The sequence below is a fragment of the Nelumbo lutea genome, chromosome 5, assembly GCF_056320005.1.
Source record: "Nelumbo lutea isolate HS-2025 chromosome 5, American lotus-T2T, whole genome shotgun sequence".
NCBI lineage: Eukaryota > Viridiplantae > Streptophyta > Magnoliopsida > Proteales > Nelumbonaceae > Nelumbo > Nelumbo lutea.
In genome coordinates, this window is record NC_142688.1 from 27,953,919 (window position 1) to 28,025,323 (window position 71,405).

Here is a 71,405-nt window from a genome sequence, read left to right on the forward strand (position 1 = left end):
CGCCAACGGAGAAATTCTGGCAAGGAGCCCAGGTGGTGTAGAAACTATTGGAAGATCGGCAACCGGTGCTGCCTCCGATGGTGTGCGTTGTCTGTTTAGCTGTACTCTGAAAGAGAACTACTACAACAAGCATGCACCCCATCAAACCCATCATCCTACGAGCCATGTTTCTGTGTTCACCAGGTCGTCCCTGTCTTTCTGTGAACAACGACGAGTTCAACTTGTTTGTGAGTTGTGACAGAGTGGGTGAGAAGACGGTGAAGCAATGCAGATTCGGTTCAGACGTAAGCGGAGAGAATGGTCAAGCGACTCAAGCCATCAAGGAATTAGCTTAGCTTAACTACCCCATCCGTCACCACCGCCGGCCGGCTGCTGTATATGCTTCAGAGACTTCCGGACTCCAGAGAGGGAGTTGGATCCGAACTCGGGTGGAGGGGAGTAGAACGGGTCAAGCACGATTTGAGGTCAAGGGGTGGAAATGTTGAAATGGAGAGAGTTTTTGGGCTCGTTTTGGGCGAACGGAACGAGCTAACGGCCGTTCCGTTGGCCCCTGCACGCAGGAACGCCCCACCGCGTGGGACAGGACATATGGCAGTCGCACGTTGTGTGGGGTGTTTGTAGGGCGACAGACAATGGCAGCGGTGATGACAATATTAACATATAGCAGCGGCAAACCGGGCAGATCCGACCTCAGATCTCATCTCAGTTCTCTCTCTCATGTCTCACTGATCTCATTTCAATCCCCTCCCCCATCACTGGATTTGCTCTCTGTTGAGTGTTAACAGTTCAGTAAACCATGAGCCGCTGCCCAGAGGGTCAATGGTTTTTCGACCTTTTCAATGTTTTTTTGAAGAAAAGTGGTTCATAGTATAACTGGAGACTTGACCGATTCCTGGTTTTTCTAATTCGGTTATCTGATCCGTTTCGATTTTAAAAATATTAATAAAAAATTAAACAGTAAACGCTAACTAGAAAATATTTGAATAGGTCAAGAGGGCATAAATATCCTTCTATGTTTTTTTTATTTATTTTTGTTTTAAATTAATTTATAGTAATCTAAACTGCAAGTTGTTAACCACTGCCGGGTTGAATGGTTCAATGATTTAACTGTTAAAGTCAGCGGTTTTATGATATTCTCAATGTTTTTTTAGAAAAAAGTAGACCAATGCGTAACCAGAAGAACTGATCAGTTTCTGGGTCAAAAGGTTTAACCATTCAGATCAACGCTATTTAAACTTTGACCTAAAATGTTTAATAAAATGTTTATATTCCATGTGATACTACTCTACTATATTGGCCCTCATCCAAAGGTCAAATTTAAAACTAATTTTTATTTTTCTAATGATTGATTCATTATTATACATAAATTATATCCATTTGCAAATCAATGATTCTAAAATCATATAATTAAAAAAAGAAAATTCCCCATTAACCTTGTATTTTGGGCCTAGTGTCACTTTGGTCCTCAAATTTTAAAATGTGCCAGTCCAATATATATCATTAATTAACCATTAAGTGACATGTGAAGAGACACAAATGTCCTTCGGATATCATTTAACTTTCTTTATCAACCATCAAAATGCCTTTTTCAAAACTAAAGCACTGCTCATCATCTTCTTAACAGTTCTATCTCTTATATCTCTTTTCCCAACAAGTAACCCCATGAGAGTATACGACAGCCTATGGAACCTAGACAATTGGGTGATGAGAGGTGAGCTTGTGAAAATTGTCTCTCTCTCTCTCTCTCTCTCTCTCTCTCTCTAAGCACTCTCTCTTCAAGATCTGATTTGGGTCATGGAGCACTATTTTAGTTTTAAGGTAGAAGACAATGAACAATGTTTTTAAGGGTAGTTTTGACATTTTAAAAGTTTTAAATCATGCATGTCATCATGCAATACAAATAACTAATAGAGTATTAACGGAAGGTACTAGGTTGGCACATTTCGAAAGTTTGGGTATTGGATTGTCACATTTTAAAGTTCAGGGACCAAAGTAACCACTTTGCCCAAAGTACAAAGTACTAATTGGGAATTTTCCCTTAAAAAAAACATTTATTTTGGAGTTAGGGTATAACTATTTAATATCCATCTTTGCTAGCCCCAAAATGCATTTATAGGTATTTAATTCAAAACAATCTCAACCAAATAAAAAATTGACATAAAAAAATCAAAATGCATAGGTAGCATTGATTGGGCGGCAATGTTTCAAATAGAAACAACCAGTGTGCAAACATCATCTCAATCCACTTCATGTTATACTTCTAATGATGATGTTAGATCTAATTAGTTATAGGAAAAATTCCCGATTAATACCCAGTACTTTGGGCCTAATGCCACTTTGGTCCCCGAACTATAAAATGCGACAACTCAATATCCGAACTTTCATAACATGACAATCTAGTACCTTTTGTTAACCAGTCGTTAAGTGCATTTGAAAAAGACACAAAGGCCCTTCAAGTGTCATCTAATTTTCTTTATCAACCATGCAAACTTTGACAAAAAATTAATAGTCTCAAATCCTTGCCTCTTCTATTCAAAAAAATTGGGGTCACTAGAATGCTCACTCAAACGTGACCCCAACTTTCTTGAATGGAAAAGGCAAAGATTTGAGATTGTTAATTTTTTATCAATGTTTATATGGTTGATAAAGAAAATTAAATAACATTTGAAGCATTTGTGTCTTTTTCAAATGCCACTTAAGGGCTGGTTAACAATTAGTTAACATATGGCATGTACTGGATTGTCATATTTTAAAAGTTTGAATACTAAATTGTCACATTTTAAAGTTTAGGGAACCAAAGTGACACCAGACCGAAAGGATACTAATCGGGAATTTTTCCTTAGTTATATGATCTTGGTTTAGAGTTTATATCATTTTTATCTAAACACATCATGGGCTCGATAGTTTTACCCATTTGATACTTCAATCCTTAACTACTTAGAATGAGATGAGATTTCTATATATCAGATTGTTAATATTGTTTGGTTGATACTTTTGGCATACAAATACGTAAAGTCTTATATTTTGTATGTACCCATACTGTACATATTTATATTTGTATTCTTTCCACATTAAGCTTAAGTGAAAATATCCAAATTGTTTGAAAGACAAAAACGATTTTCAAGTGGTGATAGGGTGTATGGTTCAGGAGGCCCTATTGTTTCCTCCTCATGACATCCCAAAATCATTTTCTTTGGCGGTTATCCAAAAGTTATTTTCTTTGGCGGTTAGAATGAATACTTCAATTAGACATGTAGATCAGCCAACTCTAGGAGATTGCTTGACAAGATTAGAGCCGAAGAGGTGCTAACCTATTAGCTGCCACAACGTGGAGGTTATTGATAACCTGGTTTACTTTTCTTCACCGTGTATTCATCACTTTTTATCATGCTTTTCGAGTCATTATTGACTCGGCCCGGTTTTTAGTTAAGCGGTTCAACTGTTTGGGTCGAATGGTTTGACCCGTGATGTTATAAATAAATTAAAATAAAAAATATATTTATAAATAATAAAAGAATAGTATAAAATTAAATAAAAACAGAAAAAATACAGGAAAGACAGAAAAAAAAAGTAAAAAATAAAAATAAAACTATCTAAATATAAAAATAACAAACTATATAACAAATAGAAAATAAAAAAGTATAGAATTGTCCTCTCTGTTCTCCCTTCTTCTTCACTGCGATAAAGAGTAGAGCCGAGAGTCTCTCCCCATTGTTCGTGGTGTTGGATCATCCTCATGGACGAGGTGAGGGGCGCACGAAAGGAGGTAGACCTTCGGTGTCACCTTGGGGGAAGCCCACCAAAGCTGGGTTTTTTTTTTGAGAGTTTGTTTTAGAGAGAAGGTCTCTTGGTAACTTCAAATTTATAAACCTTTAGAAATTAATATGTACAAATTCCATGGCAGAAGGAAATAAAACAGAACTTACAAATTAAGGACGGAAAAAAAAATCATTATATCAGTTGTTAACTGTCGCAGCGAAAGGTTGAGGCTCAGGCCGAAAAGAGCCCATTGATGGTAGCAAGACCCAAATCAGTCTTGGGTTCTAACCCTCTTTGCAAGCTGAAACCTATCCTCCGCAGCTTTCTTCGCCCAGGAGAACGCATCGATCGGCCGTGCCAGAACTGACACACAAGAAACCAAATCAATCTCATCGTCTTTCGAAACCCTAATCCTCCTCTCGTACTCCTCTGCAAGTGGAACGACAATCTCTACCATTTTCTTTCTTCTTCCTTTTCTTCCTCAGCGAGACCGAAAACCAAGAAAAAGACACCCCACGAACCTCTGAAGTTGGAGCCAATTCTGTCGATGAACACGTTTGCACACCAAAGCTGGATTTCGGGCAGGGGTGGGGAAACACAGAAATTATTGTAAAGATGGAGAAAGTTAAAAAACAATAAAATGAATAAATTAATAAAATAAAAGCAAGAGTATGAGGGAGAATGAGAATGATAATAAGAACAAGGGAAAATAAGTGGAGAGATGGAAAGGGATGGAGAAAGTTAAAAAATAATAAAATGAATAAATTAATAAAATAAAAGTAAGGAGTATGAAGGAGAATGAGAATGAGATTAAGAATAAGGGAAAATAAGTGGAGAGATGGAAAGGGGAGGAGGAGCAGCGACACTGTTCTCCATGCTCGCGAAGCAGAGTAGATGTGTTACTTTGAAAACATAAGGAATAGTTTTGAGAGAACTTATGTAAAATCATTGGCCACCACTTTTCTTGTTGCTCCTGATGACAGAATTCTGCTCCTTGTTGCTCACCGCCGTAGATGAAGCCTTTTTGAGTAAGGAAATCCGGACGACGGCCGCCGATCATTGTGATTCACCGTTGGTCGATGTTGGTCGTGGATGCCGGTTATTTCTAAATAAAGGTTTAAAGTATAATGGACCCGGGGGCTGAACAGTTACCAGTTTTTCTGGTCTGACCGTACTGTCCGGTCTAGTTTTGAAAATCATGGTTCAAACAACCTGTTTATTTTTCTTCACCGTGCACTTGTCACTTTTGATATCATGGTTTTCAAATCATTATTGATCTGAATGGTCACACCGTTTGGCCTAGAAATCGTTCAGACATCCAGTTCCATTTCACCTTCAACCTATTCCTTGAATCTTTGGCTAAAAACTATTGACTTGGTTAGCAACCTATTGACTCGGGTGGTTGAATCATCTATCTGATCAACCCAGACAATGGTTTTGATCATTTTTTGTTTTTATTATTTTTTAAATTGAAATAGATTATCCATTCAAATCAGATGATCGAATCATTGTTCCAGAAACCATATGCCAAAGTGGTTTTGGTTTAGGGTCAATTTATAAACATTGCTTTTGATGATTGTAATAAGGTTTTTGAGTTATCAATTAGGAAAAAATTGATAATGCTCAATTTGAAAGGAGTACAAATACAAATATGTACAATGCAAATTCTTACAAAATAAAATAAATTACAAGAACCCCCACACTATGGGGTCAGTGACAAAGACCCCCCTATACTTTCTTTTGCGACAAACACCCCTGAATTTTTATGTTGCCACAAATACCCTCTCGATTGTTAAATCAGATGACAGAAAGCATTAAATTACTAAAATACTCTACTAACCTTTCTCTGTTGTTTTTTCATTCTATCTTAAATCCTAATTGAATGAAAAATATTTTGATTGATTCTCAAAATATTTTTATCATCTCACTAGTGCATTTAAAGGATTATTAGACAATAAACAAAACAAAGATATAAAAAATAGAGTTCCACAGTTGGTCCCACCCCCTTTATTTCATACGATCTTCGATCAGAGTTCGGTAGTTTGTTTTGTCATCTCCCACCGATGCGTTTAAAGGATTATTAGAAATTCTCAATTCTCTAGGATTATTAGTAACTCTCAATTCTCCCATCTTCATTAATTGCATGGTGGTCATGGACATGGGATAAAGACCGAGTTGGTGTGGCAACTAATAACGACTACTAACCACCGGCATTGAGTAATGTGCTCTGTGTTCCAACCGTCCAACGAGGAGTTTACAAGTGTAAGAGAAAACTAAAAAATACATCTTCTCATAATGAAATTGGAAATCCAGTTATTAAATGATGATACATGTATACACAAATTCAATTAAAAGATTGAATTACAACATGTGGCAGAAATCACAATCTCCCCCTTTTTGTTTTCTCAATTAAAAACTGAGATTCTTTAATATTCCTTGAATCACATGTGGTAGTCGCTCATCAGTGCATTAAGAGTCTTTGATGAACAAAATAGAGTTTTTGAGGTTACACTACAACGCAAGTTCAAAACCCAAAGATTCTACTCTTTCACATTCACAGTAAGTTGTTAGCCAAGAACTGACAGACCTGATTTTCTTTTCTTCCACAAGGAGCTTTTAAGTTGATTTCGAGAAAAGTGCATTTTATTTGCTTTTCTTGGAATTCTTGTATGTAGGAATACAATTACTCTATGAGTTCTTCCACCTCTCATTCCTCGTTTAAGAATGGAGATTATTGACAGTACCCTTTTCAAAAATAAATTAGAGAATGGTAGTTTAGGCATTTAGAAAACTTTAAATAATTAGATGAGATATTTTTTTTTGAAATTAACTGACTGAATGCTAATGGAGGGCGGTCATTGTCTAACGGCCAAAATTCAGGGGGTGTTTGTCATAAAAGAAAGTATTGGGAGGTCTTTGCTACTGACCCCCATAGTATAGGAAGGCTCTCATAATTTACCCTATAAAATAATACATAGTTTTGCACTCTGTGTACTCCTTCCAAACTAAGCCTTAAGAACACTAATAGTCTTCAAGTGCTGAGCACACATTGAGGTTACTGAGTTAGTCTGGCTCTATGCAAGATCAAGCACACTCCACACATAGGTGGTATTTGGATATTAAGCTTATTGTATTCTTTTGTGCAAACCTCAAGTGCTTAAGCACCTACTGAAGTTACCGAGATAGTGCAATTTTGTGCAAGATCAAGCACACATAGGTGGTACTTGGATGCTAAGATAATTGTTTGGCTATTATTTTGCAATTTTGTTGATATTTGGTTTAAGAAGGTGTGCCTTTTTTTTTTATGGAAAACAATGGAACTACACAAGTCGGGTGTAGCTCTTCCCCACAAATCAGCTAAACAAATGAAGTTAGAATCATTCGAGTTACATATAGACTGTTTATTTTTTTGGATTGAAGGAGCATGGCATGTTAACCAATCAGCTGCTTGGTTTGCTTCTCAATACACATACCTAAACGATATAATTAGGTTAAAAACATGGACGTAAGGTTTTGGCACTCCTTGATGGCGTTCTCTAATCTCCATGGGGGCTTAACTATACCTTTAAGGCAGTCAATGACTAACTTTGAATCTCCCTCAATGATGATCTGATTATCCCTATAGATGCTTGCAATGTTGATCGCTCCCATGCCGCCCATGCTTCAGCCTAATTGATCATAACTCACCCTATACAATACGCCTTGATATCAAAAACATTTCCCCGGTAGTTTCTAGCAATACAACCAATAGTACAACTACCATCACCTCTACGACAAGCATCAAAATTTATATTAATATAGTTATGATTAGGAATAGAGCATCCTATTGCATTTCTTACTGTTGGAGTGGATTTCACTTAAAACATTACTCTTAATCTCTTGCCAATAACCCACAACTCTATTCACAATTAGATGGGGAGAAGCAGCATTATTATTAAAACACTTGTCATTCATGTTTTTCCAAATAAAACATGAAAAATATTCAATCTTCTCTCTTAAGTAAGCATTGCAATTTGAATCATTTAGAATGTCAAGAGTATACCACCATTAGTTAAATGAAGATCCATCATCTAATGGAACAGGAAGCCACTCACTCACAATTCTGCATACCTATTTCGAAATCTCACATTTAACAAAAAGATTATCAACATTTTCATCTTATCCGCACATGCTAGGGTTTATATTTAAACCTCTGGCTATAAGTTTATTACTGGGAAGTTTATCATTGAGAAGGAGGAAAAAGAAAGATTTTGATTTTTGGCATTAACTTAAGTTTCAAGAAAGACTTTGGGTATATGTGAGATAGATTCTCCCTATTAAATATGCATTCCTCATTATAAGTAGTTTTAACTGAAAACTTACCATTGGATGCAAATTACCTAACTATTTTGTCCTTCGTATCCAAGGAAGGGATCAAAATTAGTGTAATGTGTTGCCACAAACGTGAAGGGGTTAACGATATGATGAGATGTTCATTCCAAACCTTTTTTTCTTGGTCGATCACATTACTGACCTTCATATCTAAATTAGTTGTTGTGTCAGGACATACTTCATTTAAATTGGGTCGGTACTTGCCATGTATCAATCAAAAAATTGACTAACCTCCCATTTTCAATACTCCATGAAATGGACTTGATAAGCTTCCTACCACTCAAAACACCCCTCCAAGCCCAAGAGATACCCTATCTTGGCTTGTTCTAAAAATTTTTTATTCTTAAGATATTTACTTTTAATCACTTTCACCCATAGATTATCATGGTAGGTCATCACTTTCCATCCCAATTTAGCTAAAAGGACTTTATTAAATTAACCATTTAAGATTTCTCACGCCAAGGCCCCTTCAACATTTAGAAGTCTAGAATCTTTTCCAATTAACAAGGTAGATGGGATTATTGGTTCTAGAATTAGACCACATAAAATTTCTTTAAGTTTTTTCCAACTCATTAATGGCATTATTGGGAATTTTGAACCATTGCATTACAAACTGGGGGACAATTGAAGTAGCAGAATTGATAAGGGTGATTTTCCCCACTAGAGATGGTGTATTCTTTTTCCACTTTAACATCTTCCTCTTTAGTTTCTCATTTATATTATTAAAAACCTCCTTCAGAACCCTCCCAACAATGATGGGAGCCCCAATATAGGTTTTGTTTTTATCCCCTATGGGTATCTTCAGAATTTTGGCCATTATTTTTTTTATGTCTATTAGGGATGTTTTTTGAAAAATTGATAGTCGATTTGTGGTAATTAGGCATTTGTCTCAATGCCTTGTCAAAGTTATCCAAGGTGCTTCAGAAAAATTACAGTCATCTGCAAATTGCATGATGGAAATGGTGGGACCTCCTCTAGAGACAGCACATCCAATTAATTTTTCCTTTCTAGGTGCCTCCATACAAAGAGTCCTGGTTAAGGCCTCGACACAAAGCACAAAAATATAAGGAGGCAGCAACCCCCCTATCTAATGCCTCTGCTAGTCTTGATCATTCTAGTAGGGGAGCCATTGATGAGGATCTGGAAGGAGGCAGTCTTGATGCACTCCACGACCCAATGAACCCATTTTTCATGAAACCCAATTTGTTTGACGACTTTCCAAATAAAATCCCATTCCAATCTATCATAGACCTTCTTTATATCAATTTTACATGCAATAACTCCTCATTTACCTTTGTTCTTTTTCATAAAATGCATAATTTCATGTGCAAATGAGAATATTATCAGTAATTTGCCTATTTGGAATAAATGCATTTTGGAAAGGGGAAATTATTTCATCAAGGAATGGTTTAATTCGGCTAACGAGGATCTTAGAAATAATTTTATAGATCACATTACATAAGCTAATGAGTTTGATTTCAAATTACAGCGTAAGGGCAATACACCTTTGCAAGTAAAACTAAAGACATAAGGGTCTGTTTGATTTGCAGGAATAAAGGTATAAAATCAGAGGGAATGGTAATTCTCCCCTCCTTCCTTGGGAATGAGAATCCATTCCAATTGATTCCAATTCCCATCTGAAACCAAGAAGGTGGGAGGAATAGACTATTCTGATAAATTTTGATTCGGTGGCAAATATAATAACTTAGTTTGCATGATTCACAATCCTATCCCATCTTTCATTTCTTTTGTACTTTCACACTATGGTCCTATTGCATCACACTATTCTACATTGTAGATACATTTTCCATATGAAATAACATATCTTTGCATTAGATATTCCATTTAAGCTTACAATAACATATCTTTGCATTAGATATTCCATTTAAGCTTACATAGCTTAAGTCCATTTCTTGTGAGAGTGATGAAGTTGCTTTCTCAAGGCTTTCTAAGGTTTCTTTGTTTGATTTCATCTTTTTGTTGTAATTTTTTCTAGTGTTAAAGAAAGTCTTTCTTATAAAGAGTAAAGAGGGAAGGTGAAGGGTCCTCTACACCACATAGCTCACATGTACATCCTCCTCCTCTCCTTTCTCACACATGTGCATAATTTTTTAATTAAATCATTAAAATTATAACAAGTTAAAATTAAAATCCCCATGGATCTTTACTGTCTCTCATAAAAACCATACTTATTCTCTTTAATAAGATGATTCTCTCTCTCTCTCTCTCTCTCTCTCTCTCTCTCTCTCACCTTAATTAATGGTCAATATTTGTAACATCTCCTCTTTCCATTAAATCCCTCTTTTCCTCTTATACCTCTATTAATCCTTTTGGCTCTCTCTAATAAAATAAGGGTGTAAATTAGACGGATCGGGTTAGGTTAGGAGTCAATCCTAACTTGGACCTAAACATAAGCATAGCTCCTTTCCATGGGTTATTAGGTTTTCCTCTCCCTTTCCATTAGTTTAATTTAATGTAGATTTGATTCATAGATTATTCTGGTTCAATAATAAAATGCAATAAATGTGAGCCATTGGATATTGATCTAAGCACTTATTTTAGGTTGGAAACCAAATAAGTCCCTTTTTCCGGGAAATAAGCCATTTTGAATAAGCTCAAATTTTGGGTTTTTTTTTCAAAAATACCTAAACTAATTTTTTATCCATCTTGACCCACCACATAATTTTCAAAATACCTATTCTATCCACATTTGAAAGAAGTGCTTTCCTACCAAGCACTCATAAGCACACCCAAACGATCACTTTTTTTATTCACATATTGTTTCTTTGTAAGAGTGGGGTCTTGATCAAAGATTTGACTACTGAGAAAATTTTTCTGCTACTATCTTATTAATGGTGAATATAATCTTACATGAGCAATTCTTATGATCTTTTAACCGGTCTAGGAACTATTCTATGACTTATATTCCCCTCTCCAACCCAATTAATCAGTTTTTTTTTTCTTTCTTTTGTTAATAGTATTACTAATGATGCATATTGACATCATGTTCGGGGGGGGGGGGGGGGGCTGCCTAATCAGACTTTGCTTCTTAGTTAGTTTAGATGAGAAAAACAAGCTCGTACCCCACTTTTTTCAGTTTTGGCTTCAATCATAGTTTTAAAAGGCTATTGAGGCGAGGTTGACCAAAAAGGCCTGGCCTCATTAGCCTTTCTCTCCATTGCCAAGGCCTAGTTGGTAGAGAGGCCTACGCCTTTAAGCCTTTAGCCTTGTGATGTGCAAGGCCTAAGCCTTAAATATGGACACTTTTTTAATTTTAATGGGAGTTAATATTAAATTATATGTTGTTAAAATAATTAAATGATTAAATTTTCAAGGATATAGTAATTTACTCAATTTCAATTTATGCCATTAAGGAATCTACAACCTCCTTAAGAACTTATTCACTAAAAGACAAAGTAATAAGTCTTTTCAATTCAGCATATTCAGCAATGACACCTAAGTTACCTCATCCAAATAATTTTTTTATGGACTATGTATCTAAAATTAAAAGTCTAAAACAAACCAATGAAACTACAAAGCAATTTTTTTTATTAATAATGGGGCTACAAAGAATAAACCAACCTGATGCTCTTAGACCACAATGAGAAAAAAACCCAAGGAAAAAAGTATTAGAGAAAATATAAAATGAAAAAAAAAGTTTGGCACTTGGGATATATGATTCTTTTTTTAATAACAAAAATTTATTAACTTGATACCTGATCAAGTCAAAATTCAGATTGAGTTGGGCAATGTAAATTTAGAAAAAATAATTCATCTTTCTTTCCTTTATTTTTTAATAAATATAAATATATAATTTTTATATATTTTTTTTCTTTTTATGTTTAACGCATCAATCCACCGCCTTTAGCGTTTTAAAACCTTGGCTTTAATGGTACCCAAACGAACCACTATTAGTTGAGAAGAGCAAATTTTCACATTTATTTTGGCTTCTGGATTTTGCCCGTGGCCCCGTGCTCAAGCACGGTTGCCCCTCGCTTTATCATTGGTTAACAGCGCTTAACACAACCATTCCTTCAGCCAATCTACAAAGTACAAACAGACGGGGGGGAGACCGGAAGAGACATTAATCTAGTCCAGTTAGGAGAATAGGAGGACTAACAACGCGTGTTGCGTCCGAGTGTCCGTCGGATGGAGGCAGGAATGGCAACTGGGCGGGTTTCGAGCGGGGCATCCCCTTTCCATCCCCGCCCTAAAGTCAAAATACTTTGTTTTGTACCCACCCCGTCTCCGGTGGCAAGCGGGTCCGGGGCGAGGCATCCATTCCCCATCGGGGATGGGGAATTCATGAATTTTTCCTGTTTCAAAGTAATTATTTAAAAATTATATATTTTATGAATAATTTATACATATGATACAAGAATTTAGGGGTATTTTAGAAATTGAATTATAATACTTTAGGGGTAATTCAAAAATAAAATTATGGGATCGTAGTATTTTAAGAAGTTACGAAAAACTTAGAGATATTTTAAATATCAATATTAAACATATAGATATTTTACTAATTTACCTTCGGGTTTGGGGTGGGTTTAGGGAATTATATATAAAACCTATCCTCGCCCCATCCCCGATTCAGGGAAAATATTTTTTCCCCGTCCCCACCCCATCATTGTTTAGGGTCAGGGAAAACCCGCCCCGTTCAGGGCAGGGCCAGGGAAAACCCACCCCATTCAGGGCAGGGCGGGGCAGGGCCCTGGTTTTACAAGGGAAATTTCCATCCCTGGATGGAGGGAGGAAGGTTTCAGTGTTTATCAGAAATGGTTAGTGACGTCAAAATCAATAGGTTGATCAGATGGTTAAAAATTGTTGATTACGCCATAGATTTTTGCCCTCTCACGCGGGATTCAAGTCCACCTCATTGGCGTTCTGTAGTTGAGGAGGACCCACGCAAAAGGAAACCCCAATGCTTCAACTTTACCATAATACATTGTCAGCCTTCTCTATCCGTGGGGGCTTATGTTGAGGGGTAATATTGTAAATAATATCAATATGAATCTTGGGAAAAGTTATATTTATTATTGGTAGACCTTCAAAAGCTTAACAACTCTTTGAGAGGGGTGGTTGACTTCTTTGGATGCCTAACCTTGGCATTCCTATACTAATATCTTTTTGTGAGGCGATTTTGGTTAATGGCTAGCATGACTACTAGGGTTCTTCATGGGCATACACACGCTCATGGGGACAATGCATGGACTAACACTTTGCAACGTACATCAAGGGGAGGCTTTCTATGCGGTTTGACCTAAGCATGTTTCTACTCTTTGCCATCCCCATGTCTTAGCTGATTGAGCTATCCTGTTACCCAAAGTGCACGGGTGTGCTCATGCTCAGCAATTGCCTATCATCATCGGCACACAGGTGCCTCACATTGTCGACACAACATGTGCTTCTCATCATGGTGATCCCCCTTTACATGTAAGAGGCACCTCTCATTGACCAACAAGAACCAACACAAAGCCCTAACCATGAGCTACGAGATCATGATCCAGTGTTACTCATAGATGTGTCAATTGGACTAGATTTGGTCCAATCCAATTTGGTACAATGTGAGTCCATTACAAATGGACCCAATCCAATTCAGTCTAGTGAATATTTTGGGCCATTTTGGACTGGTCTAGAGACCACCCAATCTATTCAAATTCCTGTTAATTTGGATTTGTTTCAACTCAAACCTAGTCCATTGACACCTATGTTCATATCTTCTATCAATGGACTAGATATTAACTCAACCCAATATAAATTCATTATGGATGGACTAAGTCCAATCCAATATGTCATATTGGTCCATCCAATCCATCCAAATTGATTTTGATTTAAGCGGAGTCCAACCCAAAACTAGTCAATTGACACCCGTAGTTAGGGGTGGCAACGAGCCGAGCTTTTCACGAGTTGCTCAAGCTCAGCTCATGAAAAGCTCCACTCAGCTCGGTTTCAACTGAGCTCGAGCACAATTCATTGGCTCAACTATTAAACGAACAAGGATAGCATCCACTTACAGAAAGGCTCTTCATTAGAAGGTATTCTACATCTTCTATGGAAAGTTTGGTTCTCTCTGCAATGACACTTAATGGAATAGTGCGATCTTCCGAGGGACGACTGCAATATAAGAAAATTTGCTTAAATGCAGCAATAGTATAAAGAACAAACAGTAATAACTTAACCTTGCCCTGACAAATTCTTAACTAATACTGCTCTCCAATACACACCTTAAGATGATTTCCATTAAACAGAGAATGTTAATTTTTTCCAACAGTTTCTTTTCATTCTCTACTAATGCTGGCTGAGACATCAAAGCAGCTTTATGAACATGACAGAGTTCTTGATAACGACCTAAATCACCAAAATTGAAAGCCTGGAGAATGTAGTAGAGCCATTCCACTTTTGTCCCTAGAAGGCATTTTATCTGCACAGTCATTAAGAGAGGTTAATACCTGGAATTAGCAAATACCCACACTCAGAAAAGAAATTGACCAGAGGGTCACTGGATGAGAAAACAATAAAGTAGCTTCCAGGTAACAAACCAGAATTCAACCTCTCCCTCACCCACACTGACCATGCATCAAGAAAATAAAAAGGCACATTCTGCTTTTAACCAGCCTCTTTTACAGATCAGCAGGAGTCAAAAAAATGCATAAGATAATCCCATCCAATAGAAATCAACTAATAAAAGGATGCACGGTCTAGCAATTCAGTAACATTCATAATGATCCTTACAGCAAACCCTTGGTGCATAACCCAAGGTATCAATCAAGGCAATAAAAAGGCAGTGGGATATAAGAGGAAGATGCTCTAACCCCGCAACTAGACTTCATATGTTCATTATAAAAAGGCCACTGAGGTTTATATACGAAAAAAATAATAACTATTAGTATGCAAATTCCATTTTAACAATACACAAGGTCAAAAAAATATTTACTAACATCAAACATCAAAAACTCAACCACATACAAGCAGCACTGCAGCAGGTTTTCCATTTTACTAATAAGTTTCCAATTATTTTCCATTGTGTCAAATCATGTTGAGGGTGATTCAGATCAACGTGATAATCTGGCTGCTATAGTGGTATTTAGCCCCTGTTTGATATCACTTAAAATAAAAAATAAGTGATGGGACCACACAATAAGTGCAAATAAGTACTTATTCCTGTTTGGCAAAAAAGACGAGAATAAGTACTTGTTTCGAAAATAAGTGCTTAAAAAATAAGCAGGTCCAGGGCTGCTATTTTTTTTTTTTTTATCAATAACACTTTCATTAAATCATTAGTAGAAAATTTACAGGAGGAAGACAAACAGACTTATCTTCCAAGAGCCACAAAGAGCCTCATGAAAGGAAAAAAAGAAGAAGAAGAGAAAAGAAGACGACACTAAAGTTACAGCTTAGCCCAAAACAGTGAATCCCTTTCTGCCCCTTGTTTAGCTAACCGTCAGCTAGGGAATTAGCCGATCTTTTAACCCAACATGTCTTAACTTCCATCTCCCGCACCAGCCACATGAATTTCCTCCTCTCATTGTTGTTTCCATAAACAATCTTGATCTTTAGTCAGCCACCCTATCACCACCTCTGAATCCCCTTCAATTATGAGTTTCTTGATGTTCAACTCCTTAGCTTTCCAGACTCCTTCCATAACTGCAAAGATCTCAGCTCTAAAGGAGTCACCCACTCCAATTGGGCCTGAGAACATGGCAGAGATGACCCCATTTTTGTCCCGAAAAACACCTCCGATCCCCGATTGTCTTGGATTTCCCCTACTACATCCATCAAAGTTTAATTTCAAGAATCCACTAGGTGGGGGAGTCCAAGTCACATTCATTACTGACTTGGTCTGTGTGCAATTTGCAATTTCACCCCACTTCCTCAACATGTCATCCATAGTGACTGTGAATAGTTCCAAAGATTTCAGCCACTGTACTGCCCTAATATGTATGATAGCCCTCAGATCTGCTGCTCCTCTCTGGGTTTCTGAGAATATCCTAGAGTTTCTTTCTTCCCACAGTGTCCAACATACTACAGCCCTTAGTCCTCTCCACATTATCCTTCCCCTTTTTATATGCCACCTGAAAAAGGTAAGGGAGAAAAGGCCCTGCAAGTCTAATGGGGGATTCCAACTGCATCCAAATAAGGAGGAAAGTCCAATCCCAAATTGACATCGCAAAGCGACAAGACACTTTTTCTTTTTTTGGTCAATAATACTTTCATTAAATCATCAATAGAAGATTTACAAAAGGAAGACAAACACGCTTATCTTCCAAGAGCACCAAAGAACCTCAAGAAAAGGAAAAAAAAAAAAAAGGAAAAGAAAAGAAAGAAAGAAAGAAAGAAAACACACTACAGTTACAGCTTGGCTCAAAAAAGTGAGTCCCTTTCTGCCCCTTGTTTAGCTAAACTGTCAGCTAGGGAATTAGCCGATCTTTTAACCCAACGTATCTTAACTTCCATCTCCCGCACCAGCCACTTGAATTTCCTCCTCTCATTATTGTACTTCCATAAACCATTGTAATCTTTAAGCAGCCACCTATCCCCACCTCTGAATCCCCTTCAATTAAGAGTTTCCTGATGTCCAACTCCTTAGCTTTTTGGACTCCTTCCATAACTGCAAAGATCTCAGCTCTAAGGGAGTCACCCACTCCAATTGGGCCTGAGAACATGGCTGAAATGACCCCATTTTCATCCCTAAAAACACCCCCAATCCCTGATTGTCCCGGATTTCCCCTGCTACACCCATCGAAGTTTAGTTTCACGAAGCCACTAGGTGGAGGGGTCCAAGCCACACACATTACTGACTTAGTTTGTGTGCAACTTGCAATTTCACCCCACTTCCTCAACAAGTCATCCACAGTGTAATCTGTGAAGAGCTCCAAAGATTTCAGCCACTGTACCGCCCTAAAATGAATGATAGCCCTCAAATCTGCTACTCCTCTCTGAGCTTCTGAGAATATCCTGGAGTTTATTTCTTCCCAAAGAGTCCAACACACTGCAACCCCTAGTCCTTTCCACATTGTCCTTCCCCTTTTTATCTGCCACCTGAAAAAAGAAGGGGGAAAAAGGCCTTGCAAGTCTGATGGGGGGGGGGGGGTTCCAACTGCAACCAAAAAGGGACAAAGCCCATTCCCAAATTAATCTCGCAAAATGGCAAGACACCAGTAGGTGAAAACCAGTCTCCCCATCCGCTTTACAAAGAACACACCACTGAGGTGACAAACAGGTATTGGGTCTCTTCTTTTGGAGTAAATCACCAGTGTTGATTCTTTCCAGATAGGCTTCCCAACAAAAACTACCAACCTTAGGAGGTATTGCTCTGCACCAATTCATTGGCGTGCGAGGCGGCTCGAATATATATATATATATATATATATAAAATTATAAAAAAATAATATATATACATAATAAAAATATTATATTTATTAATTATTATAATTATTAATTTTTTAAATATCAAATAAAAATTATTTTTTTTCAAAATCAAGCTCGAGCCGAGCCGAGCTTGAGCTTATGAATTTTTTACTCGAGCCGAGCTCAAGCTCAAGGTTCTGACTCAAACTGAGCTTGAGCTCAAGCGCTCGAGCTTGAGCCTTGTAGAACAGTCTCGAGCCTGGTACTATTCAGCTCGGCTCGGCTTAAATCCACCCCTACCTGTAGTTACTGGCCTTGATGGAACCATTTATTAGGCTATACATAACCCTTACACACACATCTGACTTGTCCTAGCATAGGGGTGTAAACGGATCGAATTCGATTTGATATTTGACGGATATTGAAAATTAATATCCGAATTTGAATCTGATTAAATATTCGAATTCGATTAATTAATTATTTTAGATATATATACAATAAATATTTATATATAAATATATAAATTATTTATATAACTTAATTATTATATAAAAATTATATAAAATATTTATATATTATATATAAGAATTAAATAATCGATCGAATTCATATATTTTTCGAATCAGATCATATTCAAATTTGAATCCGATTAATTATTCGATATGAATAAGATATCGAATTCGATTATATGACCCGAATACTGTTTACACCGCTACTGAACATGACCCGAACGCCCGCACGGGTTATTGGTTTCGCTGCAAATCTACCCCGTTTGAACACTGTGGTACACATTCCACCGCCTTAGAAATCAAATTACGAAATCTAAATTTTATATCTTGCCCGATGAACTCTGAACAGAACCAGTAGCATTCTTTAATTTCGTAATTCATATGGTATCTAATTAATTTCTAGAAATCCCATTCCCACCCCCTGACCTGGCCCTTCTGTCTTCTAGTGTGCATGCATCCAGCATTCACTTTCCACCCTTTCAGTCCATGGCGAAAGGCCGGGCACCCAGAAGAACAATAGATTCTTACACGATCAAGGGCACTAACAAGATCATCAGAGGTAGGCATGCCCACCAGAGAAGGACTCCTAATTTTTCTTCCTTGTCAAAGATTTCTGATATTCGCCGTCTCCCCTTCCGTTTGTGAATTTTGCACTTTTCATTGCAGCCGGCGACTGCGTTTTGATGAGACCTTCGGACTCATCGAAACCCCCATACGTCGCCAAAGTAGAGAAGATCGAATCAGACAGTAGAGGGAACGTGAAGGTACGGGTACGGTGGTACTACCGGCCAGAGGAGTCGATCGGAGGCCGGCGGCAGTTCCACGGAGCCAAGGAGGTATTTCTTTCCGACCATTACGACGTACAGAGCGCCGACACTATCGAGGGCAAGTGTACGGTACATAGCTTCAAGAGTTATACTAAACTCGACGCTGTCGGTAATGACGATTACTTCTGCCGCTTCGAGTATAATTCCTCCACTGGAGCGTTCAATCCAGATAGAGTCGCTGTGTATGTTATCACTTCTTCGTCTATCAATCAATGATTATATATTAGTAACTCGTGAAGAGATTGTTCCGTCTGTTAGAGATTTGCACGGATTTAGAACCAAAATTTTCGACTTGTTTTGAATTTGGTATTTTTAATTCCAAAACTTTTGAGCAAATTAGGACAGGTCATCCGTTTTCATTATTATTTTATTCTCTCCAGTGTCTCTTGGATGTTATAGGTTCCCCTCCTATTGTTCTTGTCGTTTTTACAAGTGTTTGATAGCAACAAATGCATGCATTTCGGTTTTGAAAATATACGTGCCTTTGGAGCACAAGGTTTTTTGTGGAGATGCCATTGTTCTAACGAATTGAAGCCTTGCTCATACTCAGGATAAGCACCGTTTCTTTGGAAGAATTTCTCTATAGCCGAAGTTTGTGTCTGGAACTTTATTCTGTTATGATTTATCTGTTTATTGGTTTATTGATACATACTTGACCAATCCAAAAGCCTTACTGTTGGAACGCATCAAGCAAAGCCATTTAACACGCTTCCGCAGCTCTCACTCTAGCGGCAGGTAGCCCATTCTTTCTAGCGGCTTTCATTCACTCTTCCGTGACAGTTCTCACTCTGTACTAAGTAGTCCTTCTCCTAGTAGCCTTTTCCGCTATTCAAACTTGAGACATGGTGGTAAGTTGTGATACCAATTGTTACATATTTGACCATATGCCAAATGCAATTATAGGAACACCTCAAGCTAAGCCGTTTAACCTTTAGGAGTGTAACATTTATTTATTTATTCTGTTATATCACAATCTTTCTCCAATTTTGTTTTCTTAAACTTCTTGGAACTTATAGAAAATTTAGGCCTTCTTTTGGTGATGGGACATTTGTGGGTTCAACTTTGGAATATGATTATTTGATATCAGCTATGTTTCAGTCCTGCCTATTTTTTATTTAATTGTTTTTTCATATTGCAGATACTGCAAATGTGAAATGCCATACAACCCTGATGACCTAATGGTGCAATGTGAAGGCTGCACTGATTGGTAAACATCAATGATTCTTTAAATTGTGCCTTTTTTCCCTTTTTATTGTTTTTTTTTTTCAGGTTTATGGTTGATAGAATATTAGCCGAGTTGGTTTACAGGAACATCTTGAAGACAATTCAGGTTTTGCCTGAATATCTTTATGGAAAAGAAAGTAGTAGCTTCATGTTCTTCATTATTACTTAATATTTTTGTCATGATAACTTCAATATGTAAAAATTTCTCTTAGGGATCATAAAATGAATACAGGGGTTCATTGCTAATATGCTAGACATTTTGAAGTCACCGAGTTTCAAAAACTAGTCAACTTGTCAGTCCCACCTTTTACTTCTACCAATGTCAGGGCCATGACAACCACAGATGGAGAAAAAGAATTTGTTATGGTTCTTGAGCATGGAAAGAAGGGACCATTGCTTGATGTGATTATTTCATCTGACAAGTGTGAGAATGCTGGTTCAGGTCTGGGAGTTGCCACTTCATGCAAAAAATGCCATAGCTTTGGTCTATATCCATTGCACCCTTAATGATCTCTCTGCTTGTGTTAAGAAAGAATTTAAGATAGTGAAGTATCAACCTTTGGGTGCCTTATCAAGTTTCTTATATTCATGATGATGCCACACTGCTTCCTTATTGTAGTGTGATCTCTGATGAACTTTATAAAAACTATTATCCACAATACCATTGGTCTTGACCTGTTAGTTGCATTTAATTACTGTGTAGATTTTAGTCTATCAAAACACCCGCCAGGGGATGGGTGTGGGAGGAGAAAGGGATGTGTCAACGAACACACCCACCTAAAATACAAAGAGATCTACAACCCAGGAAGGGCAGTCCCCCAGTAAAACTTGATCTGATTTTCTCTCTCTTTTCCAAGAGAATCTGCAAGTGCATTTGCTGATATTCTCTACCATCTGAACAAGGTGTTTGTTCTAGAGGCTAAAGATCTGACCTCCCAAATAATGTGATAGAGCATCTATTGGTGAACCCTCCTGTAAAAGGGATGCCTTTTTGTGCTTTTGAAATGGGTAAATGTTCCTTTTTTTTGGGGGGGGGATTATAATTGAATTGTGGTATGATGCATGGACATTTTTTCTTTGAAGTGATGGTCATACAGATGTAACCAAGTACCTAAGTTATCAGGATGACATTACAGACTATAAACATGCAACAATCAACCCTAAGTTAATTAAAATGACATGGAGGTGGCATTCAGTAAATTCAGACTCTGATCTGAAAAGCAAAAAAAGTTCTAGGAATAGTTCTGAGCTCTGATATGTGAAGATTTGCTTTTCTGCATTTTCAAATCTCCAAATGCAGCAAAGTGGTTTGGTGATATGAATACTATAACCTCTAAAAATATCTGCTTTGTAGTTTTACCCTTTTGAATATACAATATATTATATTATAATTATATCTTTTTATACAATTAAAAACATATTTCCATTCTATACTATGATATTGTATTTAATATAATATAAAATATATTATAATAAATACAATATGATATTATGATATAATACGATATTTATAAAGACTATTGGAACAGACCAACAGAAAGCAGTTAATCAGTTTTACAAGAGGAGGCCACGTCATCACAACTAATCGTCCACTTGCAACAACTGTAACAGAAAGAAATCAAAGATTGTAAACAGTATAAGTAATGAAGCACAAAGAGAAATAAGACAATAATTCTTTCGGCATTAATCTCTCTCTCTCTCTCTCTCTCTCTCTCCTTCCAACGAATTCAGGAGGTTGGCTCCCTCGAAGAGCCCTGAGTTAGGCAGGTTCCTAACAAGTTGGTATCAGAGCCAGCATGACCAACACAAGAAACACATCAGTAGACACCTGAGTGGATCAGATGGAGGTAGAGATCCATTGAATGTCTTCAGATCTCAAAGAAACGAAGGAAGGTTTCACTGCTCTCCTCAATCGTCTGGAGCAGGGGGCAACAAACAACGACAGAGGAAGGCAAGAAGAGCGCAACAATGAAAACAACTGCAGAACAGGGCCGACGACAATGAGAGCAGCCAAAATCGATTTCCCCATCTTCTCAGGCGGCGACCCAACTCCCTGGATTCTCAGAGCCGAACGGTATTTTGATTACCATGAGACACCTGGGCAAGACAGGGTAGTTTTGTCTTCTGCGCATCTTGAAGGGGAAGCTATCCTCTGGTTTCAATGGTACCGACGGGGGCACCCTCGTCAAACTTGGGCAGACTTCACTGATGCCATGATTATCCGTTTTGGATCGTTTGGGTTCGTAGATAATGATGAGAGTTTGGCAAAGCTACGACAGGTGGGATCAGTTAAAGATTACCAGATGGAGTTCGAAAAGCTAGCCATGAGAGTCCAAGGGTGGACGGAGAAGGCGTTGGTGGGAAGCTTCGTCATCGGCCTAAAAGAACAACTGTGACTGGAAGTAAAGGCGATGCAGCCCACTTCGGTCATAAATGCGGCAGTGCTGGCAAGATTGTATGAGGATAAGTTCGCTCGAGCAAGAAAGGTGCAACGGCCATGGGGTCCAAGAACCAGGACGACAACACCAGACAAGGAGGAAGGAATACTGGGCCCAGGTCCATTGGTTCCTTTCAAACGGCTGACCTGGGCAGAGATGCAAGCCCACCAAGACAAAGGACTTTGTTACAACTGCGAAGAGAAATTCGGGCCAAGTCATCGGTGCAAGAAACAACAAACATTTCTTCTCCAAACAGATGCCGAAGAGGAAGACGACCTCACCGGTTGCAGGGAATCTAACCCAGGGTGGGAAATACAACCCAATGGCACACCTGAAATATCTCTACAAGCCCTTACGGGACTTGTGTCCCCTCAAACAATGAGAGTTGTAGGGCTAATCCAGGGACGCCAAGTGTCAATCCTCATAGATAGTGGTAGTTCCCTTAACTTCATAACTCAAGTCTTGGTGGATAAAATGGGGCTCCCGGTTCAACCAACAATGGCTTTTATGGTTCATGTGGCCAACGGTAATAGCCTATCCTGCAATAGCATTTGCATGGGCTTACCACTAAAGGTTTAGGGTCACCAGTTTGTGGTGGACTTATATCCTCTTCATCTCAGTGGAGCTGACGTGGTGCTAGGCATTCAATGGTTAAGACAGCTAGGGCCCGTGATCTGTGACTGGGTCTATCTACAAGGGCAAACATGCAATGATCCAAGGCCCATTAGTCTTGCAACATTAACAAAGCAAATAGGAGATCCGGATCAGCCCATATTCATGCACATGGACTCAAATTGGACCAGCCCATCTTTAGCTAACAGCAGCCCAGATGGGCCTAGAGACTTCCAAAGCCGCCTACAACAACTCCTTCAGCACTATGGCAGTGTTCGAAGAACTCCAAGAACTTCCACCACGTCGGAAGCATGACCACCGCATCCCCCTCTTGCCAGGAGCTGCCCCAACCAATGTAAGACCCTACCGATACCCTTACTTTCAAAAATTTGAAATCGAGAAGCAAGCTCAAGATATGCTTAAGCAAGGGATAATACAACCCAGTCACAACCCATTCTCTTCACCGGTATTATTAGTAAAAAAAAGGATGGGACGCGGTGATTTTGTATTGATTACAGAGCCCACAACAATATCACCATTAAAGACCGATTTCCAATACCAGTCATTGATGAGTTGCTTGATGAACTCAGTCAAGCCACCATATTCTCAAAATTAGATTTACGAGCTGGGTATCATCAAATAAGGGTACATAGGGAGGATGTTCACAAAACGGCTTTTAGGACACGTGATGGCCACTATGAGTTCCTGGTCATACCATTTGGGCTGATCAATGCTGCAGCCACATTTCAAGCATTAATGAACGACATATTCCGGCCATATTTACGTAAGTTCATCCTTGTTTTCTTTGATGACATATTGGTCTATAACCCCAATTGGGAGGATCATCTGAATCATCTATAGGTCACCCTTGCAACACTTGAGGCCCACCAGTTGTTCGCTAAAGAGTCCAAGTGCTCCTTTGGACAAAACCAAGTTCACTACTTGGGACATGTTGTAGAGAATGGAACTGTAGCGGCCGACCCAGATAAAATCTCCAGTATAATGGGCTAGTTGCAACCCAAAAGTGTGAAAGCGTTGAGGGCCTTCTTGGACCTGATTGGGTACTACCGCCGCTTCATAAAAAACTACGGCCTAATAGCTACCCCGTTGACCCAATTGCTGAAATAAGACGCTTTTCACTGGTCAACCCAGGCCCAACAAGCTTTTGAGCAGTTGAGACAGGCAGCTGCGAGCCCTCCAACATTAGCGTTGCCCGATTTCACAAAAGACTTCATCATTGAGTGTGATGCTTCCGATCAAGGTGTTGGGGCTGTTCTCATGCAAGAGGGGCGACCACTAGCCTTTTTCAGCAAGGCCTTAACATCACAAAAGTGGGCCAAATCAGTTTATGAACGAGAATTAATAGCAGTGGTCTTAGCAGTCCAACGTTGGCGATCCTACTTGCTCGGTAGACGGTTCATAATTCGGACCAACCATCAAAGTTTGGAGTTCTTATTATTGGATCAATCAGTCCTATCCCCGGAACAACAACGATGGATATCCAAGCTACTGGGGTACGAATACATAATTGAGTACAAAGCAGGGGCTGCTAACTGGGTGGCTGATGCCTTCTCATGACACCCACAATCATTTCGGTTACTAGTTCTTCCCCAACTTTTCCACTCCTGGATCTACTTCGAAAAGAAGCCCAATCCCATAGGGAGTTACAGTAGTTGAAGGCCCAAGTATTGGCAAATCCCTCATTGCACCCCGGGTACACCATTAAGAATGATCTACTCTTCTTCAAAGGACGCCTGGAAATTACGGCAGATTCTGCTCATCTTAGGAAGCTCCTGGAATTATTCCATGCCTCACCCACAGGTGGCCACTCCGGCATCCTACGAACACAAAAACACATCGCCACACAATTCCATTGGAAAGGCATGCGTACATCTATCCAGAACTTCATAGCCGGGTGTGCAGTATGCCAACAAAACAAATCGGCCACTACAACACTAGTAGGCCTCTTGCAACCACTCCCAATACCAAGCCAAGTCTGGGATGATATATCAATGAATTTCATCACAGGATTGCCCGTTTCTGCCGGCAAAACAATTATCCTTGTGGTAGTGGATAGATTAATGAAATACAGTCATTTCCTACCTCTATCACACCCATTTATAGCAGTCATTGTTGCTGAATTTTTTCTCTGGGTACACCATTAAGAATGATATACTCTTCTTCAAAGGACACTTGGAAATTCCAGTAGATTCTGCTCATCTCAGGAAGCTCCTGGAATTATTCCATGCCTCACCCACAGGTGGCCACTCCGGCATCCTACGAACACAAAAACGCATCGCCACACAATTCCATTGGAAAGGCATGCGTACATCTATCCAGAACTTCATAGTCGGGTGTGCAGTATGCCAACAAAACAAGTCGGCCACTACAACACCAGCAGGTCTCTTGCAACCACTCCCAATACCAAGCCAAGTCTGGGATGATATATCAATGGATTTCATCATAGGATTGCCCGTTTCTGCCGGCAGAACAGTTATCCTTGTGGTAGTGGATAGATTAATGAAATACAATCATTTCCTACCTCTATCACACCCATTTATAGCAGTCATTGTTGCTGAATTTTTCCTCTGGGAAATTGTGCGCCTACATGGGCTCCCCAACTCAATTGTATCAGACAGGGACCCTATCTTTATGAGCCGTTTCTGGGCTGAATTTTTCCTCCTACACGGGGTTAAACTATTCAAGTCAACTAGCTACCACCCCCAATCTGATGGATAGACAGAGGCAGTTAACAAGAGTCTCGAAACATATTTGGGATGCTTCGCGGGAGATCGACCAAGACAATGGGTGAAGTGGATCCACTGGGCTAAATGGTGGTACAACACCACTTTCCATAGCGCTGCTGGGATGACACCCTTCAGAGCTCTATATGGTCGGGACCCTTCCCCTCTACTTATGAAAAAGGGACCACCACAGTAGCGGCCGTAGAAGAACAGGTGATGCAACGAGTTGAGGTGTTAAAGGAACTGAGACATCATCTCTTACAGGCACAGCAATGGATGAAGCACACCTATGATAAACATCACAAGAATGTCCAATATGAAGTCGGTGATTGGGTGTTTCTCAAATTACAACCTTTCAGACAGATTTCAGTTGCAAGCCGACAGTGGAACAAACTCAGCCCGCGCTATTTTGGACCATTTAAAATCCTTGAGAGAATAGGCTCAGTGGCCTACGAGCTGGACCTTCCGGCAACATCAAAACTGCACCCTGTATTCCATCTCTCCTTACTGAAGAAAGGGCCGAAGTCAGGAGTCATTACAAGTGTGACCCTTCCCACATTTTAAGAGGAAGGACAGGTGCAGACTGAGCCAGCCCACATCATTGATTTCAGATGGGTGCGCCGGGGTGGAAGAGTCATACCAGAAGCATTAGTTGTTTGGTCTAAACTCCCAGAAGAGGATGCAACCTGGGAATCCTACTTAGATCTGCAATCAAATTTTCCCACATTAGACCTTGAGGGCAAGGTCGCTCTAAAGGCGGGGGGGGGCATTGTAAAGACTACTGGAACAGATCAACAGAAAGCAGTTAATCAGTTTTACAAGAGGAGGCCACGTCAGCACAACTAATCGTCCACTTGCAACAGCTGTAACAGAAAGAAATGAAAGATTGTAAACAGTATAAGTAGTGAAGCACAAAGAGAAATAAGACAGTAATTCTTATGGCATTAATCTCTCTCTCTCTCTCTCCTTCCAACGAATTCAGGAGGTTGGCTCCCTCGAAGAGCCCTGAGTTTGGCAGGTTCCTAACAATATTTAATCTATGTTCTGCCAAAAAACTATATATTATATAATATACAATGTTTTCGTAGCATATGAAGATAGTTATACATTATATTACATAGATATAAATAAAATTATATGCATACTCTTATTTAATATTATATTATTATGTTATATGGATATTTGAGATTGTTGAAGGACAATGTTGTCCAATTGATCTCTCAATTTAGTGCTGAATATTTTTAGAGGTGAGTAAACCTCTGAAAATTTTAGAGTAATTTTTTAAATTCAGAGGTGTGCTTCGATGTAAAACTAAACTACCATATAACCTCTGAAAGCAAAAATTTTAGAGTTCAGAAAATGCCACTTGAGACTACTTGAGTTTCCTCCAGTTGAATCCGTTCATTCGTTGTTTCTCTTATTTATCCTGTCTGAAATGGCTCTTGCTTGTAGAGAAGATAACTAGTAAGTCATTACAATATTTATTCCACTGCTTCTTGTCCAGGTTTCATCCACATTGTATAGATATGACAGCAGAAGAAGCCAAGAGACTTGAACACTTCTTCTGTCAAGGTTGTTCCTCACAAGGTCAAAACAAGTTGCTCAACTCTCACACTGCTCCCAGAAACTCAGAAACTAAGGTATGCTCACTGCTTTCAGCATTTATGTGTATTTGCTTACAAGATGACTTGCATATATTATACTTCCAAGAGATTTATTGCAGGCTTATTTCAACATGTAAAGCATCTGATATACTGATTTATGGTTTGTGTTCGTTGTTTTTCAATTCATTTAGACGAAGCAAGATCAATAAAATTGTCAGTTAAGATTACTAAGCTATTGAATTGCATTCATCATAATTTTGATGATAAAGCATTTGCTACCAATAAAAAAGATATAGCTTTTTTTTGGTCAACCATTGTGGCCACTGGGGTTGGCGGTAAAAGAGTTGTGTTTCACATGATGTTCAGAACAAATGTGAGAAATTGCTCTCTTCTTTCCTTCTGTCCAATGTTCGGTACTGATGATTGTGTTTTACATATTTTTCTCTTGCCATACTGCCACTCCAAGAAGGAAGAAAATAATCATTATTAGGTTTATAAATTGTCTTGATCAGAACAGTGTTATCCAGGAATAAAGGGGTGTTGGTGGCTAATTCTCCTCAACTTTAGGGGGGTAGAGGGGAGGTGATGAGGGGTGTTGGTGGTCCACATGGTCATCTGGGATATATTGGAGGGCAGGGACAGAAGGATCTTTATATCCCCTTTTGATTCTTTGTGAGGGGTTTTATTTTTTACTTGCTTGTGATATACCCAAAAGAAAATTTCAGGACTTCCTTTTTAATCTGCGATGAAAAAAATATCATTACAAGTAAAAATTGGAATTTAAGAATTCTTTTTTTTTTGATAATTGAGTGAAAATTTTATTAATCACCAAAGATAAGAGTTACAAGCAACCCAAGGAGAGGCACGAGATGCGACTTTTTCAGAAGATCTAATTACAACTTTTCAAATTCAACTAGAACAAGTTACAAAGTAGCCCAAAAAAGGACCTTCCTTGGAGACCCCTTGTTTTGGCTAATGAATCAGCCATGGTATTTGTCGACCTGCTCACCCATTGAACATTGATTCTCATATTGCTAGTTAACCATTTTTCTTTTTTGAGGAGGACTCTATAGCCCCAAATGACAGAATCTGGGTTTAACAGCCACCCCACTACCACCTGAGAGTCTCCTTCAATTAGAAGATGTTCCACCCCAAGCTGGTTCACAATCTGGATCCCTTGTACAGCAGTTAGTATCTCTGCCCTTGTAGAGTCTCCCACTCCCACAGGTCCAGAAAATAAGAATTATTGGTTACTTAAAGCGAAAAGGAGAAACCAAGAATATGAATTCAGAAAAAGCAAGCACAAATAACACTACAAACCAAACCCTACCAACCGGAAAAAAAAACACACAGTATAAGGGGGTTAGGTCTATAATTTAAATCGATTCTTCCAATCCCTCCCTCAGCTTACTCATTAGCCATAGAGTTTGCAAATCTTTGGATACATCTCAAGAAGAGCTCTCCAGTTGGATGACAAGGATCTAGCCTCCTTAATGCAGTTGTCTTACATCCAGGGCCACTAGGATCTTCAAGCATCCATCCTATTACAACTTTGGGATCACCCTCCACTTAAATATGAGTATATGACCAAATCTTAGAGAATGTAGCAGAATCAATCCTTCAAGTATTGATAGGAACTTAGAACTAAGGAAATGTCTGGATCTAATGGGATCCATTCTCCCATTCTCTCTTTTGTGATTTATTAGAACTCCTAAAATTCCCAAGGGACCTAGGTTACAGATTGAACATCCACCAGAATTTATTTCTGAAAACTTCCCTTGCTGCAAAGTAATCTTTTCTCAACAAATAAATAAATGAATAAATCCCTTGCTGCAAAGTAATCTTTTCTCAATAAATAAATAAATCCCTTGCTGCAAAGGAGACTGCTTCTGTGCAAGGAAGAGCTTGCCACCACTTGCCAATTCCTTGCTGAAAAGTCTTTGAATTTTGAAAACTTAATTGTTGATGAGATTTGTCTGAATGTCTGCAACCCTATGGTTACCAATAACTCCCATGCTGAGATTGTTGTTCATGAAGGCATTCAGGGAGGTGGTCCATTTGAAATTTTATGGTAGCTCATAAGGGCAACCAAGAGTGCTTGGGGATTGGTGGTGTTGTCTCAGGAGGTGAAGGAAACATAATTTTGTGCAGTGGTTCTACAGGAAAACCAATCTTCACCATGACAGGTGAGTGTGCTCTTTGTTCGTCTTGGGAGACCCTATCTAGAGGAGGCCTTCATCACCATTGATCAAGGGATTCTGCCTATGCTATTAGACAGGGCAAGGTTTTCAGGTGAGATCCCTCTTAGTACATCTTTTTTGGAGCAAAGATGCTACTGTCTTCCTCCAAAAAATTTCACGGAAAGGGCTTCTTTGGAAACTGTATGTCTATTTGTGGAGTTTGTTCTTGCTCTGTTGCCTCCTTTGTCTCCCCCATGCCAAGGCTTCTGCAGCCCATGTGCACTTTCACAGACTGCTTAGGTGGGGCGTACTATTGGCACCATTGTCCTCCTTGTAGTCTTTAGCAGTTTTTTTTTTTTTTCTTTTTTTTTTTTTCACATATCCAAGCAGCAATTTTAGTCTATTTTTTAGTATGTGGATTAGTTGGCTACTTGAGTGTGGGCCTTGGTGCAAATGCGCAATGGTTGGGTTGCTTTATTGTGACCTGAGTGACCAGGGTTCAAATCTTGGAAACTGTCTCACTGTGTGTATAGGGGTAAGGCTGTATACACCCCACACCCACATTGGCAGGAGCCTCGCGCACTGGTCTGCCCTAGATTAATTGGCTACTTCAATTTCTCTGTTGGCTTCTTCTACTTCTTCCACAAGAAAACAGGTTTTATAAGACAATTCTTAAGAGTGGGCTTCTTTCTGTCTTGACCCTGCCCTAGATTAACTGCTTCATTAGTAGTAAATTTCATGCTCTACTTTCAAGGGAACTTTTTTTTTTTTGATAAGTCTACTTTCAAGGGAGACTTATTCCATTGTCATGACCATGGGCTTCTTTCTGTACTAGTAGCAATGCAAAGTGATAGATTGTCAAGTTTAAAGCAGCTATCATTCTTTTAAACTGCAATTGGATGTTGATGTATCTCATTCAGAGTGTCTATGCAATATAGGAAAGTCCTAATTTAGATAAAGTTACCACCACTACATCATCTCCTTCGAAATTTTCCTATTTTCCCAACTCTTGGGGCAACTATTTGAAGTAGAGGGGGAAAATACTCTCTCAACATTACATTGTTTTAATCTTGCATGCCAAACTTCAAAATTTTATGTGATGGTTAGAAGGTATGGAAGTCATCAGGTGTTCCTTCATCCCCAATATTTTGGCTTCTGCCCGTTCCACTCAAGGTTCAAAGTATTTGAAATGCAAGGTGTACTAGAAAGGTAATTTTAAGAGACGTATCGAGATACGCTTTGGAAACACAGATATGAACGAAAAATCAAGATACGCATGAATACACTAGAAAATCCAAAATAATCCTTAGAAAAATATATTAACAACAATAAAAATGAGTTTTATGTTATTATAACTAATTTATTTAAACATAAAAACCATACTTTAATAATTTATAAAAAGTATTGGGACATAATTTGTAACGGTTGAAAAGTAATAGAGCTGAAATGTATGTGTGTATATATACTAATGTTTATTAGTTAATAATATTTTCGAAGTCATTTATTAGTTGATATTTATTGTATATAGATTTATATAATATTTATTATGTATAGAAGTTAATATATATACCTTAATTTTTAATAAATAAATATAGTTTGTATTGATCTTATTATTATATAAATTTTAATAATCAAGTTTTAGCATTTATTGAGAAACATCCACCAAGAGAAGAAAAATAATTTAAGAATAAAAATGCATGCTATTAAGATAAGCAATTAAGGTTGGTATACTAGTTAATTAGTTGTTGTAAATAAATGACTAGGTTCAAAGCTTCTTACCTTCACCTTATGATTTTAACAAGTTATTTGACTTAAGTAGCATTTAATGATGTCTTAAATGCCTTAATTAAAGGTAACTCAAATGAGCATTGTAGAGAAGATGGGCTGAATGACCCATAGACTGTTTTCTTATTTCTTTTCTTTATGTTCTTTACTGTAATGGGCCTCAACATGGGCCTTACTTATGTTATGTCTATTTTAAATTATTCCCCCAGTTAAGGGCCTCTCTGTAATTACTGAAATTAAGTTAATGAAAAGGGATTAGGGTGTAAGAGAGGATAAGAATTCAAAAATCTCTCTCTGAACCCTTATTGCTGCCACCTTCTTCCTCCTCTCTCTTCTTGATTCTCTGTTTCTGCTGTTCTCTATCACTTTTCTGCACTATTTTAAACAGTCTGTTTATTTCAGAATTTTGTTTTTCTTCTTGGTATCAAGTGGGCTTTCCTTTTCTCTCTTTTCTCCTCTTTCTTCCCATACATAGTGTGTATTGGAGAACTGAATCGAATGAATAGTTAAAGAAATTTTTTTTTCAGCCCAATTGTTAGTGGTTTTTGGAGAGGAAGCTATCCTTGTCGTCACTTTGACAGTATCTAGTGTGTTGCCTGAAACCCTAATTAATTGGAGAAATCTGCTTGCGGGCCCTACAGGGAGTTTGGCCTTGGCTCTTAGTGATTGAAAGACTTCTTGTACTTCATCATGAAGATCGATTCAAGTAGCTCATTGTTCTGTGTAGTTTACAAGGTGCGGTTAGGTTTTTTCTGTTTCTCCCGGGTTCCAGGTGTGACGCAATTAACAAGTTTGATTGCGTAGTGGTTGATTCACAACACATTTTTTTTCCTGTCTTCATTGATTGTTAATTGAAGTTGTTAGAAGTTATTTTTGGAGTGTTTTAAGAAGATGGAGCCTTCGGAAGTTGAAAACAAGCATGTTGCTGAATCCGGACAGGTTTTGAGGTCCTCTGTTGACTTTCTACTGCTTGTACAACAGTCAAGCTAGATGGAACCAATTATCTGGCATGGTCACAATCAGTAAAAGTTCATGTCTGCAGTAGAGGCAAGTGGGGGTATATCTTCGGGAGCAAGAATGTTCCCTCAGAAGATGATCCATCCTATGAAAAATGGATGATGGTTAGTAAATTCAATGCAACCTCAAATCAGTCAACACTATTTATGGATGAATTCAACAAAGGAAATATGGGACGGTGTTACTGAAACCTATTATCAGAAATTGAATGTAGCCAGGGCATATAAGCTGAGGAGTGATGTGAAAATTTTAAGGCAGGGGGAGAGACCTTTGGTTGTTTATTTCTCAATGCTGAAATCTCTTTGGCAAGAAATTGACTTGATGGAAACTGTTGCCTGGAAAAGCACTAATGATGCTGAAACCTACAAAAAATTAGTTGAGAGAAACAAGGTTTTTGAATTCTTGACGGGGCTGAATCCCAAGTATGACATCACAAAACAAAACATCTTATTCAAGGATAGTGTTTCATTGTCTCAGGCCTATGCCTTGGTGAGTAGTGAAGAAAGTAGGAGACTAGTCTAGGTTCAAGGGGCTGATCTAAATGACCACTTTGCTAACATGGGGCTGAAACCTAAGGGAATTACATGAAGTCCAGGTGGTTCAGGTAAGAAAGAAGTTATTTGTGAGTACTATAAGAAACCAAAGCACACAAAAGACAAGTGCTGGAAACTGCATCCGGAGCTTCTTCCCCTTCGTTTCCAAAAGAAGACTAATAATATGAAGACAGGAAATGCCAATATTGCTACTGGTCCAGATAATGACGGATGCCTAAACGAAGAGAGGACTGCTAGTGAACAGTTAGCAGTTATGAAGGCAGAATATGAGAAGTATGGAAGGATGATCAGTCACCTAGAGAGTGTTGCCTCTTCTTCCAACCCTCCAGGAAATTCAACTTCTACATTTTCTCATTCAAGTATACGAGCTTCTGCCAATCATGCAACTATCTCAGGTAATCGTAGGTTCCCTTGGATTATTGATTCTGGTGCTTCTGACCATATGAGCAGCCTTTCCACCTTTTTTATTTCTTATGATTTGCTTCCTGGCCGTGATAAAATCACCCTAGCCGATGAATCTTTTGCTCTTATCTTTGGCAAGGGAACCATCAAGGCTACAGACTCTCTATTACTTCCTTTTGCTCTTCATGTCCCCAAACTAAATACAAATTTGTTATCTGTAAGTAGCCTAACTAAGTCTTTGAATTGCAATGTAACATTTTTTCTTTCCTATTGTGTTTTTCAGGATCTGGAGTCTTAGAAAGTGATTGAGAGTGGCCATGAAGCAAATGGAATATATCTGTTGGATACTCCTGGACAGAGCCAAGGACAACCTGGGAAAGTTACCTTTGGATCTACATCTTCAGAGTCTGTCAGTCGTGTCATGTTATGTCATTTTCATTTGGATCATCTTTTTTTTTTCTACATTGAGTCATTTATTCCTAGAACTATTTAAAGGAATTAATTTGTCCAGTCTTCATTGTGAGCCGTGTGAGTTGTCAAAACATTGTAGAAGCAATTACCCTTTGAGTATAAAAGATCTTCTTTTCCATTCTATATTTGTGCATTCTGATGTGTGGGGGCCTTACCACTTACCCTCTATGGGTGGCTATAAGTATTTTATCTTGTTCATTGATGTTTTTTCACGATATACTTAGATATTTTTTATGGAGACCCGTGATGAAGTTGTTCCATAAATTTGTTCTAACCCAATTTGATACTAGAATCAAGATTTTTAGATCTAGCAATGCAAAAGAATATTTTGAGATAAACCTAACATGTTATGTCACTGATTTGGGGTTATTCACCAAAGTTCTTGTGTTAGGACTCCAAAGCATAATGGAGTTGCTGAAAGAAAAAACCGACACATTGTTCAAATTGCACGAAGTATTCTGTTTGCCTCACACTCTACAAGATTTTGGGGTGATACTGTCTTCACTACAACCTACCTAATCAACCGTATGCCATTTAGAGTGTCGGGTTTTAAGTCTCCTTTTAGTTTCTTTCATCCGGGCAATGACCTTTTTCCTATTCCACTCCATGTCTTTGGCTGCACTTGTTATGTACACATTCCAAGTACCCAAAGACATAAATTTGAACCAAAGGCCCACAAGTGCATTTTCCTTGGTTATGCCTCCACACAAAAGGGTTATTGTTGTTTTGATCCAAAGTCTAGAACTCGGTTTGTCTCAATGGATGTCACCTTTTATGAGTCTTCTTCTTTCTATGATCCTTATCTGGAGAAACATTGTCCAAAGGGGGAGAATTTGTCACAGTTGTTTGCTCTCCCCCTTCCTGTCCTAGTTGAGTCTTCTTTTGAGCCCCCTTCTACTTCAAATGAGTCAAGGGAGTAACAGTCATCTTATTCTCTTTCCAATATTCTTATTCCTTCTTTGTTACCTCCTCATCCTCTTTTTAATCCTAGGTTGTACCAACGACAAAGAACTAGAAGTGGGTAGATTGTTTCCTCTACACCACATGAGCCTCCTACACTTTCAGTCACAGAAGAGACAACATGCATTGCTACAGTTCCTTTGGAGCCATCATTCCTAGACCTTGATATCCCTATTGCTATCAGAAAAGGTAAAATGAAGTGTATTACACATTGCATTTCCAAACCACTTTCTTATAGTTTGCTCTCTCCTTCGTATTTTGGCTATCTTTCTTCTGTTGATTCTAACCCAATACGTAGGTCAGTCCTAGAAGCTCTTACTATTCCAGAATGGAGGGATGCTATGAGAACGGGAATTGATGCCCTGCATAAGAATGACACTTGGGAAGTGGTTGATTTTCCTGAAGGGAAGGAACCAGTGGGCTGTAAGTTGGTTTTCACCATCAAATATCATGATGGCACCATTGAAAGGTACAAAGCTAGGCTGGTTGCAAAAGGTTAAACGCAAACATATGGAATTGACTGTCTGGAGACCTTTGCTCCTGTTGCAAAGATGATCTTTGTGAGGGTTCTGCCATCTCTGGCTGCACATTCAGATTGACCACTTTACTAGCTGGATGTGAAAAATGCATTCCTGAATGGAAAGTTACATGAAGAGGTCCATGTCTCTTCCTCCAGGGATATATGGCACAGATATGGAGGGAAAAGTATGCAAGCTGCAGAAATCTCTTTGTGGACTTAAACAGTCACCTAGGGCATGGTTTGAAAGGTTTAGGGCTGCCCTTGTTAACTTTGGCTATATACAAACCCAGTCTGATCATACCCTCTTTGTGAAGAGGAGAGGCTCTTTGGCAATATATCTTATTGTCCATGTTGATGATATAGTTGTGACTGGTAATGATGTAACATGGATTACTGATCTTAAGTCTTTCCTTCATACAAAGTTTGAGATCAAAGATCTGGGGGAATTGAGAAGTATTGCTGAAACTGGAGGCTTACACAGATGTTGATTGGGCCGGAAACATTGATGATAGAAGGTCAACTTCTGTGTACTGTAGCTTGGTGGCAGGTAATATTATTTCTTGGAGAAGCAAGAAACAATCAGTTGTTGCCAGATCTTCAGCTAAAGCTGAATGCAGAGCCATGGCTCATGGAGTTTCTGAGCTACTTTGGCTTCGATCCTTGATGGAGGAATTGGGTATTGAGTATGATAAGCCATTAATGTTATATTGTGATAATCAGGTTGCCATCAACATTTTTCATTATTTGGTGCAACATGACAGAACCAAACATATTGAAGTTAACATACATTTTATTCGAGAAGGTGTGGCTTCTGGAGAAGTTTGTCTACCATTTATCTCTTTTGAAGGACAATTAGCTTATTTTCTTACCAAGGGCATCCCCAAGGCCAAATTTCAGCATGATACTGGCAAGCTTGGCATGATTGACATCTATGCTCAGCTTGAGGGGGAGTGTAGAGAAAATGGCCCAAATGGCCCATAAACTGTTTTCTTATTTCTTTTCTTTATGTTCTTTGCTGTAATGGGCCTCAACATGAGCCTTACTTGTGTTATGTCTATTTTAAATTATTTGCCCAATTAAGGGCCTCTTTGTAATTACTGAAATTAAGTTAATGAAAAGGGATTAGGGTGTAAGAGAGGATAAGAATTCAAAAATCTCCCTTTGAACCCTTATTGCCGCCACCTTCTTTTTTTTTTTTTTGATCAATACACGAAAATGGTCCAATACGAGGGAAATTAAATTCAGCTGATACATAGCACGTATCGGTCTGTTTCGAGATTGTATCGGCCGATACATACCTGAAATGGTCCAATACGAGTGAAAAAGTACGAAACTATCGAGTTCTGTATGTTTCATGTACCAGATCTCTTCTGAAATGATATGTATCGGCTGATTCGGGCCGATACGTTTGCAAAATTTTAAACCTTGGTTCCATTGTGTTATCTTTTTGAAGCTTCTGCAACCATATTAATTCTTGCTCTTTCAATCTGGCCATTTTACCATAGAAATGATCATTTCTAGGTGCAAAATAAAAGTTTGGGCTGATGAGCATGAGATGAGAATATGGTTTCTAGTCTGAGATTCTGAGGGTAGCCACTGTGTGAAAAATAAAAAAGGAAAAAATAGAAAGAAAAGAAAAGAAAAAAAAAAGAACAAAAGGTTAAGGGCATATCCAGTTCACCTCTCATAAGACCATACAGCCAGGACCAACATTGGGTGGTGACCCTGTAGTCATACATACAATAAGAGAAACGGAGAAGCTTTCAATCAAACTTCCTATAATCTAGTTACCTCAAGTGAATTTAGATTTCTTTCAAGGGTCAAATTAGGTTCTAATCTTTTTATACAAGACAATTCTTGCCATGTATAAACATCATATCCTGTAGATAGAATTGATCAAATCCAATTTCTTTGGTTGCCAGGCCATTCCATGAAATCAATTTTCAATTCCCAACTTCCTAGGAATATTGATTTTTCCAAAGACATGAGACTCGTGATGATTTATTTATGCGGGGAGGAGTGCTTCCTTCTCATCATCCAACTCAATTGCAGCAAAAAAGGATAAATAAATAAAATGAAGTAAAAAATAAATTCTAGTCTAATGGAAGTTTATAAAAACAGTATTTTTTGTGGCAATATGATGGAAATCATTGGAAATGTCAATCCAGGAAATTGTTTAACATCTAGTATCTTCCTAAAATGCTTGGGTAAAATTCTTCATTGCTATTAGCCAACATGGCATCAATAAGACCAAATATGATGATGGCCCAGTATGGATGAATCTCGGGAAGTAATGGATGCTATGAACTAGATAAAGGTTTCCTAGTTGCTGAAAGTCATGTAGGGGATGTTGCTTGGTGTAATGGTAAAATATTGGGGTAATAAGCATGAGAGCATGGTTTCAAGTGAAAGCAGCCACTTGTGTAAAAAAAGCATGCCAAATGTTATGTCTGTATCCAGACCCTTCCCAGGACCCCAGGTAGCTGGGACCAACACTTGATAATGGCCTAATTAGTCGATAGAAAAGACATATAAGGCACAGAGGTCAAGTTGTTTGTTGTAGATTCACCAGAAATGCTTTGTAATATTTTCAATGTATGAGATCAGGTACTAGATGCTAGAGGTTCCTGGGTAATTGTGAGTGAATGGTTTCTCCCAGATTTCCTGCTGATGCATTGGAACTTATTGGATGAGGTCTTCGCCAACCAAGAGGCGATGTCAAATTTTACTTGGACAAGGAATGATTCTGTTTGGGGTCCAGGCTCTACAGTCCATACCTTTGTGTTCCAGGAGACTGTGCTGCCAATCCCTCCTCCCCCTCCCACCCCACTCCACCCCACCCCAAGCAAACAAGAGAAATGCCAGTAACTAGTGAATGATAGACTAGAGAATCCCTGGAGAGAGGAGTATTCTTCCCAAACTGAGCCGTACTGTTTAAAGGTCCATATGTTGTGCATTCTGAAATTATATACTTAAAGAAGAGTGCTTTGCTTAAATCCAGAAGTTTTATCTTTGTAAAATTGATACACTCTACGTGCATAATTGTAATTCATGATATAGATATGCCAAATAAGCAAATAAGCAAGGAGATGGTCGAAAACTACAAGTGTCACTTCAAGGAAACGAAGTATGTTTCCTTTTTTATTTTTAAATTTAAGAAGATCCTTTTTATTTTATAAAATAGTAATTTTAACGTTTAACTGGTTCTTTTCAGCTGGATACTAAACGCCGAAGGAGGTGACCATTACGTGTATAAAAACATATACGCAGCTCAGAAGGATAAGAACGTATTCAAGAAATTGTTAACTCTTTTTTTTTTTTTTAAACCTTGGGAGGACCACCACGCTTTGTTGTAAGAGTAAGAGTAGTTCCATTCCCATGGGCCATGACAGTGCTTATCCTTTGACGATGGAGGTGTCTGTTGGTTTGTAAATAAATAGTGGATGGTTTGTACATAAAATGGTGTCTAGTCTAAATGGTTGGATCTTATGCAGTGTAAGGTACACCATATCTCCCCTTCTTCTGTGTTTTTTTTCAAAAAATTTTCGTGTATCCTCTACGGTTCCAAACAATCTAACACAAATCATTTTAGAGACTACATGGCTACATGCCTTTTCTCATCAACTACCCCAATTTATTGGTATTGCCTAGACCTAGAGAGGAGCGGCTTCCCAGTAGGGGTGGATTCGAGCCGAGCCAAGCCGAATAGTATCAGGCTTGAGTTCGAACTCAGTTCAAGTAAAAAATTTGTAAGCTTGAGATCGATTTAAGAAAAAAATGTTAAATAAAAATAAAAGTTATATATAAATTTTTTTTACTTGATATTTAAATAATTAAGATTTATAATATTTTTATCAAGGTTAAAAGTATCAACACTAATTGGTCCATATCGGTTGATAGGTATCGTTCTAGGACCTCTCTGATATGCCCCTAAGGTGGGTGCAGCAGGGGTCCGACTGGTTCAGGGGGTGAAGAAGCCCTAAATCGTTCCCTTGAACTGGTTTTGGAAAAAAAAAAGTAAAAAAAGGGTATCGGTTATATATATATAAGCTTGGCTCAAGCTCGGCTCATGGACACCCCAACTTCCCAATTCCCACCCATTGTTTTATATATATATATATATATATATATATATAAACATTGATTTTAAGTTACGATGTTAATACCAAAAATGATACTACTAAAATCACTTGTTAAACGCCTAATGAGTACAAGTACCAACCAATCAGGTGTTTTGACATGAAATGTCATTCCTTTTTTAAACATTTGAACCTAAAATCAAGGTTTAAAGTATCGATACGTATTGGTTTGTATCGATCGATATATATCGTTTTGGGACCCTTCCAATACGCCTCTATAATGGGTGTATGGGGTCTGACCAATTCAGGGGGTGGAGGAGACCTAAATTGGCCCTCCTGAACCAGTTTAATAAAAAAAGGCACAAAAATGTGTATCGATTCCCTTGATACGCTGATATCACCCCTACTGACATAGAGTGTATTGACATTTTGAACGCTGCCTAAAATGACAATTGTACCAAACACAACTTCAATTGTGTGGAGGCACATACACTATGATAAGTGGCTACTATGGGGTGTGCTATTATTGGTTAGGGTTATACCTTATACTAGCCTATGAGAAACATACACAGTATAGGAAAACCTCGACCTCTCATTTCATGTGAGCTAAAATCATAAAGTGAGGCATGGAGTCATAAAGTGACACACATGCCAATACAAAAAAGAACAATAGAGCAATACTCCAAACATACTAGTATTTGCCTATTGGTTATGGTCTTTATTTTTTTTTTAACCAGGAAATGAGATACGCACACAAGATGAAGGATATATAACATCTATAAAAGTCCGTATACACTACAAAAATTCATACTAAAATTTAAAAACGACCATCTAGGTCTTGAGAGTAATTGTAGTGACTCAACTGGGTGGTGGACTAATGAATAAGACTTCTATGGCATGTATTGGTGAGAATTTTCTTACGAGATGGTAAGATCCCTAGCTCATTTGGACACGGGCTTGCCATCAATGTAACTTCATAGAATATTAAATTAAACATTCCTAAAACTCTAAATTACTCTAAAGCTATTTTATGAGATCATTTTTTCCTTTTAATTTAGTTTTTTTAATCCTAATTCTCACATGTTTATATCAACTTTCTTTCAACAAAGTTCATTTTGAGAACTTTAAATTTGTTGTTTAAATGATTTTGATATTTATTGTTATCAGCCCTATGGGTGACAATTTCATATATATATATATATATATATATTATATATATCAGCCTGTTGAACCCCAACCCCCCCCCCCCCCCCAAATTCACTCATTTATAATTCGTCCAAACCCTTTAGCGAGTTGGTAGGTTAATTTAAATTGGTTGAACCGGTTTGTAGGTATCTATTGGGTTAATTATGATAAGTTCATCTTGAGAATACTTTAGAATGTTTTTGTACTTTAGAATGGTTATTTTCATTATTTTGATATTTATTGTTATCAAAAGATTCATTCCTTGAAATCTCGATTGGGCAAATTGATAATTTTATTTTCACCGTAATAAGTGTTGAAATCTAGATATTCAGTGGTGTAAGTGCTAACACCTCTAATGGGTGGCTATATCGATATTTTCTTTTTGAATGTTAGAATTTAGTGTCTGTTTGGTTTATAGTCAGATTCAGAATCAAAATTTGTTGGAATTAGAATTAGAGTGGTCTATTACCATAGTATGTTTGGTTCTGATAGGAATGGGAATGGGAATTGAAATCAGTTGGAATGGGATTTCATTTTGAAGGAAGGGAGGAAATGATCATTCCACCAGGAATGAGAATGGGATTCAGATTCCATTCAGAGTTCATATCTCCTGCCTATAAATACTCTGTTCACATCTACCCATATAATATTACAGTCACACATGGAAAACATCTCATCCGCCTACATGGTATTATGCATGGGGAGATGTTTCCAATACAAAGGGTAATGTATTGTAGATAAGGTGGGCAGATGAGATGTTTCCAATGCAAGGGATAATGTATTGTAGATGACGTAGGCAGAATTCTTGTGGGAAGAAGATATGGAGTCTTCCATCCAACCAAATAATTAGGATTTCCTATTTCAGATCCCTGTTCTCCCAACCAAACGGTCTCTTAAAATAGTGAGATTAATTTAATGGGTCAGACTGTCGGAGGTTGGCAGGAGACAGGGTCGGAATGGGCCAATAGGGTGGAAATTGGGCAGGGTGGACGCGAGTCGCGAGGCCCACCGGCCATACCACGTAGCGCCTGCAGATTCGCGGATTGGATCCCGCGACTCCAGTCATTGAAGTGCATCTGCAATCCCTTCTCTCTCTCTCTCTCTCTCTCTCTAAGGAATTCTGCTTGGGTCGTCGTCTCTACTTGCCAGTCGCCACTTTCCGTCCAAGAACCAAGTTCATCCAGGTACTCTAAGAAACCTTCTTATCGCTTTGTCTTTCCAACGTGTTTCGATTATTTGACTAGTTTGTTTCTTTTCGAGGAAGTTTATGTACTAGGGTTTATTTATCTTCTGACCTTCAATTCAAATTTCAGAAGCAAACACCACTTAAGGAAGCTTCGTATGCTATAATCAAATTTTACACATATAATGAGAACCCTAAATAGTTTTACTGGACTGAACAGCGAGCTCCCTCCACGTCGTAAATTTGTATTGTTTTGAGTTAAATTAATTCAGCCTTTTTTCTTTCTATCTGTGAAACTCATCAACTTCCATTTCTATCTGTATGCATATATAAATTTTTAAAACTAACCTCGAGGAATCGCTATATTAATAATAAGAGCTTTTGTTCTTAGTCATAAGAGGGAAAGGAAAAGAGAATTGAGAAGATACCTCTCATTTTCTATGGTTCTTGGAAATTTCTTCTAATGAGAGTGTATCCATTCCAATTCTTTTTTTTTTCTTCAGTGCCTTTGGAGCTTTACGGGAAGATAAATCTCTAGTTACCTATGAAGGGAAAAAATATGTCACCGATCTTTCCTAAAACTATTTAATAAAGAAAAACCATATATATTCAAATTTAAACTAGTGGTTGATGTGTTGATCTATAATAGGCATAGGAAGTTCTTTTTGAGCAGTTCATGCATGGTGTTCCTCCCAAGTAGCCCAACCCAAGAACTTATCCGATTTGTTGAGCTTCTCCTTGATTTGTCATATTTACAACATAAACTGAGGCTTACTTGACAAAAAAAAAAAAAAAAAAAAAACTGAGGTTCTCATGCTTGGTGTGATATCTTCATTCTTGTCATGGAAGTATTTAATTACATTAAAATCCCTGCATTATAGTTAACTGATTCTTTTAATCAATATCATCAATTATAAACTATGATAAATGTAACGAAGAAAAAAGAATTCCAACATTCCAAAGACATTAGAATGAAAATGAGTCAGTAAAGAACAACCAAAGGCTGACATTCAAATATCCAAATAATTCAACACAGTTTTACAAGTTTATGCCCAAGCCTGGTGTTCCTCATTCCATCTCAACCCTTGTAGACCCTTACCCAACTAGGAGTCAGGAGTATCATTTGCTGATCTTGAATTCCACCTGAACGTGCAGTTCATGTTGGATGCCAGGGTCTTAGCTTCTCTTAATGGATATCTTGGGCTGCAATTGCATATTATTTACTTTGAAGATGTGTTTTCTGTCTCCTAGAAATACTTCCTTTGGAATATTTCAAGACACATGCTTGGGCAGAATAATGGACATTTGGTAATACATGTGAGAGAAAGAAAAGAGAATCATTTTATGCATCCAAGCATTTTTATGATGAAAAATAACAATTTTTTATTAGGTCAATGTTGTAATTGTTGATGAACAATAAGTCCCAGTATGCACGTTTGGTTTTCAACAAAGGCAATTAATAGCTCATACAATAGGAAAATGTTAAAATTTTAAGTTTGTGCCAGGTGACACTTTTTGCTGATTTAGAAGCCATGGTTAATAAAATCCAAGACACAGGAAGCAGTATACAGTGGATGGATCTGGCTCTGTTCAAACATGTTAGATGCTTAATGCCTTTTTTTCTTGATGCATTTAATATAATATATGTAAATAGAGAAAGCAATACAATTGCTTATGAAATTGCATATAGTGCGAGAAATAAGCAAGAAGATAGGATCACCATGAATACATCACCAGCCTGGATGAAACATTATTTTTTAGACTTGTTGCAGACAAGGGGAGACAGATGTAACTATGTTTAACAAGCAATTAAGTTTTTTCCCATTGCCAAAAAGGGAAATGTCAAAGGAGTTCCATTTATGTTATTATGAGGCTCCACATAGTGCAGTACATAGTTACCTGGTTTGTCTATTTGTATGGTTTGGGTTTGGGTTCATCTTTCATTATTCACATCCCTTCAGCGAACAGGCTTAGCTAGGGGCAGGCTTCTATTTTGGTTGTCTGAACGTCCATAATCTTGTTAACTAGAGTATGTATTTCTTGGTATACATGTTTCATGCAGTAGAGACACTCAGGTTAGGTATCTTATCCCTTTATGTTGTAGAGATAACAGCTAATTAAGTAGATGTTTTGTCCTTTTGGTTAGGCTTTCATTAGTTGCATGCTTGTGCACAAGATTTTAGGAGAAAAACAAGGAATTTGCCTTTTAGCTTTTTTATTTTTTTAGGTTTTCATGTTGCTTTGCTTCTTTTGAAGAATTGTACTTACATACCTTCTAATTAATGACATCTTGATTTAGAATTTTCTTTAATGTATCTTATTATTAGGCTACATATGCTTTTGCAAATAACTACAAGTAGATTTGTGAATCGGCTTGTATCAAACAGTTGACAAATAGGAGTACCAACTAGTGATTAAGTAACTGTGGTCAGGCATCAATAATCCTATGTTATGGAATCAAAGTATGCATTTCTAGTGAGGTATCTTTAGTAACAAAACATGATTATAGTTCTCCTTCTCATTTCACAAAATAATTGCAAGTCCTAGAAACAACAAAATATTGATAATACACAAACCTCCCAAGTCCCAAGGCAATATACAATACTGTTTTTCTGCACTCAAACTAGTTTTTTTGGGCATTGTTTTTGCTTTCATCAAGTTCCTTTACCGAATGAATTCTTATTGTAAGCTTACTAGGTGTGGTAGGGCGGTGGTGGTGGCCTGACTCCAAAAGTCCGAAGGAAAATGGTTGTGGGAGAAGTTGGTGATTTGCAGAAAACAAGAGTTATGATCTACCAAGTTTAGTTAAACAAAAACTACACTTTAATGCATATTTGCTATGAAAAGTACCACAATGAATAGGAATATGCATTTCATTTTTTTTTATCAATAACTGTGAAATGTATTCATTAAAATTAAGAAGAATTACAAAGCAAGGGGGCTAAACAATCTTAGCTCCCTATAACAGCCTGTGAACATCAAATACACTTACAATAAAGCCCAAAACAAAGAGGTTCTATTAGCCCCTTGCCTAGCTAAACCATCTGCCAGCGAGTTTGCACTTCTCTTAACCCATTTGTACTGAATTTCAACATCCTTAGCCAGCCACTTGAATTTTCGTTTTTCATTGTTGTACTTCCATATCCTTGAGTTATCTTCTTTTAACCAGTTCACCACCACTTCAGAATCTCCTTCAATAATCAGCTTTCTAATTTGCATCTCCTTGGCTCTTCGAACCCCTTCAAGGGCAGCAAGAATCTCAGCCTGCAAGGAGTCTCCTTCCCCAATTGATCCTAAAAACATAACCAACAGATTTCCATGTTCATCTTTTATTGCTCCCCCTATTCCAGATGGACCTGGATTACCCATACTGCTGCCATCAAAATTTAGTTTAAGAAAGCCATTAGATGGGGGACTCCAGCAAGAGAGTGATGCCTTCTTAGCTGAGACTAATTCTGCAATTTCCTTCTAGTTTTTTACCATCTCATCTACTGAGAAGTCTGTAAACAAGGCCAAAGTTTTCAGCCAATGTATCACCCTAATATGGATTACCCCAATATTACTTCCAAGGAGTCTCATTCCCCAATTGGTCCTAAAAACATAACTAACAGATTTCCATGTTCATCTTTTATTGCTCCCCCTATTCCAGATGGACCTGGATTACCCATACTGCTGCCATCAAAATTTAGTTTATGAAAGCCATTAGATGGGGGACTCCAGCAAGAGAGTGATGCCTTCTTAGCTGAGACTAATTCTGCAATTTCCTTATAGTTTTTTACCATCTCATCTACTGAGAAGTCTGTAAACAAGGCCAAAGTTTTCAGCCAATGTATCACCCTAATATGGATTACCCCAATATTACTTCCAAGGTTCTCTCCTTTTCTGAGAATATCCGTGAGTTCCTCTCCTCCCAAACAGTCCAGCATACTGCAGCCCTCGTACATCTCCACATAGCCTTGGCCCTTTTTGTCGGCCGACTAGGCATGAACCTGAATAAACTCTGCACATTCAAAGGGGGGGGGGGGCACCTGCACCCAAACAAAGAAGTACACCATTCCCAAATGCTTTTAGTAAATCAACAGGAAATCAGTAAATGGTATTCAGACTCACCATCAGCTTTGCAGAGAGTACACCAATGAAGACACAAACAACTGTTGGGTCTTTTTCTTTGAAGTAGATCACATGTATTAACTCTTTCCAGTAAGGCTTCCCAACAGACACTCCCAACCTTAGGGGGTATAGGAAGACTGTTAAATCTTGAGACATTCATAGGCTCTGGATAGTTGATGAGGTTTACCAAACAGGTTTATTTTTCGGAATGATAATAAAGCAGAAGCAAATAAAATTTCAAAAGAAATTCTTAGTAGTATGGATGCAGGTATTCAGTTAAGGATTAGAGTTGTTCCAATTCTAGAACAAGAATTATGACGTTGATGGACTCACAAAAACAAAAGGAAAGTCTATTAAGGTAATTCAAGTATTTGCCATTACCTTTTGAAATGGCTAGATGAGTAACAGCACTGTTGTCCATATTATGGATAAATTAAATAGTCAATCCAAATAGAAGCATTGCTGGCTTCTTTTAACTTCTTTTTTAATAAGTTTAATTATATTTTATTGGACACAGCCTCTGTGTGTGTGCAGGGGTAAGGCTGCATACATCTGTCCCTCCCCAGACCCTGCATTGGTGGGAGCCTTGTGCACTGGGCTGCCCTTTATTTAATTATATTTTATTATTTTAATTTTATTGTTCTCATTGTTTGATGGTTGCTTTATTATGTACATTTTTTCCTTTATAAAATGTAATCTTCCATTTATTTTATGGAAACCACGGATAATGATACTTTAATACCCCAAGGTTCATCTTGATGCCTCACATGGTCCTGATGTTTTCTCTTGAGTCCTCACCCTTTTAAATATTGGCCTTAATGTTGTTAGTCAGTTTGTCAAGCGCAAAGGTGTTTGTAGGAATAACCAGAAATCACATTTTGTTGTTATTAGGTATAAGTTAAAGGTAAATGTGCTTTTGTTCATGAAAGACTGCACCTGGTTTCTGACACCTTTCTATCCGATACATTTATCCATAGGTAAGACAATAACTTTAGCAGATGGAAGAAAACACCAAGCCAGATAATGAGCTGATGCTTGAGGCAACCATGACCCCAATTCTACAGATTGATCCACAAAGAGCCCGTTTTCCATTCTGCATTGTTTGGACACCACTTCCTTTAATTTCATGGTTCATACCTTTCATTGGCCACATAGGCATATGCAGAGAGGATGGTGTCATCTTGGACTTTGCAGGACCGAATTTTGTATGTGTTGACCACTTTGCATTTGGAGCAGTAGCTCGGTATTTACAGATAAATAAAGATAAGGTGACTAGTGATATTCCTAATTTCCTCGTTTGCAAATTTTTTCTAGATTACAAGCCATATCTAATGCTTGTTTCTACAAATTACTGGTCAACAGTGCTGCATTTCTGCTTGTTGGGATGAATATGAAAGGAAGGATGGATATGAGCATAGTGAACCTGTAAGACAGAGGATGACCTGGGATGATGCGTTACGGAAGAGCACACAGGAATTCCAGCATAGATCGTACAACCTCTTTATATGCAACTGCCATTCCTTCGTTGCAAATAACCTCAACAGGTTGGGTTATGGTGGCACCAACTGCTGGAATGTTGTGAACTTAGCAGCTCTTATTTTCATCAAGGGCCATTGGGTGAACAAATCAGCCATTGTTAAATCTTACTTACCATTCGTTATAGTACTTACCTTAGGGCTTATGTTGGGTGGCTGGACCTTCCTAACTGGCTTGGCTTTCTTCACCATCTTGCTTGTTGGTTGGTTTCTTCTTGGTACATACTGCTTCAAGAGTCTCATCCAATTGTAGTTGTCCTGCTGTTAGTAAAATGTTGATAAAGTTGTATGGTTAGCAGCATGAACATTGTGAGAAACTGAGATCATGTTGATTATTTAACACACTTCTCTCTCTCTCTCTCTCTCTCTCTCTCATGTTGTTATGTAACCAATCCAATTGTTGGGAAACCACTTGAATGAAATGATATCTTGTAGTTTTTCATTACAATTTTGAGAGCACAACTTTATCATCTAAAATGAAATAATTTCAGGAGTTGTACAACGAAGTCATTTTTGGATTTTAAGAAACGTTTCCTTTTTCGTAAGATTGCAGTGTTGCCTTCGTTTTCAATGATGGATTTGTGGACATGCCATTAATTTAAACCAGACATAGATAACCAGCCTAGACTTCTGTTTAGTCTTGTGTTGATGTGTCTGTGTCAAACATGATAGCTTCAGCTTGGCTTCCGATCCCATTCCCATTTCCCCACCCAAACTAAAAAGTAAAGAGAATCTTTAAAATAGTTTAATTGTATCCTAAGTATTCTCCATGGTAGCAACTAGCAATTAGGATCTAGGACACAACAGAACCGACCAAACCAATCGACCACGTGTATGGGTAAGTAAAAAGGATATAGATGAAAATGAAATGAATTGAGATGCGAAGACGTCCTCTTGCGGAATCCGTAAAGCAAAACCACGGTCGTTTTTCGGATTTCATAAATGCCCACAGGATGTGAAAAGCGCTTTCTTTCTCCTCTCACTCTCTCTCTCTCTCTCTTCTGTTCCCAGTTCTATCCTCCCCCCATTTCAAAGTTCAAAGCTCAAACATGATAATACTGCCCATAGTTCCAATGATAAGCCCATAGTTCCAATGATAAACCCATAGAATTACTAAAAAAACGTGAACTAGCAACAACCCCACTTATTCCTGCGGCTGCGGCTTCAACTGCCAGTTTTTCCATTGCAATCTGTTCTTATGCCATTACTATATAAACAAGGTTAGGGGCATTATCTTTTGACTCACTACACCAATACCTTTCTCTCTCTGGGTTTCCAATCTCTTTCACTCCAATATGTCTCCAACAGCTGCAATGCTGATTCTTTCCCACCACTACAAATCGTCGCCTACACCTCCGACGTCAGCTAGGGATAAAACTGCCGCTGCTTTCCAAGTGAGCGTCTCGGCGGGGAAATGGTTTTCTAGTCTCTTCTTGCGAGGACCCGTCCAACAACAACAAAAACACTCCCAAACTTCTCCTCCTCCTCCCTCCTCTGCCTCCTTGGAGCAGAGGTTTCAAGAGGCCCTTCAACTCAGTTGCTGGTCTTCCTAACCGATGACTGACCCTCAGAATATATATATATATATATATATATATATACTCTCTATTATGTGACAAGTGACAGAAATAACAGCTCGGAAAAAGGGGCCAAGCCTAGGCGGGAACAAGGGGACACACTTCGTCGAATTGACCCTTGTAACAGTTCAGGATACATATACACTTCGCGAACTGACCCACCTTATAACAGCTTGGGATACACTTCGCGAACTGATCCACCTTGTAACAGCTTGGGATACACTTCGCCAAACTGACCCATTTTGTAACAGCTCAGGATACACTTTGCCGAACTGACCCACCTTGTAACAGTTCGGGATACATCTCGTCGAACTAACCTGCCCTATAGATACTTCCGAGCTCAAGACCGCCTCGTTCAGCACTTCGCATCACCTTCTGGGAACCAAAATCAAACAAGTCGTACCATGCCTGACACTAGGGAAGTCTGTGCCCGAGGGTGCCACGCCTGACTAACTTGGGATCTGACGTTTGGCAGCAGTACTCTAAACGGCCACCTACCACCGCCACTGACACCGCTATCTCCAGTTAGACGATTAGGCAGTGATAGTTCTGTCTCAGCAGAAAGGACGACGGTCGAATTGGCAAGTACAAGGGTAATCATACCCGATCTGACAAGGGCCTCAGGACGAGTACACGGAGTGACTATAAGAGCCCCCTGCCCCCCGAAAACGGAGATATGCAAACTTTGCGCTATCTGGTATTACCTTGCTTTTGAAGGATTCTAACTTGAGTTTCGGAGCCTCTACACCAGGTTCCCCCGAAGCTTTCCCATCTCCTCCGTTTCAGGTTCTCTGCTACGGAGAATGAAATATATTTCTTTCGAGCTCTCGAGTCTCGACCATATCAGATGTAGGGGGAACGGAGAATGAAATACCTGTTCTGGGTTTGCATAAATCCCACTAGAGGTCTGGAATACACAGTACACACATCGCAGCGAAGCTGATTTATTTATTTTACCTCCTAAACAATCTCTAACCGTCAACAGTCGGGCCGTGACCTGGGAATTAAGAGAATTGATACAATATGATTCGACGCTCTCTGGTCACTCTCTATTCCGCATCAAATCATCATTAGGAGTTTAAGACCGGAAATGAGACAAGAAGGGAGAACCAGCTAAAAAGTAGTACAAGAATCTTCAAGACCATTGCTCTCTGGTGGTGGTGTATAGAGAAAATACGATATCCATCACTTTCCCCACTTCTCTCAGCAAGCAAGGTAATTTTGGATATGCATTGACACGGAGGATGGATCTGGATACACATTGACTGACACATTACGGAATATTTTATATATCTTGTAAATATATTGATGACGCTAAGCACTAAGATAGCGTTTGCTTAATTTTTTTAAGCCTCCGAAAAGGTGGAGATAAAAGAGCTCCAAACCCATGTTTTTATCTCACCACCAACAGAAAATGATCAAACGACAAAACAATAAACTGTTTCTGACAAGTCTAACGTCAACACCAACGCTACGCCATTGGCACCTCCTACCAATCTGCCAATAAAAACCCAAGACCTAACTCTACACCAACACCAGCGCCAATGCCAACGACAATGCGAGAGCTACCGACACCTCCTGCCAATATGCCGATGAAAACTCAGAACCTCCACTCTGTGGTGAAGAGGAAATCCGTCTTGATGGCAAGAAGAGTTATTCCTCTTTTCACCGGTTCTCTCCGAGCCTCAATCTCACCAGAGACAGCTCCACTTTGGAGGGTTCAATTACATCTATGTTAAGTTCTTTGGAATGAGCCAAAGAGGAAGTAGCGTGTTTTGATACCTTGATTTGGGAAGTTTTGAGGGAAGTAATGATTTAAGGAGAGAGAGAGAGAAAGATATCGAAGCCGGTGCTGTGTTGGCTTTGAAAGTTGAAATTAGTACAGGTACAGGATAGCCCTCTGCCTTAGATATGCACCTGTATTCAAAATTCCTCCCTAACTGCCCACCTCATCTCATCTCAGATGATGGAACCCAGATCTTAACTGCCCACCTCATCTCAAGGAGGAATAGCATTAGACAATAGTTAAATAGTAAGTGTATACTTAGTCAATTAACATCTCAGATGGAGGAATAGGATTAGACAATAGTTAAATAGTAAGTGTATACTTAATTTAAGAAAAATTTCCTTTATTTTTTAAGATGTGTAGCATTAACATACACTTGTCACTTGAAAAATGTTAATGTTAGGAACCGGATGAGAATATTTATTTTATTAATACTTGAAATGCCAATTTTAGAGTTAAACTTTTAGATTGAAAGTAAAAAATTAAAGCCTGTGTTAATTTCTTGTGGGAGACCTGGTTTTAACTCTCCAGACTTGTATTTAATTTGACTTAAGCATTACTTGTGAATATAAGTTAGCATTAATTATGATTAGAATTTAGGCAATTGCAATAGTAAGTGGAAAATTTTCAAATTTCAATTTCCTTGATGAATTCAGTATGCATGTATACATGGAAAAAAAAAAAAAAAACCATGCTGCCGGAAAGTCATGATACGGGAAGGGCTAAGGGCTTTCACCAATCAAAACCCCCTTGTATTTCATAAATAACCACGTGATTGGTTGTCACTTTTATGATGCCATTCGATTAGTTTACAAGTGTTTTAGTGTTTTCAGTGATACATGCCATATAACTAATATGACTTAAAAACAGGATAAATCACAACCACCCAAGGTTCAAAGTATCATTATGTATCAGCCCATATCAGTCAATATGTATCATTTCGGGACCTTTTTGATACACCCTTATAGTGGATGTATTGAGGGTTTGACTGATTCAGGGGATGGAGGGGTCCTAAACCAACTCCTCTGAACCAGTTTAAAAATAATGTAATCAAAATGCCCGATAAACCCCTACGGCGTATCAATATTTTGAACCTTGCAACAACCCTATGTAATATGGTTAAGTGACAAATATCCCTTCATACTTTCATTTAGAACAAAGTTCTAATGTGACAAATACCCCTTGACCGTAAAGTAACCTGATGGAAAGTACTAAATTATTAAAATGTCCTCTTTTGTAATTCAAAGGGCATAACCTGAAATTTTCAAAATGACAAAACTGAGCAAAGCCATTTCGTGGTTCATTTTCTAATTTTCTACTAAATCCAAACCTACACAAAGATACCATCAGAGCACCATCAATTTGACAAGAACCCTACATTGCTTTCTCCCAAAAGTTGTTGCCACAACTTCCACAGCGAAGAGCTATTTGGTATGCTGTCATCAAATATAGAAGAATATCCAGTATACCAAAAAAAGTTAGCATCTTTTACACCATCGTCAAAGAAGAATGTATTTTTATGCCATTATCTAAGAAAAAAACCTACGTACATGTTTTACGCCAACTATTTTAACCATATGAAAGCCATTGGATTATCAAACTGCAAATAAAATTATAAAATCATCTAAGCAAATAATAAAGGGTAGTTTTGGGGCTTAAAAAGTTTAAACAGCCAAATAAAAGTCATTTTCGAAAGTAAACTGATGGAATGCTGACAGAGGGGGGTCTTTGTCGCAACGTGTGAGGGGTATTGTACTTTTACCCAAAAAAACCCAATGTCGATACATAATACATGATACATGATATGTATCAACCAATACAAATGGCAAATGACATGGAAACTTGGATATTCCACCCATGCCAGTTAACCTGGCAACACACCCCTGAAGAAAATGATAATTACGGTCTCACTCCTAAAGTTAAAAAAAAGTTGCTATAATTTTATTAAAATGGATAACAAAGAAGCAAGATTACACTAGAGTAGAAGAAAAAACAAGAGCCCAATAGTAGTAATAAATAATAATTCTGTTTTCCTAGTCCAGACATATTAATGTCATTGGCCAAAAATTCTCTGCAGGGTCACGGGGAGGATAAGCAACAGTATTGCAGCCCTGCTTGACCAATTATATTTTAGAATTCAGACCAGTGATAGCTCTCCAGAGGGTATCGATCTCTTCACTAATTTGGCCCAAGACTCGTTGGTCTCAGTGATGACCTTTAAAGCATATTCCTGCGTATCAGGAAAGAGAGAAGAATCCTTATCAATATCAACAACAAATTATCTTGACATACACTAATTCAATCGATTATTCTAGAGATGGATGAGTTAAGTGAGAAAATTTCAACTTTAGGGGTTGCCAGATAGACAGTATTGGAACTCACTACAATAACTCATGTCACTACGTCAGAAAGCTATCAACTACAGGCTATAATTAAATCTGACTATTTGTCCGCTTAGCGGAAAACATCAATAATTATTTGCACACAAATTACTGTAGTTTGTTTTTGTGCAAGTGAGATTAATTGCTAAATATCCGCAAGGTATATCTGTTAATTATATAATGATTTTAGGAATTGATGGATGGATGTCATGTATTTCTTTTCCCTTTTATTTTTCAGTAAAACTGTATTTTTGCATTCAAGAAACACAATTAGCATCTATATATACTGATTGGAAGTGCATATATACTCATTTTTGTCAGGGTTAGACCGTCTAATCTCCCTTGTGTTATAATCTTAGGTTGTGTTTGGATTTGTTTTTGCTTCAAGTGTAGAGTTGAGCACCTATGCACAAGCAAAGGCAGCGTTTTAATCCAGAGCAGATAATCAGATCAATTTGAGTTTGGTAAACCACGATATTTTTCTACTTTAGCAAAAAAAATCAGTTTGGTAACACTTCTCAGAATATCACTTCTTTTGAATACATAGGACCCACTTGAGCCAATATTGGAACCCATTTTAAATGTCCTCTCAAGTGCAAGCTGATTGCGATTGCACACCTAGTTAGCTAAGCACTGTTTTTTTAGTCAAAGTAGCTTCTGTTCTTTTATTGACTTCAACCAAAAGAAAGAAAAATTAATTGTGTTCTCATAAAATTGCTTTCAGAGCAGGTGGTTACAATGTCATTCAAGCTTTTTTTCAGAAAAAAAAAAAGTTTCTTTCTCATGACAATCTAATGCAACTTAAACTGTCAATTCTAAAAATTATTTTTGATGGATAACATGCGAAACTTTATTAGTTGTGAGAAAAGAATGGATACCTATAAACAGTGCCTAGCACCCTAAGAACAGGCTGATTATATAGCCTGAACCAATAAAAACCAACTTCCAAAGTCCTAACTTCCTTAACTATTATGATACGTTAGGAAACCCATTTTACCCCAAGAAATCCACGCCTATTCACTCCCTGTTTTGCTTGTCAATTCTCAATAATTTCTACCATACTTTGCACTATTCTGATTGAATTAATCATCAAAACAGTAGACAAAAATAGAACTTTGATGTCAAGTTTATACAGAACAGATTCAATACTAGGATCACTATCCAAACCCTTTTAGCCAGCAAGTTACCCCCACATATGGAAAAAATGAGTTAAGAAACTTCTATTGATCGGCTCAAGCAGATATTTCTTGCAACAAGTTAAAAAGGGAATCAAAATTAACATACCTTATTTGCTGCCTTGTTGCCAAGACCAAACTTATTAGCAGGCTTTCCATCTGGGATTTTATAGTCTCTGAACCAGTTTCTAATTGCAGTGAGAGTTCCCTAAAGAAAACTGCAGATTAGACCAAGAAATAGATAGAGAAGACAACCGAAAAAAGAATGCCAATGAACCAATTTGTGAAAGTAATCTCTCCTAATATTACGGCAAACTTATTTGGGATTTTCCTGTAGATTGTGAATTTAATGCCAACATTTTCTGCATTTTATTTAATTGCATGAATTCATTTTTGGGAAAAACTCATAAATTACAGCAAAAAAGTTTAGGAAGATATTATTACATAGTAAATAGGTAGTTTTAGGATTTCAACCATAAAGGTGGTAATTACCAACAATGAAACTAGAATATTTCACATAAATGACACAAGCAGCAACAGTCCCATGCAGCCTTAACACATCTGCTAGGGCAAAAATCAAGAGAGAAAGGTTATGACATTCCATCAAAACACCCTATATATACTATTTGCCTTTTTTTTCCCTACCCCACAACAGTCAGAAAGAATGTAGTGGACTAGATTATTGCAGTAAATGTAGTGATATTTTTTGGCTTAAACAATCTCCTTCACAGAAACTCATCTAAAAAGGAGAACCTTAAATTTGCAATATAACTGGCAAAGCGGTAAAAAAATATTTACCCTTGTATGGAAGACATTAGTTCTAAATCTAAGCCTTAGTACAACCGTTTTGGGTACCTGACAAGAAGACTATGCACCATGGGGGAAGGCCACCCTTTTCCTATCTGTTAAAACAAGCCCTGGTGGGTAAGCTGGCCATTGAGTTGTCCAAGTATGGTTATCTTTGTGGGAACTCCATTGGAAAACCAACCCACCAGGTAGTTGCCTCCAGGGAGTGAGCACAAACTTGATCTCCCCAAAAAAAGCATCCACTAGATGAATAGAACCCGCCACCAAGTCTTTTATCTGCCATGGAGGTGTAGTAGTTCTTGCTAGATACTTGCTATGACCTTAACACGGTTTCTGGCAAAGAATGCTCTCTCATGTATCATTAGTTTCAGCTATTAGAACTGAGGATTTGACAATATACTTCACTTTGCAGTATGTGGGTTGCCCCGAGTCTTCAAGCAGAATTAGGGTCTGTTTGGTTTGCTTCTAGAATAGGAATCAGAATCAGAATTGAAATCCCTTGGAATCGGAATCAGAATAGTCTATTTCCATAGCCTGTTTGGTTCAGATGGGAATCAGAATTAGAATTAGAATCAGCTGGAATGAGATCTCATTCCCAAGCGGGAGGTGGGGGGGGGGGGGGGTGGAACAGCCATTCCCTCAAATGGGGAATGCCATTCGACCAGGAATGGGAATGGGATTCCAATTCCACCCAACCAAATGGTTGGAATCGAAATGGGCCATTCCGATTCCGATTCCAGACTCTTGTTCCCACGACCAAATGGTCCCTTATTCGTTTTCACAACAGCATTAGAGTTAATCTTGGCCCAAAGTCCTGATGCAATTCCCCCTCACCCAAAAAACATCCACTATTAATTGACAAGCCTCTAGATTCATCTGAATTTCCTACCAAAAAGATTAAAAAGACCCATCTGAATTAGATGTGCACACATGAAAACAAGGTTCTCATCTCATCTCTGTGATTTAGCATCTCAAACTCTGGGCCATCTGAATTGTTATGCAGCCACCCAATAACAACTTCTGAATGTACTGCCATATCAACCCTCCAACACCCAGGGAATTTATTTTTGATAAATAGCTTCAATTTATTATTAAAATCTTATGAACAACATATATACAATGTGTTATACACCATTGAGGAGAGAGCAATGCTTCCCTTCCCCATGGGAATAATGTTACAATTTAGTCCAAAATAATTGATTTCTATTTACCCTCTGCATCTCTGTTGTTAACCATTTAAACTTTTTAATTCATTTATATAGATCTATAGGGCCTCCTTTTACGTTGCAACCACCCCACCACCTTAGAGTCACCTTCAACCATAAGTTTCTTGATCTTCATTTTATTTGCCTATTTATCCCCTGCATCACAGCCATAATTTCAGCTCTTAGTGATTTGCTTTCCCCTATCGGTCCTGAAAACAAAGCCCTTATATTACCCTTTACAACTCAAAACACTCCCCCTTATACCTGAAGGCCCCAGATTTCCCAAACTGCTCCCATCAAAGTTCAGTTCAAAAGTCCCTCTGGTGGTTCAATTTTCTCTTTCTTATATTTTGTGTTCGCCACTTCTTCCCATTTTCTAACAACATCTTCTGTTAAGAAAGCTTTAAATAGATCAAGTAATTTGATCCAATGCTCCACCCTAACAGTCACACATTCAACGACTGCCTCCACAATCTTTCTTTCTCCTTGAAAATTCTAGCATTTTTTCCTCCCAAATTGTCCACACAATTTCTACTCTTGTCATCTTCCTTAACCCTTGCCTATTTTTATTACTTGATATTTCATCTTTTACTAATCCTTGCATTTTTTGAGAGAGGATCTTGTAAATTTAATCACATTGATAATATTTTGGGAAGTTCTCCAAAAAAGGCATGATTGTATTAAATATTGCATTTAGGGCATCCCTTTCACATTATTGTCTTTAAGGGTTAGATATCTTAAAATAATTTCTTTGGAAGGTAAAACATGATGGAATACAAGCCACCATTTTATTACTTTTGAAAACAAAAATTTATGCTTACCACATGCAACCGGTTCCATGTGACACCATTTTAGGGGTCCACATGCTTTAGTTCAAAACCCTCACCACATCTCGAATTAAGCCACTTCTCTAGGCATTTTTTATAAACTTTCAAATAAAATCACTGGAATCAAATTATTGGGGAAGATGGTTTTTCTTTGAGGCATGCCAATATGAAGATAGCAGTATACTTCCAAGGTTTTTGAGCAGTGTATGTATGACAATTTCACTATACATCTTTATCCCCTAGATGGGGTTTACAATGTACTTTTGAGAAAATATTTCCTCCAATGATACAATCTTTTGCATTTAGCTTTCTTTTTTTATCAGCGCTTTTGCATTTACCTTTCAAAAAAAATCTTTTTAAACAAAATCAATTGAACCAAACATACAGAAGGGCAAGTTATCAGTTTTCAAAAGTCATGAGACAGTGGGTTTATATTCTGCCAGGTTTTACCCCTCAAAGCAATAATTTTAAGAGTCTTAATCCTTAAAGTCAATGATGTAAGAAAGTTGCACTAAGGGTTAATATAGTCATGCCTATTTTGGTAACGTGAGAAAGTTTTCAAAGGCCATGAGACAGTGTGTTTATATTCTGTCATGTTTTACTCTCAAAGCAATTATTTTAAGAGCCTTAATCATCAAAATCAATAATGTGAGAAATTTGCACCCAATAGCAATATTTAATATAATCATGCCCATTTTGGTAATTTTTAACCTCAAAATTTCCAGTTGCTTATCAGAAATCTCCAAACTAAGTTTTGTAAGAGAAGTTCTAGAATTTCTCTTCACCCAAATGCTCCACAAATAACAGCTGAGCATTCCACCACAGCTCCACATTATCCTCCGTTGTCACAATATCTTTTTCTTCCTAATTCTTATGGTAAGCTTTGGTATCATGTATGTTCATCGCACTTTTATCAAATAACCTCTATGTTGAAGTCAAACTAATAGATCACAGAACAGGTTAGATTGATGCCTCTCTTACTGTCCACTCTTAACTAAGCTCCAAAGTTTTGAAGTCATTTTATGCTCTTTTAAGTGCAAATAAACAAAACCTTTGTTAGATTGGGTCTTGGCCTCTTGCCTCAAAGGAGTTCTCTCATCAGTCCACTATTCAGCTCCTTCAATCCGTTGATTTAGGAACCTTTAATTGTATCTGCACTTTGGGGGATGTAACACCAAGTTTGTGGGGTTGCCCCCTGAAGATCTGTTGTGCTATTTTCTATTTGATATTTGAATAAAATTACTTTACCTTTTTCAAAAGAAAAAAAGGATATCTAACTCTAATTTCCTCTTGATTTTGTTTTACAGCATACGGTAAATTAGTATTACACATTGAACAGTGCACTTGTTTTTCAAGTGCAACCTTATTATATCTATAAAATCTCACTTACCTTGAAAAACAAAATAGTAAAATCTCCCTTCAAATGCCTAATGGCACAGTCTCACCAAATACTTAACTTCAAGTCCTTTTCAAGCGAACCAGTTGCAAAGTAGAACCACCACCATGGAAAATGAAGATGGGGTGGAGGCATACGAGAATTAACGACTTATCATATCTAAAAGTTAGTAGCTGTTCTATTGGATTCGTTGTCCTCTTATTTTCTTGTTTTGATAACAATGACATATTACGAAGAAATTAACATTAAGAAATGAAATTGAAACTTTTGGAAGGAACAAAAAAATGAAGGGGAGAATGAAATAAGTGGAAAATTTTAACCTGTAATATGAACTGGAATTAATTGTGACCAGTTTAAACATAACGGATGCAATATGGTGCTAGGGGATTAACTATATTAATTGTTCTTTCATCAATGCTTACCCATCCCACCATCCTGGATGTCAGTATTTCTGATCTTGATTGCCTAGGTATAATATTCGTTATTGAAAAGGTAATAGATATCATGATTGGCAGAATTGAACAAAGTAACACCATTTCTTTACTGGTACGTAATGATAAACTATACAAGTTCAGATGCAATATTTTGAATATAGAAGACATCTGGAATAAGGAGATATTCCACCATATTAAGTCCAACATAAGTACAAAATATCAGTAGTAAGTATAAAACATTAAAGTTTACCGGAAAATGTTTCTCAACATCATGAACATCATTGACTAGAGAAGCTCTTGGGTCATCCAATGAGATGGCAACTATTTTCCAGTCAAGTTCTCCCTCATCAATCATGGCTAGAGCAGCCAAAGGCTTGATGCTGAGAATCTGGCCTATCTTTCCCTGGGTTCCCCCAATCTCAACAACATCAACTGGAAATTGAAGTCAACTCAGAAGATTAACTGGCTGGTTTCTTATTGAAAATAACAAGGTGCATGGAGATTTGTGACATTACAATGGGTTGAAATATAAAAGTTTACTGATGATACCTGGATCATTATCTCCTAATGCTCCTTCAACTTCAGAGTTTGAAAAAGACGGGTCTTCCCATGTCTGTGGTAGCAATCCATAATTCCAATCTATGTTGTAGCTGAGAAAGGCAAAATGAAAGAGTTCACAAATATGCTTATAAGGCAATAACATCTTAAAGGGAAAAGAAGGGGAGTAGAAAGAGTTATGATCCGGTCAATACTTGTTGCCCCCCAAGGATGGTGAAAGAAAGAGGTGGATACCATTTTCCAAACCTGGGTGGGAATGATGGCATGATTCTCATTCTAAACAGGATAAACCATTTTGGATGAAAGACATCAGGTAGATCTATAGATGATAAATCCAATGTTTTTTTTTTTCCATGTATCAGTTACTGAGCCTCTATTCTGCTTTTTTCTCAAAAATAAGCGTTATATATCCAGATTTGGGTTTAATGGCCTACTTATGCATTTTACTCTGAATCATTTAATAGCATTCAACATCAATGTGTGTGTATAAAATGCCCATAAAAATCATTAAAGAAGATGCTTTTTATCATTTTTCATCAAAATGTCTCTTGTGTTTCAAATAGGGGCGTGCCCTATTTAACAAAGCAGGGTCTCTCCTTTTTGGGGAAAGGTAAGCAAGGATTAAGGTAAGCATATGCAACTTCTGAATCATATCCAAGGATGGCTCAGCTACTCCCTGTAGAAGATGCCAACCATTTTTTGAGGCCTGAGTGTGAAGCACATCTGCCCAGGACAAGATGCCAAAGAAAAGAATAGGAGCAACTAATGGCCAGAGAGCCAAAAAAATAAAAAATAAAAGCTAACCAGGTGGGAAGTCATCGCTAGAAGAAAATGGCTCTCTTGCCCAACCTTGGAAGGTGTACCAATTTTCCTAGCTAGAACTAACAAGGAGGTGCAAGTGAGGATGAAGATAAGCAAAAAACCTTGCTTTGCAGAGGATGATGGTGGACAAGGGAAGACATGGTAGGCAATTGGTATAACATTTAACATCGGTGCATACACCTGTACAAAAAAGTTGTCCATCGAACACCCTATAAAAATGTGTCTGTGTGCACCCAAACAATGATGTAAAAATCCCAGAATACATCTGGAACAAGTAATAAGACTAATAGGCTGGAAACCTATAACCACTCATTTTCTCAGTAAAAGAATGCCTTTCATTCCACATTCTCTAGCCAACTAATCAAAAGAGGAAATCTAAGATAAGCATGGGTAAAGGGAAAGAAGTGGTGTAACATGGCATATAGAGGTAAACTTCCAGTTGGTGACACCCACCTTTTTATGATCCCATTTAAAAGGGATCTTAGTTATATATCTTATCAGATATGGTGAACCCAGATAAAATGAATTGAGACAACACATTATAGCATCACATTCAACCTATTTTTAGAAAAATATGAAAAAAAAAAAGCAAAATAGAAAACCAGTCTGAAACCTATAAACTTCTTTCCAACCTATAAATGTTTTGCAACATGAACAACAATACCATTATGCCCATCCAAGAGGTGATGATATTTAATGAAACCACCATGAAAAATAAAACTTACGGGTAGTATCGGAGTTTCCCCTTCTTAGTATCCTGCTTTATGGGGGTGTATGGCTCATCAGTAGCAACCTCCATTTTTGCACTTGTATTTTTTGGTATTTCAACAATAAAATTAAAAATGCCACCACCTAAATGCAATGGTATGTCATGCCAAGGGGAAACCTGCACAGGAAGTAAAAACTTCCTTTGTTAGTAAGTATTCACCTCCAATGTCTCATCCTCAAGAACCAAAACAAGACACTCGTATTGAGCAACAAGATTAAACCTACATAACAAACAAGAAGAAACGAAGAATGATTGTCATGATCAAAACTGAAACACACACAGAGAGAGAGAGAGAGAGAGAGAGAGGAAAACGCTCACAACTTTATTTTAAGGAAACAAACTTGTAATTAATGATTGTCATGATCAAAACTGAAACTTTGAACCTTCCAAAATCTTACAAGTTAAATTGTCCCACTCTGTCAGTGATCAAATTGCATTCAATGCAAATTGAGTACTCTGGACCTGAAAGAGTAAAGAGATAAGTTTTGGAAGATTTATTTCCCTCCCTGGATCGCCCCAACCACCAGTCCCACGAACAAACGCATGGGATAAAACGGAATAAAACAAAAACTCAAGCCACCAATCAAGAATAAGAAAACCATCAGCATTGTCGCAAATGCTAATCAAAAGCAATGAATTCAATCGCAGTAAGGTTAGACCAAAGTGTGCTCGCAATTACAACGAGACACCTGGACTTGAGGTCAGTTTACAAATTTGAGAAACGCTCAGAAGTCCACGGTTCAATAGAGATACAAAGTTACCCAAGTCAATAAATAAGACCCGTACTACTTCGTATGAGAAGAAGAACCAAACTCCGGAAAAATAACCCTTGGGAAATTATAGCACCAAAGACTAGAAGAACAAATTATATAACATCGAAGCCGAGAAACAACAAGGAACCTTTCTGCCAGATTTGTCGAGGAAAAAGACTCTGTAATCAAGGGTTTCGGGATGACCCTCTTCTTTGATCTGAAATTGGGGCTTGTAAAGAGATTTGCAGGTGAAGAGCCTCTTGGCTGTTCTATTGACATTGAAATTGGGCTTGAGAGCTCTCTGCCTTACAGAGAAGGGCTGTTTGAGAAGAAGAGTAGTGCTGTTGCCATGATGAAGCATTCCTGCTGATGCTGTCACTCTAGTGGTCGCCATGCCTGCTCCCAACCAGAACTCGTCACCAAGCACGGAATGTTTTGGGCTCTCCTCCTTTCCTTTTTCCTTGGTACGAGTTATTCAAACCTTTTACTTTCTGACCGGACCGGGAGAGCATACGATCGACACATTAACGGTTCGATATGTGCGCGTTGTTGCTAGCCAACCTGTTAACCACTGTCCGATTTTGTAGTTGGCAGACATTCGAATCCTCCTCTTCCGTAACCGGAGAATGCTGAGCCAATCATGATATTACACATTATCGCAGGACCCACGTTCACCAAGCTGAGGTATAAATCGGACCGGGCCGCGGCCCGGCATGGCACGGAACGACAGTCCACGGACCATGTCAGGTCTGACATGATGGTCTGTGCTGTGCTGGGCTTGGGTTTGAAGTCCACGGGTCGATGTGGCATGGCATGATCAAGCGGGTCGTATTGCCTGCGGCCTATGTGTCAGCACAGCTCAGTCTATGGCATGGCACGGTCCATATATATTATTTATATATATTTTATATATTTATATATAATATATTATATAAATTATAATTATATAATAATATATAATATATTAGTACAACTCTAGTATACTAATTTATTTAATTATTATCTTTATAAGTAATTATATACATCAAAATTCATATAAAATTAAAATTTTTAATTTTTTAAATAAATAGACAAAAATAACTTTGGCCTGATCCATAACTCGATTTGAGCCAAGGCTTGGCCCACAGGTCAACCCAACCTGTGGCATGGCACGGGCCCACGCGAGCCTGGGCCATGGGCCATGGATCATGCCGGGCCAACCCCTAAAATTTTCATCAGAAAAGATGGCACGGCCCATTTATACCTCCAGATGTGTTCTATTGGTTTTACTTAAAATCCAGATTAGAGTGAAACTGTAGACGATATAAACTCGCAACACTTCAAATAACGGGCCCTGTGACCTGGTCGTCCATTGGGCTCTAAAAGCGAGGTGAGGTGGGCTCGGACTTGCTACCCACTACTTCTTCCCACATCTCAAGGTACAAGGCATAACGATTGCACATTGGAAATATCTTCCTAGTAAGATGTTCCCGGCGACGGTGTTTGGGAGTCCGGATCTTCTACCAACAGTATCAAGTGGAGACACGTGTTCAAAACATACTTACAAGCTTCTTATGTATGAGCCAATGGGACGGACGTTAATCCTCCCTTTGCGCTCAAACATGCTCTCATTTTTATCTTTCCGCCTGAACAGTTATTATTGCCAAAACCCTAGCGCCTGGCTTCTTCTCTCATTTATGCTCCACGGTGGCAATCATTTCACCGGCGATGAGAATGGAAGGTGATGGAGCGTGATCCGGCCGGTCATAGTTGTCCGCTGCCTTGCTTCCGAACGGGGTAGCAGGGAACCTGAAACAGAGGAGATGGGGAAGCTTCGGGGGGAACCCGGTGTAGAGACTCCGAAGCTCAAGTTAGAATCCTTCACAAACAAGGTAATACCAGATAGCGCAAAGTTTGCATACCTTCGTTGTCGGGGGGCAGGGGGCTCTTATAGTCACTTCGTGTACTCATCCCGAGGCCCTTGTCAGGTCGGGTATGATTACCCTTGTGCTTGTCAATTCGGCCGTCGTCCTTTCTGTTGAGACAGAACCGTCACTGCCTAACCGTCTAACTGGAGATGGCGGTGTCAGTGGCGGTGGCAGGTGGCCGTTTAGAGTGCTGCCGCCAAACGTCAAATCCCAAGTCAGTCAGGCGTGGCGCCCTCGGGCACGAACTTCCCTAGTGTCAGGCATGGTACGACTTGTTTGGTTTTGGTTCCCAGAAGGTGATGCGAAGTGCTGAGTAAAGCGGTCTTGAGCTCGGAGGTATCTATAGGGCAAGTCAGTTCGACGAGGTGTATCCCGAACTGTTACAAGGTGGGTCAGTTCGGCGAAGTGTATCCCGAGCTGTTACAAAGTGGGTCAGTTCGGCGAAGTGTATCCCGAGCTGTTACAAAGTGGGTCAGTTCGGTGAAGTGTATCCTGAGCTGTTATAAGGTGGGTCAGTTCGGCGAAGTGTATCCCGAGCTGTTACAAGGTGGGTCAGTTCGGCGAAGTGTATCCCGAGCTGTTACAAGGGTCAGTTCGGCGAAGTGTATCCCGAGCTGTTACAAGGGTCAGTTCGGCGAAGTGTGTCCCCTTGTTCCCGCCTAGGCTTGGCCCCTTTTGCCGAGCTGTTGTTTCTGCCACGTGTCACATAATAGAGAGGTCGGGCCAAATCATCCTTCATCAATTGCCCCCCACTCCTTGCGTCGGGGGTCTTGCCATGGTGCGGGGAGTTTTCGCGAGGTAGCAGGTGGATTTGTCCCGTCCTTCGAACCTTCACTGCACGAGACGCTTTTGCTAGGGTTCTTTCAGTTTTCGAGAAGGCTGGAAACGTGCTTACTCAAGAACGCTGGTGGTTGTGACCGCACGTTTTAAATTTCAAACCAATTCGCGCCGCTGGGACGTGACAGCGGGTCATTTCAAAAAGGCGCGCCACTGTTGTACGTGCACGGGCGACTGTCAGGGAGACGTGCGGCGCGTCAGTTTCGGCAAAGATCCGTGTCGAAGCGGCGTCGGTTTCAAAAAGACGTGCGCTGACATTTCGCTTATTTCGGAAAGACGTGCGCCAATCACGTCTCGACCGTAAGGGTTGTGCGGTCGGTAAGAATGTGGGTCGTCGGATCGTCTTCAGTCTGCATGGTCGATTCTTGGTTACTGTAGCTATAAATAGTGGGGGACCCCGGTTGTTTTGTCACTTCTGCGGTTTGTCTACTGAGTTCGCGTCCAACCTTTCAGCTCGCGTCCAAGTCTTTTCCAGCTCGCGTCAAGGTTGGTTATACAGTCTTCACGGTTCTTTGGTTTTTCTTCAAACTTTCTGGTGAGTACTTTCTTGAATTCGTCTTTTCCCCAATGTCTAGCTTTGATAGCTTAGACGTTTCTTCGAGTAGGGCCGACGTAGGTTCCACCAACCGAACCGTGTCCCCAGACTGCCTCAGTGATCCTGAGGTGGAGTTTGAGGACTACGAACCAGTAGGTCGAGTCGCTTCGTGCAGTTTGGCGTCTACCTCCCGCCGAGGTCGGATGCTAGACCAGTTTGGCCCTTCGACCATGACGCCTGAGGGGCTTCAATCCATACTTCTGTCTGATAATCTTCCTGGGGGGTACACATATTTTATTCCTTCGGGTAGCTTTCCTTGGGAACACGGTCCTGACGAGATCGTGATTTTTCGAGAGCAGCTCGCTGCAGGGTTGCGACTTCCTTTCCATCCCCTTCTCGTCGAAGTCATAAACCACTTCGGTGTCACCATTGGCCAGCTTCATCCGAACTCTATTCGGAACCTGGTGGGGACAGTTTCCCTTTTTTGCAAGCAGAACTTCCCTTTAGACTTAGAGATATTCTCCTCTATCTTGATGCTCAAGAGACAGGCGGGTTCTCTTCCTGGGGGGAGACGAGTGTATTACCTTTCTCCTCGCCAGGGTTTTAAGCTTCTGCACAACCTTCCTAATAAGGTCCCGACTTGGAAGCGGGACTACTTCGGCGTGTGAAGTGCACAAGGATGGCCCTTTCGGACCGAGTGGGGTGAGGCCGCTCCCGATTTGGGCGTAACTCTTGATAAAGAGACGGTGAAGGGTCTCCGGCAATGGGCACGGCAAGGCTTAAAGTGCCACTACTACTTAACGGAGGCCAAGCTTATTGCAACTGGCCTGAGTTCGGGTAGGTTTCTAGCTATGCGGTTTCTTGCTTGCTTTGTTCTTTCATTTTTTCTGATGTCGAACTCGTTTCCGCAGGTGTGATGGACGCAGAGATAATTCGTGGGGGGCGTTTGTTCCAAGGTATGAAGAGGAAGAAGCGGGTCGCCAAGCGAACTCGTACCGAGCTACCCCTGGATGAGGAGCCCCAAGCCCCAGACCATACGCCAGAGGATCTGCCCAGGGAGCCCGAAGTGACTCCACCGGTGCACGAAACTGCCGGGGCGCCTTACGCTGAAACCACTCATACGGGCGCTCCTGCGTACTCAAGTGCTCCTGCTCACTCCGGGTCTGCTCATACGCGGGCTGGGCCCTCAGGCTCGGGAGCTCAAGGGGAGTTTAGGAGCGTGTTGACGCCGAACTACGCTCTTCAAAAGAGTAGGGACGCTACTTTCCCTGAGGAGGTCGTGGCGTGGACCGATCTTCCCTTGAATCAGGTCGCTTGCCGTGCCGTAACACATGCCATGGTGGTAATTTAGATTCTGTCTTCCTATTTTATTCTGTTGCTTCTGCTGTCATTTGTTCACTTGTTTCTTTTGGTAGGTGAATTCTTCGATTCTTGCCTTGGCGGCCCAAGTGGAGAGGAGCTCGCGACAGGCGCGAGCTGCTGAGGCTGCCGCTCATGCTGCTGAAGAAGCTTTCCGTGCTGTAGAGACAAATACCGAAGAGGCTGCTCGCGTCGCGATGGCCAGGCAGGCGAGGTCTCAGCGTGACGCCGAGGCCATGGGGGTAGTTGTCAAGCATATGGCGGACTTGAAGTTGGATTTGCAGCATCAAGTCGAATATCTTCAGGAGTACATCAGGGAGAGAACACAGATTTTTTCCCAAGGCATTGAAGACGCCAAGAAGAAGGCAGTTGAAGACTACATTGCCTCTCCGCGTTTTGACGATCTGATGGTGGACTCTTACAGGAGGGGGTTCAAGTTGAGCCAGTGGATGATCCGGAATACGTACCCCGACCTCGATGTAAGTGCCATAACCACTTCGCGTATAACTCAGGAGATGGCCAATGCTGCCGATGGCGAGCCAGACTCTGAAGGAGAGGCAGGGCCTTCGGGTGTTGTTGAAGTGCCTTCCGATGGCGAAGAAGTGGCTCTGGGCATGTAAAAAATTTTTTTTTTGCCAATATACTTTTTCTTGCAATGGAGTGTCTTTCCCCTTGCTCATCTTCCCCGAGCTGTTTCTTTGCCGGGTTTTTAAATTTCCATGGTCTTTTATGCCGCAAACTGATTTTTTGCCGAGCTGATAATGTGCTATCTACGTCGAAGTTCCTCGGCTTGCCTTGTGGCACATAGGGCCTGATTTCGTCCACTTCGCTAGGTGGTTTATAGGTAGTATCGTCTTAAGTTCACGATGTTCCACGTTCGAGGTACTCGTTTGCCTTCCAAGGTTTCGAGTTCGTATGCGCCCCCGAGCGCTGTTTTTACTTTATAGGGCCCTTCCCAATTAGGACCAAGCTTGCCGATGCCGAGTTCGGGCACCATAATCTTACGGAGGACCAGGTCGCTGACTCGGAAGCTTCGTTGCTTTACTCTGCTATTGTAGTAGCGAGCTACCTGCTGCTGGTATACCGCTGTTCGGATGTGTGCGAGGTCCCTTACCTCGTCCAGTAGGTCGAGGTTGGTGCGTAACTCGTCTCCGTTCGTCCGGTCGTCGTATGTTTCTAATCGCAACGTTGGTATTTCGATTTCCGTCGGGATCACTACTTCAGTGCCATAGGTGAGGTTGAAGGGGGTTTCTCCCGTGGCTGCTTTTTCGGTTGTTCGATGAGCCCATAAGACACTTGGTAGCTCTTCGGCCCACAATCCCTTAGCTCGATCCAGACGTGCTATTAGTCCGCGCAGGATGGCTCTGTTCATTACTTCCGTCTGATCGTTTGGCTGCGGGTGCGCGACTGACGTGAAATTTTGTCGAATCCCCATGTTTTGACACCACTCTTGGAACTTGATATCCTCGATCTGTTTGCCGTTGTCGGAGATTAGAACCCAAGGTAACCCGAACCGACATACTATGTTCTTCCAAAAGAAGTTCTATATGTTTCGAGCCGTAACAGTTGCCAAAGGTTCGGCTTCTATCCACTTCGTAAAGTAATCTACCGCAACAACTAAGAATTTTCTTCCGCCTGTTGCTGGTGGGAATGGCCCTAGGAGGTCGATGCCCCATTGTGCAAAGGGCCACGGGCTGGCGAGGTATTTGACGTCGGAGGCAGGTTGATGGTGGATGTTAGCGTGCTTCTGACACTTGTCGCATTTTATGACGAGCTCGACAGCTTCTGCCTTCATCGTTGGCCAGTAGTATCCTTGTCGAAGTGCCTTTTGGGCGAGTGCTCTGCCCCCCAAGAGTCCGCCGCACAGGCCTTCATGAGTGTCGCGGAGTACGAACTCGGCTTCGGTAGGTCGCAAGCAACGCAAATAGGGGAGCGTGTACGACCGTCGGTATAACCGTTCGTTTATTATGACGTATTTGGCCGTCTGGCGCTGCACCCTCTTGGTCGCATTGCGTTCTGCAAGGAGGGTTCCGTCTATCAGGAAGCTCGCGAGTGGATCGATCCAGCTCGGCTCTGCTTCTAAGACGGGAGCGACCTCCTCTGTCCCTCCAAGAATACTAGGCCGAGGTAAGTCCTCTATGTACATAATTCTCATATTGTTGTGACTCGTACTGGCTAACCGGGACAGGGCGTCGGCCTCAGTGTTTTCTGACCTCGGGATTTGCCTGATGATGTGTGACCGAAAGTTGAGCAGGGCTTCTTTTACTTTGGCCAAATATGCGATCATGGAGAGATCGCGTGCTTCGTACTCGCCGGTAACTTGGTTTACCACGAGCTGAGAGTCGTTGCAGATGACCAAGTGTTTTGCTTTTACTTTTCGCGCTAGGTCCAGCCCGGCGATCAGTGCTTCGTACTCTGCCTCGTTGTTGGATGTCGCGAACTCAAAGCGTAGTGCATATTCTAATTTTGTGCCGCCCGGGCCGCACAAGACTATTCCAGCTCTGCTGCCTTTCCGGTTCAAGGAACCATCCACGTGAAGGATCCAGGGCTCCTCATCCCAGTTCGCGCTTCGCCTGACCAGGAGAGATGCCACACTGGCTGCTACTTCACGGGGTTCGGACTCTATGGGCTCAGGAGCTCTGGGTTCACCCAAACTGGGGACCTCGGGCTCGACCTGTGGGGCTTCGTGGCTGAAAGTGCACTCGGCGATCAAATCTGCCAAAGCTTGGGCCTTGATAGCGGTTCTCGGTTTGTACTAGAGGTCGTACTCGATGAGTTCGATGGCCCATTTCGTCAGTCGACCGGAGACCTCGGGTTTGAGTAGAACTTGTCTAAGAGGTTTATCAGTTAGGACGATGACGGTGTGAGCCTGGAAGTATGGGCGGAGTTTCCGAGCTGCTATTACTAGGGCGTATGCTAGTTTTTCTATATCCGGGTACCTTGCCTCTGCTCCCTACAAAATTTTACTAACATAATAGATGGGTCGTTGGACCCGGTCTGTTTCTTTTATCAGTACCGAACTGACCACCTCGTCGCTCGCCGAGAGGTACAGTTCTAAGACCTTGCCCACCTCGGGCCGGGCTAAGGTTGGCACACTAGCGAGGTAAACTTTTAGTTCGTCGAACGCGAACTGGCAGTCATGGGTCCACTCGAACCCTTTGCCTTTGACTGCCCTGAAGAAGGGTAGGCAGCGGTCTGCTGATTTAGACAAGAAGCGGCTTAGAGCGGCTATGCGGCCGTTTAGCCTCTGAACCTCTTTTACTTTTCAAGGTGGTTTCATATCTAGAATGGCTTTTACTTTGTCCGGGTTGGCCTCAATACCGTGCCGATTGACAATGTAGCCTAGGAACTTGCCCGAGGTGACACCGAAGACACACTTGTTGGGGTTCAACTTCATGCTAAACTGACGCAGGATTTGGAAAACAGAATCTAAGTCTTGTATTAATTCTTGTGAAAACTGAGTCTTGACGACCATGTCGTCTACATATCACTCTATCTCCGTACCAATCAGGGGTCGAAATAGCCTATTTACAAGTCTTTGGAAAGTCGCTCCGGCATTTTTTAGTCCGAAGGGCATGACTTTGTAGCAATACAGGCCGAACTCGGTTATGAAGCTGGTTTTTTCCTCATCAGATGGGTCCATCCTAACTTGGTTGTAGCCCGAGTAGGCGTCCAGGAAGCTTAGCAACTCGTTTCCTGAGGTCGCGTCCACTAGGCGGTCAATTCTGGGGAGGGGGAAGCAATCTTTCAGGCAAGCTTGGTTCAAGTCGGTATAGTCGACGCACATGCGCCACTTGCCGCTTGCCTTTTTTACCAACACCGGCTTGGCCACCCAGCTCGGGTAATGGACTTCCCTTATGAAGTTTGCTGCGAGGAGCCTCTCGATCTCCTCGTCGACCGCTCTCCAGCGTTCTGGGGCTAAGTTGCGTTTCTTCTATCTAACGGGTCTGACTACAAGGTCAGTATTAAGTTTGTGAGTTATCAGTCCGGGGCTAATGCCGGGGATGTCGGCCGCGGACCAGGCAAAAATATCTAAAATTTGAAGTAAAAAACTCACCAGTTCGGCTCGTAGGGGGTATTCGATGGAAGCTCCGATGCTTAGTGTGCGAGCTGGGTCCGTAGCTGAAGTCGGGATTGCGACTGTTTCCTCCGTGGGCGAAGCTCGCTCCTCACCTTGCTCTGCAGGCCGCTCCAGTTCGAGGTCGTCGGCCGCCTTGGTTTTTCCCTTCAGGGCGGTAACATAACACTTGCGGGACTCGAACTGGTCGCCTCGCGCTACCCCTATACTGAAGTCCGTAGGGAACTTCATGGCCAAATGGTAGGTGGAGACCGCCGCCCGTAGGATATGCGTGCTCGGCCGCCCTATTATGGCATTGTATGGGGAGGGGGTTGCGACTACCAGGAAATCATGGTTGAGTCTGACCGCACAAGGCCATGTGCCGACTTCCACAGGGACAATTACTTTTCCGAGGGGCCTAACTTCCTCTCCGCTGAAACCTACCAGGGGAGTGTTCGCGGGCTTCAGCTCGCTCCTCTGTAACTGCAGCTGGTCAAATGTTGATTTGAAGAGGATGTCCGCTGAGCTGCCCGAATCTACAAGTACGCGCCTGACCTCGAAGTCGCTGATCCTTAGCATAATGACAAGCGCGTCATCATGGGGGTAGTGGACTCCTCGCGCGTCGTCCTCCGTGAAAAAGATTGGTTCTTCGGTCTTTGGTCTCTTTAGGGGGTTCCGTTCTTCGAGGGCCGCTTCGCGAACTGAAGTCCGGGCTGCTGCCGAGGTACACCCCGCTACCACCGAACCTCCCACTATTACATGGATGGTTCCCCGAACTGGCCTCTCTTCCGGAGGTTGCTTCTG

At 39.7% G+C, this 71,405-nt stretch overlaps 4 protein-coding genes and 1 long non-coding RNA gene across 9 annotated transcripts; 2 read left to right on the forward strand and 3 right to left on the reverse strand.

Annotated features, from left to right (window-relative positions):
* Positions 1 to 3,847: 3,847 nt before the first annotated feature.
* LOC148851264 (uncharacterized) lies at positions 3,848 to 4,855 on the reverse strand. Its single transcript, XR_016099680.1, has 2 exons — positions 4,214 to 4,855; positions 3,848 to 4,122 (listed from the first exon to the last, which is right to left on the reverse strand). It is a non-coding gene; the product is annotated as an uncharacterized LOC148851264 (long non-coding RNA).
* A 2,951-nt stretch (positions 4,856 to 7,806) lies between these two features.
* On the reverse strand, positions 7,807 to 15,122 carry LOC148851265 (26S proteasome non-ATPase regulatory subunit 13 homolog A-like). The gene is made up of 4 exons (XM_088945671.1): positions 15,069 to 15,122; positions 14,355 to 14,551; positions 14,145 to 14,244; positions 7,807 to 7,869 (listed from the first exon to the last, which is right to left on the reverse strand). Exons 1-4 carry the CDS (start codon positions 15,120 to 15,122, stop codon positions 7,807 to 7,809), a joined length of 414 nt encoding a protein of 137 aa, XP_088801797.1.
* Positions 15,123 to 18,259: 3,137 nt separating this feature from the next.
* LOC148851266 (chromatin remodeling protein EBS-like) lies at positions 18,260 to 38,923 on the forward strand. 4 transcript variants are annotated; one of them, XM_088943385.1, is made up of 6 exons: positions 18,260 to 18,546; positions 18,654 to 18,996; positions 19,953 to 20,021; positions 27,337 to 27,472; positions 38,386 to 38,452; positions 38,540 to 38,923. In XM_088943385.1, the coding sequence occupies exons 1-5, from the start codon at positions 18,474 to 18,476 to the stop codon at positions 38,404 to 38,406; spliced, it is 642 nt and encodes a 213-aa protein (XP_088799511.1). In that variant the 5' UTR covers positions 18,260 to 18,473; the 3' UTR covers positions 38,407 to 38,452; positions 38,540 to 38,923. The 4 variants fall into 4 exon arrangements, with proteins under 4 accessions (XP_088799511.1, XP_088799510.1, XP_088799512.1 ...); XM_088943387.1 differs by lacking the exons at positions 38,386 to 38,452; positions 38,540 to 38,923 and adding exons at positions 19,483 to 19,549; positions 33,658 to 33,968 and having other exon boundaries at positions 18,495 to 18,546; XM_088943384.1 differs by lacking the exon at positions 38,386 to 38,452 and having other exon boundaries at positions 38,540 to 38,921.
* Positions 38,924 to 41,516: 2,593 nt separating this feature from the next.
* RTH (RTE1-homolog) lies at positions 41,517 to 47,865 on the forward strand. Of its 2 annotated transcripts, none has more exons than XM_088947329.1 (3): positions 41,517 to 41,773; positions 46,860 to 47,150; positions 47,245 to 47,865. In XM_088947329.1, the coding sequence occupies exons 2-3, from the start codon at positions 46,881 to 46,883 to the stop codon at positions 47,668 to 47,670; spliced, it is 696 nt and encodes a 231-aa protein (XP_088803455.1). In that variant the 5' UTR covers positions 41,517 to 41,773; positions 46,860 to 46,880; the 3' UTR covers positions 47,671 to 47,865. The 2 variants fall into 2 exon arrangements, with proteins under 2 accessions (XP_088803455.1, XP_088803456.1); XM_088947330.1 differs by lacking the exon at positions 41,517 to 41,773 and adding an exon at positions 44,470 to 44,556.
* A 4,834-nt stretch (positions 47,866 to 52,699) lies between these two features.
* Positions 52,700 to 62,523, reverse strand: LOC148851268 (soluble inorganic pyrophosphatase 6, chloroplastic-like). The gene is made up of 6 exons (XM_088943388.1): positions 62,055 to 62,523; positions 61,111 to 61,271; positions 59,555 to 59,655; positions 59,256 to 59,437; positions 54,446 to 54,544; positions 52,700 to 53,010 (listed from the first exon to the last, which is right to left on the reverse strand). The coding sequence occupies exons 1-6, from the start codon at positions 62,298 to 62,300 to the stop codon at positions 52,918 to 52,920; spliced, it is 882 nt and encodes a 293-aa protein (XP_088799514.1). The 5' UTR covers positions 62,301 to 62,523; the 3' UTR covers positions 52,700 to 52,917.
* Between the last annotated feature and the right edge of the window lie 8,882 nt (positions 62,524 to 71,405).

Excerpts from the sequence above, each read along its gene's own strand:
- LOC148851265 (XM_088945671.1), bottom strand. The coding sequence starts at position 15,122 with ATGGAAAACCTGCTGCAGTGCTGCTTGTATGTGGTTGAGTTTTTGATG. Across the intron at positions 14,245-14,354 it reads TTAATGGAAATCATCTTAAG|TCGTCCCTCGGAAGATCGCA; the intron begins GTGTGTATTGGA and ends CTTATATTGCAG. Across the intron at positions 7,870-14,144 it reads TTCTAATGAAGAGCCTTTCT|GTATGCAGAATTGTGAGTGA; the intron begins GTAAGTGGATGC and ends ATTTCGAAATAG.
- LOC148851266 (XM_088943384.1), top strand. The coding sequence starts at position 18,474 with ATGGCGAAAGGCCGGGCACCCAGAAGAACAATAGATTCTTACACGATC. Across the intron at positions 18,997-19,952 it reads AATCCAGATAGAGTCGCTGT|ATACTGCAAATGTGAAATGC; the intron begins GTATGTTATCAC and ends TTCATATTGCAG. Across the intron at positions 27,473-38,539 it reads CCAGAAACTCAGAAACTAAG|CTGGATACTAAACGCCGAAG; the intron begins GTATGCTCACTG and ends GGTTCTTTTCAG.
- RTH (XM_088947329.1), top strand. The coding sequence starts at position 46,881 with ATGGAAGAAAACACCAAGCCAGATAATGAGCTGATGCTTGAGGCAACC. Across the intron at positions 47,151-47,244 it reads TACAGATAAATAAAGATAAG|TGCTGCATTTCTGCTTGTTG; the intron begins GTGACTAGTGAT and ends ACTGGTCAACAG.
- LOC148851268 (XM_088943388.1), bottom strand. The coding sequence starts at position 62,300 with ATGGCGACCACTAGAGTGACAGCATCAGCAGGAATGCTTCATCATGGC. Across the intron at positions 61,272-62,054 it reads TCGACAAATCTGGCAGAAAG|GTTTCCCCTTGGCATGACAT; the intron begins GTTCCTTGTTGT and ends CTTCCTGTGCAG. Across the intron at positions 53,011-54,445 it reads GCAACAAGGCAGCAAATAAG|GAATATGCTTTAAAGGTCAT; the intron begins GTATGTTAATTT and ends CCTGATACGCAG.